General features: G+C 50.1%; 2 protein-coding genes across 12 annotated transcripts; both read right to left on the minus strand.

Annotated features, from left to right (window-relative positions):
• Positions 1-26,175: 26,175 nt before the first annotated feature.
• On the minus strand, positions 26,176-44,070 carry KIF23 (kinesin family member 23). Of its 7 annotated transcripts, XM_074880519.1 has the most exons (24): positions 43,961-44,070; positions 43,770-43,839; positions 43,479-43,607; positions 41,975-42,080; positions 40,694-40,830; positions 39,907-40,016; positions 39,152-39,322; positions 38,163-38,204; positions 37,624-37,736; positions 37,354-37,475; positions 36,702-36,804; positions 36,309-36,388; positions 36,099-36,218; positions 35,436-35,595; positions 34,754-34,921; positions 34,364-34,521; positions 33,810-33,983; positions 32,950-33,138; positions 32,272-32,574; positions 30,178-30,408; positions 29,040-29,122; positions 28,686-28,767; positions 28,499-28,569; positions 26,176-26,966 (listed from the first exon to the last, which is right to left on the minus strand). In XM_074880519.1, exons 1-24 carry the CDS (start codon positions 43,969-43,971, stop codon positions 26,951-26,953), a joined length of 2,949 nt encoding a protein of 982 aa, XP_074736620.1. In that variant the 5' UTR covers positions 43,972-44,070; the 3' UTR covers positions 26,176-26,950. The 7 variants fall into 7 exon arrangements, 6 of the variants coding, with proteins under 6 accessions (XP_074736620.1, XP_074736622.1, XP_074736624.1 ...); XM_074880521.1 differs by lacking the exon at positions 38,163-38,204; XM_074880523.1 differs by lacking the exon at positions 32,272-32,574.
• Positions 44,071-45,108: 1,038 nt separating this feature from the next.
• On the minus strand, positions 45,109-60,527 carry PAQR5 (progestin and adipoQ receptor family member 5). 5 transcript variants are annotated; one of them, XM_074880498.1, is made up of 9 exons: positions 60,194-60,527; positions 57,757-57,810; positions 57,135-57,348; positions 56,757-56,884; positions 56,404-56,609; positions 55,673-55,799; positions 50,253-50,349; positions 49,619-49,760; positions 45,109-48,804 (listed from the first exon to the last, which is right to left on the minus strand). In XM_074880498.1, exons 3-9 carry the CDS (start codon positions 57,183-57,185, stop codon positions 48,557-48,559), a joined length of 999 nt encoding a protein of 332 aa, XP_074736599.1. In that variant the 5' UTR covers positions 57,186-57,348; positions 57,757-57,810; positions 60,194-60,527; the 3' UTR covers positions 45,109-48,556. The 5 variants fall into 5 exon arrangements, with proteins under 5 accessions (XP_074736599.1, XP_074736604.1, XP_074736603.1 ...); XM_074880503.1 differs by lacking the exon at positions 60,194-60,527 and adding an exon at positions 59,622-59,641; XM_074880502.1 differs by lacking the exon at positions 60,194-60,527 and adding an exon at positions 59,483-59,501.
• Between the last annotated feature and the right edge of the window lie 5,204 nt (positions 60,528-65,731).

Here is a 65,731-nt window from a genome sequence, read left to right on the forward strand (position 1 = left end):
AGGCAGACTCAGCCTGTCACCAGTGGCCGTCACCCCAGGATGGAGCGAATGGGGCCAAGCACAGGTCATCTCCCCAAAACACAGCACCTGTGCTGGTGACAGATCTGTTGGGAAAGGAAAAAAACAGGGAAGGGAGGTCTCTGAGTTGCTCTCTCTGCCCAGGGCAGAGCATCCCACAGGCACAGGTAAATGCATCCTGTGTGGGATGGCTGGGGAAGGTGCTTTGGGGGCTGACAGGACACTGCTGAGTGCTTGCAGGAGTGAATCTGGAGTTATGGTGGAGACCAGCTGAACCCGAGTCATCAGCGGCCCATGGGTGCAAGAGCAAGCAAATGTCATACAGGGATATGGCAACAGGCACCCATCCTGTGGGAAAGGAGAAGTCACCTGCCCACCCACCCATGTCCACCCTGCGCCCTGAGCTGGGGCTGCGGAGGGAGTGGTGCCGGTGCATGAGGGCTGCAGCACAGGGGGACGCCCTGTTCCTCATGTGCACAGCCTTTCCGAGGAGAAACAGCAGATGTGCAGCTGCTGGTAGAAAAGCAGAGGCAGCCCAGCCACGGCAAGCTGTGGGTACAAGGCCAGGATGGGGTGCAGGCAGGTCCTGCTGCCACACAGGAGAAGGGGAGCAAGCTCACACACCTCTCCCTGCAGGCACGAAGGGGAGCTTGCCCAAAGCTCTGTGCAAGGGCAGCCCTCCCCAAGCCTTCCTCCACTCTCCCACAGCTAAAAAAACCCACACCATGCAGCCCTGCTCCCTCAAAGCCTAGTCGTAGTCACACTGAGACACTTAAAAATAGCACAACGATCTTCAGAGGCTTGGCAGAGACAAAAATTAAGGACTTTCCATCACAGACTGGAGAGTGCATCTCTCTCATCCCATCTGAAGTGGCTTAGAGAAGCTGCAACAAAGTCTCTCATGAAAAGTGAGCACCATCCGGGTGCCATATTTTTGTAGGACTCCGCATTGAAGATAAATCAGCCCCAAAAGGCTCCCCCGATCCACGTACGCCATGGCCCATCTTCCAGCACGTCCCAGAAGAGGCAGCCGACCACCCCACACAGACCTGCTCCCCACCAGCACGGACCTTCCAGGCTGCCCAGCTCCACAAAATCCCCAAAATAGGATGAAGTGAAAAGAAAATACACACATTCAGGAGACTTGGTGTGGAGATAAACCAAAGGGAGACCAGGGGAGGGTTCATGCTTGGGGATAAGCGATATAATCGGGAAGGAAATTGAAAAGGAATTCCTTGGAATACGGCGTGCTGCTAATGGGTTCCCTCTGCACCGCCGGAGCAGAGCCTTTCCCCATCTGGATCCAATGCCAGCATTATCCCAGCGCGGGGATGTGTCAGAGACAGCAAACCACTCCGAACCGCTTTGTTTCAGTGAGAGAAGTGAGCCGCACCCGCAAAAATTCAATTGGAAATCAATAAAACTGCTGGATCCCTCCAGGTTGAACCGCAGCGTGCAAGCAGACGTGCCGAGCCAGCTGAGCCTCGCGGGTCAGCGATGGGCCACTGGCAGCGAGCGCTTCCAGTCCCTCTCCTGCTCCTGGGGCCCGGCCTCGCCACGCACCCCCTGCCCCTTGGGAGCTGCAGGGGTTCGGGTGCTGCCGGGATGGCCGTGGCTGCCTGGGTGCTGGGGTCACCCCCAAAAGCGCAGCACGGCGCGATGGGTGTTGCCGGCGTTGCCCAGGCAGGCAGGGACCGGTGCACCACTGCTTTGACGCTCAGGATCCGGGCAAAGCCCTGCCTCTGCCAGGGGTAGAGCCTTGGCATTTGCACAAGAGCAGCGTTTCTAGCAGCGAAATGGCCGTTTTCCAGCATGCCATTATTTCTATTTTACAATGTCGCACAGCGGCCAAAGAATGGATCCGCGGAGTCTCTTTGGCACCAGGGAGGTTAACATTTTCCTCTTGGCACTTGTGCATTGATAGCTGTTAAGTGCAGGCTGCTCCTAGGCCAGAGATATGCCTTTCAATAATCTCTTCCTTTACCATTTCAAAGCCTCGACAATAAGTATTACTTCCTGGCAATTCCCGTTAGCAGCGCAGTACGTGCTCTGCCTGTGAGACAATACTCTCCAAGCAGGAGAAGGCTCTTTGCTGGAGTCTTGTTGTTGTTGCTGCTTTTGTGGTGGAGGAGGAATTCATCTGCTATTATAATTTCATCTCTTTGTCATCTGTTGGTATTGGAAAGCGTACTCCCCAGGCTTGCTGGACACCTCATGAACTAGTTAATGTTAATAAAAGATTAAATTAACTATGGGATCAGCAAGGCTTTCAAGAAACATATAACATTATATTAATCCCAGACATGCAGATTATTACACATATTACTGGATTTAAATATCAAATTGAAACTAGAGGAGGAAAAGGACTATGCAATATTTGAACTATCCAAGCGTGTCCATTATCCAGTGTGGAAAGAAAGCCCCTCAGCCCCCAAAGTCCTTGCCCCTGGAAGAGTGGGGGCCGAAGTGCAGCGCTCACAGCCAGCGCTGCACAGGGAGAGCCCTTTGTCTGCCATTAGGCATTGATCCAGCCCTTAATGAGGTCAACAGGAGGTTTTCCATGGGCTTCAGCAGCTTTGGAGCTGTTCCTTCCTAACAAATCCAAAACTAAGAACACTTAGACAAGCACATCTTCGTCAGCGGGGCAATTAAGCCCATGCAGGGAGCTGAGGAGCTGCTGCTGTCACCAGCCCACCTCCCTGCAGATGGGCAAGCCGGTGAGGATGAGCATCCTTCCTCCCTTCACCCAGGGCTGGCAGCCGCAGCCAGTGGGGAGCATCCCGGGGAGCATCCTGGGGAACATCCCAGCAGCTCTGTGGGAGGAATGGGGCTGGGGCGAGCAGGACAAGCTGTCACAGGGCTCTAGCTACAAGCTCGGTCCCACATTAGGAGCCAAATCTTGATATCGAAAAACTTCTAGTGCAAAAACAACACGACGCAGCCCCGAGTTAAATGAAACTCCCCACTGTGTTAGAGCTGCAGTCTTGCGGGGCTGTTCTTTGCGTTTTGTGGCTTGGAGCCCTGGCTGTTTTTCTCATTTGCTGTAAGTCTGTATTTCTCCTAATAAGTCTTATTTCTTCCTCTGGGCTCACCAACGGCTCAGCCAGCGAAGCGTCTGGCCCCAAGCACGTGGCTGGTTGGGTGTGAGGCCACCTCCAGCCCTCCCCACATTGTGGCTTCTGGGGGGAGAAAATCCCATGAAAGGGTTAGAGAAAACATTGCCCAAATACCCACATTGCAGAGTCCTGCCTTCCCTTCTTCATGGACCACTGAAGTCAGACAGTAGCCAAAAGCATCACTAAGTGGGATGTGGTTTTTTTAGCTCCTCCCTATTTTGGTTACATCTAGTGCATAAAAGATATCCAGAATATTATTAATACACCAACATTTTTTCCTGCTTATTGTTTCAAACACACAGAATGGAGGAAAGAGCATTCAAGGCTGGATTTTTTGGGGTGTGAAAGAAGCCCAGCAGGATGAAGGGGCCAAACATGAAGAGGCAGGAGCAGAGACCTGGGCTGGCCAGGCACATCACATGTCAATTTTAACACTGGAGGCGAGCGATCGTCTTTTCATGGCACTGGATCAGCGTGGCAATTCGCCTCTCCGCCAATGAAAAAATTAATGCTGTGAGCTGTAAATGAGCTGAAACTTGGTGGCGGTCCAGAAGATGGCTTTCCACCGTTTGCCTGTGATGGATTACTCGCACAACTAACAAACAAGCATCTAAACTCCTGTGCCACACTGACATCTTATGGAAAAAGCATTTGTTACAATTGCGGAGCTGCAGGAGCTGGAGAGGCGCTTAAAGGACAGATTTTCACCATAAAGGCCTGAATTTTGTCACCCACCTTGTCCTGACAGAACCATTTCTCTTTGCTGTGGCATAAGCTGTGCAAAAATCAATGAAATTTCCCTGCAATTGAAGCAATATAAGTGAGACTCTGAGTTGCCTCGCTGCTTGGCACAACCTGGAGGAGGTCTTGTAGCTGCAAACCTAACAACCTCCAGCCTCACTTGTTTCTGCTGATTCTATAATAAAACAAAAGGTCTTTCAGTGCACTGACCTCTACAGCAAGATACAAAATAAATTTGCTAGAAATTAGTGAAGGAAGCAAGAGGGAATCTTGAGTGACCGGGCACCAGATAACAACATGCACATGGACCTTCAGTACACTAAAGCTCGCTGGCAAATGGCCACTTTGTCCTTCGCTCTGTGAAAAGAAAGATGTGTGCAAGCAGCACGGCCAGCACCGTGGAGAGCCAAACACCACCCACCGCCAGTTTTCCCATCACGTTTTACAGCCAGATTTTTGCAGGGGAGCAGAAATAATCCCACTGCAGGTTATTGGGAAGCTTGTCTGAACCTCTTAAACTGCTTTCAAGATCACCGCTGGTGGGTAAACAGGGATAATTCACCATATTTAGCCAAACAGCTTAAAACAAACATCACAGAGAGCAGCCATCCAGTTCATAGATAAACCAAGGATGCATCCCCCTCAGGGGAACCCTGACCAGCCACTGAGCCAGCCCTCATCACTGCCAGCCCTGAGTGCTTGCAAGCTTTAACACCCTTCGCCTGGAAGCCCTGGGCCAGCAGCCAGGCAGGGACGTGCGGTGGGAGCGGGGCTGAGCCGGCAGCAGCAGAGATGCAGGTGCATGGAGATGAAGGGGTGATGGAGATGAGAATCAGAAGGGTCCCCAAATGATTTTTCCTTCTCTTCAAAGCACTGAGGTTTCAGACATCGCTTCTTTTTGTGCAGTACAAGCAGACAGCTCCAGCCTTTCCGCCCTCGCACCCCAGCTCGATGCTGCCCACATCCCCTTCACTGCCTGTTTCGGAGCAACCCTCCTCCCGGAGCAAGCCTGGCCCCTGCAGCCAGATCAGGAGACGGGTCCTGGGCTCCCCCAGGACCATGCACCCCCAGGTCACCCCCCATCAGGCACCTGGGAGTTCTTCCTTGACAAACCCTCCTCCCAACAAAAGCTGACACTAAAAGCTTTGCTAAAATCCTTGGCCAGCTCCCAGACCACCTGTTTCTTTTTTTTTTTTTTTTTTTCTTTTTCTGCTGGGAATTAATCCTCCCTGTTACCTGCTGTGGCCACACACAAACCCATCACAAGTGTCCTTTAGATAAGGTTGCTGCCACTTAATTAGCTAATATTTGCACAGCGGCGGGAAGATGGAGGCATCTCCCTCGGCGCTAAGCATCACTATGAGGTGGGAGTTGATCCCGGCAGCGGAGGAACTGCGGGCCGCTGCCGGCACCGGTATCACCCAGGAAGGGCACAGACCCAGCGGGCTCTCCCAGCAGAAAGTCACCTACAGAAGTTACATACATCCTCTCCAGAGGCTCTGCCCAGCTGCCCTCAGCCCCAGGGGAGCCGGGGATCTTCTTTTAAAGAATTAAAGGAGGTGAGAGCAGATTGAACACAGGCTGGGCGGGCTCAGCACCGCTGCTCAGTACCTACTGCATTTCCAGAGACACCTTTGGGCTCTGCCTTAGAGAAACAGCAGATGAGGAGGAGGAGGAGGATGCAGCTCAAAGGCAGGAGGATGCAGAGGGGGTTCATCTCTCAGCCACATGCCAGTGCTCCCTATGGCACAAATGCTGTCAGCAGCACCGACCAGCACCGGCCCCAGTACATGGGTTAGTACTTCATTTAGGGGCTGATCCTGCAAACAGGAGAAAGAAAGGAGCAGAGGGTGGTGTCTTAAGCTCCATTGGGAAATCCCAGAAAGCTTAATGATGCTGTATTTTTTTTTTGAGCTATTGATCCATATTCCATGTTAATATAAATATAAAAATTGCCTTGACAAGATGAATCCAGCAATTTGATTTTGTATTTCTTTAGGGACTTTAATTTCTTCAGTTTAAAAATCCCTGGAGCCACTTACATTGGAAAGGACAATACAGTGAAAATAACACAAGAAATTGGACCTCAGATTTACAAAAATACAGCACTGGCTGTTCCTTCACACCAGACCATCGCTGCTGCAGCCCTCGGGTGCTTCCAGCATCCATGACAATCCCCAAGACATTTTTTTGCCTTTCCTTTCACTATTGCCACGATAACATTGCAGGCCAAAACTTGAGGAGGCTGTAAACGCTTTGGAGAAAAGCTCCTTATGGTAAGGCAATTATTAAAAATATCCATAGTATTACCCAAATTGCAGGGAAAGCAACAGAAAAAGAGACAAATGCACAGAAACCCTAAGGAACAGCAGTCACATGTCTGAAGCATGAAATAGGATGGTGAGAAATCTGGGCTTTTCTCCTGTTTTGGCCCAAAAGAGAATATTTGGGACAAACTCATCAACTCTCAGTTTGCCACGTGTATAAAGCTTTCTCGAGGGAGTCCCACTCACCGGCTGCTCCCACCTCCCACAGGGCTCACACACGCCACGGCTTCAGAGCTCGGGTCACATTCCCTGCAAAGCACCGAAGGAGCACAGAAACGCTGGTGTAAAAGTGTAATTAGGCAATTGTATTTTTAATAAGAAATTTAAAGAGTTTGCTCATGGCTATCTGGGGTGGAAAGACCTGTGCCAAACTCCATGCTGTGGGTTTGTGCTGGGTTTCACCCCCAGTTCAGCAGGATCTTGCTCTCACTGGGAATTTCAGAGTGCTGAGCAAACGGGTCTGGTTTTGGTTTTACATAGCTGAGAGTGCTGGCATGGGGCTGCCTCCAGCAGATGCGAGCACTGAGTTAGCGAAGCCTCACTGTAATTTATGTGCTGCTTTGGGAACCCACAAACCTCGAGGGATCATGTCAAATCCACATCATCTGCCAGAGCGCCAGATCTCGCCGCTGGATCCCTGCCGGGATCGGTGCTCTCTCGTTTCCCCCTCACCCCCCCCTGCCCACCAGCTAACCCACCTCGTGGGCTGGGGTGGTTTAAGGCTGATTCCTAACCATCGCTGGGGAATTTCCAGGTCTTACATGAACCACACACGGATTTTTCTTTCCGTCGTTTGGGATGTTCTTTAAACCCGGTCAGCCCTTCACATGCCACTTTGTACCGGCTGCTGCAATGGAGAAGGGCTCCACGTGTCCAGCTCGCCAGCTGGGAAGTGATGGAGCTCCCAAAAACACCCCTAGGGGATCAGAGCAACTCTCCTGCTGCCCTCCCACAGCACTGTGGTGGGCAGGACATCTGCTTGGTGCAGGCTGCTGGGTTTTGGGGAGAAACACCTCATCCCTAGGGCTCTCATGAAGATGAGGAGCCACTGCTATAACACCCGGAGCCCTGCAGCCTGACACGATTCCCTTTCCCAGGTCCCTGAGATGGTAAATCCGTGTTTATCCACACCTGGCAAACCTCTCGGGTCTCAACTCTGGCCCTGGCAACACGGGATGCAGACACTCATCCATCCCAAAAGGTGGGAGAAATTAAAACACATGCAGGTTCCCACCTCACTATGTGAAGATACATCCTGGCCCCTGCCAGCACAGATCTCTTTACAGTGACACTTCGCTTTGTCCGGGCCTCTTGGCAGATGCAGATGGGCTCCATGTTGACACATCTGGATCCCTCTGTAGCACCTAAATGGAGATCCAAGGATAACAATGATAATTCAGCGTGGCACAGAGACGGGCTCTGGCAAATCCACCTTTTACAGCCGCTCACAGGGGGCAAAACAGGTCTGCAAGGGGGGAGAACCACCGCTCTGAGAGAAACATCAACACCCCCATTAAAGAGCAGCACCTCACACCTCAGCTGCAGTGAGGGAGCAGTGGAAAACGTGCCCTGATTTACCAGCACCTCTCCAGCATCCCACCCTTGCCAGAGGTCCTGGTGCCACCCGGGATCGGGGACACGAAGCACGAGGGACAGTGCTCATGCGCTGGCTGGGCGAGTGGTTCAGGAGGCAACAGGACAAGCAGCTCCTTCTCCCTGTTGTTTGGTTTTGGTTTTTTTTTATAGGTTTTGCTTGTGCAAGGTGCTGGATTAGCAATGCCCAGCTCTGGATCCCCAAGGCTGGCGAGGACCGGTGACATTGTGCTGTGCTGAGTCAAGGGGGCTGGGGAGGGCAGGGCAGACCCCAAATCCTACCTTCCCAGCCTGTAGCTGACACCTGGCTGCAGGTGATTAGCAGAAACCATCAGCCTCATTTCATGCATTTTAGTCAGACACTGATGACTTGAGGTCACAACCCCTCGCTAATGAGAGGCTTTGTGTGCCTGACCGATGCCCTGAAGCAATTAGTCCCTCACAATGCTTATTATTTCTATATGAAACGGATGCTGCATGAGTTTTCTTACTTTTGGCAGAATTTCCTCCCTGTAAAGTAAATAAGTGTGGAGGTATTTACCAAAAGCATTCCTGAGTGCTGTGTCCTCAGCTGGGCCACAGCAGAGCATTGAAGAAGACGCAGCATCACTCGGCCACAGCTGAGCCAGGACACCCTGTCTTTCTTCCCTGAAAGCCCTGGTTTTCAGCCCAAACCCCACGAGTGGGAGCAGCCACGGAGCCTGCAAGCTCTCTGTCAGGGATGGGGCGAGAGCAGCACAGGAGGGTTATAACCCAAACGGCAATTAGTTATCTCCTTAGGCAGGCTGTGCTTTGCCAGCACTTCTGGTCATCTCTAACCTTCAGCTAAAACACTGCAATATCTATTTATAAGACCAAGGCACTGTAAAAACCTAAATTCAAGCCCTGGAGCAGCTCAGCCAAGTCAACCACTGAATGCATTAACACCTCCCTCGCAGCCAGACCACACAAACCCAGGCTGGCAGCCTCTCCCCAGTCCACAACGTGCCGACCGCACGCACCACCCGAAAGGCCATGCTGGCTGCAAATGGCCCCTGTGGGCTGGAGGTGCAGCCCAGGAGCACCCCAAGGAGCCCCACACGCCCTCCAGAAGGGACCTGACACCAAGGGCAAAGCACGGCTTGGCGGATGCAAACCAGCCCAAGCAGGGAGGCAGCGGCTGCAGCTCCCACGCGGAGGTGTCCCTCCAAAGCTTAGCTCCCTGCAGTATTTTTTTAGCGTGGGGGCAACTTATCAGCTTGCAGTTTATAGGAGACTGCACTCCTTCAATGTCCTCTAAAGCACTTGCCTTCTGATTCGGAAGGGAGACTTGAAATAAAAATTAGAAGGCAAACAAAACCAGTGTCTCCACTTAAAAGCCCTTTAAAGGCTTGGAAATGATTAATGTGTTTAAACTATAAACTGTAGCTGTTTTAAGAGGAGATAAATACAAGATCAAGACTTCTGACTACACAAACAGTGCGAAAGCGTAAGTAAACAGCCGTGACAAGTTTAGCTCTCTCGTGGAGACGGAGTTCTGCAAAGGACACGTGTGCTCCGTGCCACTGCCAGAGGATTTAAAGAGGAAGCATCAGGCTGCCACCAAAAAGAGCACCGTGCAATTAAGCTTTTCCTCAGCTGGCTGCCCCACGCAGGGTCAGAGCCCCCTGCTCAGCCCAGGTCTGGGGGGTAGAGCAGCTGGGGATGGTTTCCAGCCAGAAGCAAGCAGAGCAGCAGTACCCCAGCTCGTTAGGAAGGTTGATGAGCCTTTGGCAGAGCAGGGCAGAGCCTGCGCGTCTGGGGGAGATGGGATGGTCAATGGACAACACGCCCAGCAACATCAGTGCACCCAGCTCAAGGCAGAACAGGTTCCTCCCCCGGCTCCCCACATTGCAATGCCAAGATTAGGGGAACTTCTGCCCAAAGAGTCACTGCTGACTGTTGCCAGCTTCTCCTTGAAAACCCTGCTCCAGATCTGGCCAGGTCTAGTTCTACTCAGCCAGGGACAAAACCAGGACCAGGGTGACAGAGGGGAGCCATCTCCTGTCTGGTGCCTCCTGCCACCATGGCAGAGACATCAGCCACGAGCCATGGGCTGTGCCAGGCCCGGGCCAGGGCTAGAGGGCAGGAGGTAACACAGGCAGCTGGTGGCACGTCCCCTCCTTGCTGGGAGCGCGATGGCAGAGCTGTGATAGGCAAGATGCATCAGCTGGAAGGCACGGAAGCCCAGAGGAGGACTGACGGATGGGAGATGGGCAGAGGGACAGACAGAAGCCCCTGAGCAGTGCCAGAAGCACAACCTCATGTCCCCAAGAACTGGTTCGTCTGTTTTGTATCAAACAGGCACCTGAGACAGAAAAATGTGTGTGTCCCACACAGCCCTGGCAGGACCCCACTGCTCTCCTCCCCAGCCTGGCGAGCAAGAAAACTTCCCTCCAGGTTTGGCAAAATACTCTATAAGAGGAAGAAGGAAAAGAAGTAATAACAAAGTCGTTTCCACCACAGATGAGTAAAGATCCTTGAACTCCCTCCAGAAAAAGGCACCATGTCCTCCGAGGCGTCTTGCCACGCTCCGCCTGGCAGCTGGACTCCGAGCCCACACCTGGATCATCCAAATGGCCTCAGCACCAGCTCCCTTGCTGCCCATCTCATTTCCTAATGGAGAGCTGCACCCTGGCAACGTTGGGATTTACATCCTCCCCTGGGTCTGTATCCCAGCACAGAGATGCCATTTTGTCCCCAGAGCCGCTGTGCTGAGCTGCTCGCCCTCCCAGGAGCACAGAGGCAATCCTCAGTGCCCTTCCCACTACCAGATTTCCTCTTGAAATCAATTTTTCCCCTTCAACATCTGAAGAACTCACCCTCTTTTTCCTGCCAGGAGAAGCACTAGAGCCGCTGCCTTTGGCACAGCCCGCGCCAGCCCCGCTGGACTGTGTTCACCACGAGCCATATCCCCATTCTCCAGTTTGTTGTGTTTTTCTCGGTGATCCAAAACAGAGCTGCAGGGACAAAGAAAAGGCACAAAACACAAAGACCACCAGACCTGAGCACAGAGAAACTCCTTTATCAGCTTTATCCTAAAGAGCAGGATGTAAAAGATGAAGAGAGCACCCGGGCTGGGATCCTCAGTACTACTCCTTCCATGCAACCCATAGTGACATCCCAAAACGAACCCAGCGGGAAGGTTTTTGGGGAGCAGAGGATCTGTGCCCGCACCCATGGATGGGGGGAAGGGGCTGACGCTGATGCTTCTTGTTCTGCAGCAGAAATAACTGGGTGAGCGTGGTGGGAAGGAGGTCACGGTTCCTTGGTGGATGGAAGGGAAGGGAAGCAAACACACATCTGAGAGGGCGGGAAGCAAAGTGATGCATTGGACTTTTCTGCTGAAAGATTCACGTTGAGTTCAATGGGCCATTTAGCAGGTAACTGTCACTTCAGACAACATGGATTATTCAGACAACAGGAGACAAGCCAGGGTAATGCTGCTCATAATCCTGTGTATGTTCAAACACTTTGACGGCTAGATAAATAGACTATTTAATTAAACCAACAAGTCATCGTTTATTTTCACATCACAATAGGTTAAATGGCTTTTTATTCCCATTTTCCATATCAACAGAGCAGACTTTTTGGTAATAAAAGCTAAACTCTAATTAACAGCTGGTGTGGTTGTACTTGGCAGCATTGTGAGTAATTCAGTACAAAGCAAACACATTTACTATAAATGGCTTTTGATTGCAGAGACCAAGGTAATGGATGTTTTGTGAGCGGGTGCCAGCTACCGCCTGGTTATTGTTTCAGAGGCATTGTGACAGGACCAAGGACGAGGGTAGAGCGGGCATCATCCTGGCCAGGAAGGTGGGAGTGGGAAAACATCTAAATGATTTATAAACACACCCTGGGATGGTGGCAGCACCGTGGGTGCTGCTGAAACACCTCTTGGGGAAGGCAGCCAGACCCAACCCCAATCGTGGCGGGGTCTCAGGAGAAGCCCCACAGCAGGAGGATCTCATTAAGAAATGAAAACACGAGGGGGAGCAATCATCCTGGCCTGCCCACGGACACCCAGTGCTCACCCAGTGGGCAGGACCATGTCCCCCATGGCCCTGGGGTGCTCCCTGTGCCCCTCAGGTGCTCCCCATCAGCTTTCTGCAGCCAGAGGAACAGCCAGGCCTGCTGCTGCAAATCAACGAATGCCACATCGGGATGGGATGTAAAATCTGCCCAGCTCATCATTTCCTATCATAACTTCTTTTTTTTTTTTCTTTTCCCCCCTCCTTTTAAATCAGCGCTGCTTTAATAAGCGACTTCCCGCTGGTAGTGCCAGCGAGGAAGGGGCTAATGCTCTCAGCACGGGAAAATAAATGGTGTGTCAGAGGCTTCACCTGCCAGCAGCGTGATTTGCAGCGCTCCCCACACCTCCCAGCCCCGAGGTTTATCCAGGCACGCTGTCAGTCACGTCTACCCCCCTTTTAATGTTTTTCATTATTTATGCAGAAATATTGACAACAGCTTGAAGTCCCCGGCCATAAAAATTATTTAAAATCAATCCCTCTTGCTTCACTTACTGATTTCACATTTAAACGGTCTCTCTGTTGATTTAAACACCACGTCCTCATCCAGGCCTCCGTATTGATCCGCTGCTCAGATGGCGCGTGCAGGAGGGGGATTGGGACCCCCATGATTTGTGTCCCCCCCCCAAGGTAGCAGCTTCCCTATAAGATGCAAGATTTTCTCAAATTAAAACAGAGGAAAGATTTCTTCAGAGATGTTATAGCAGGGATTTGACCTCCGAACCGAGGTGCAGGTGTGGAGGAGAGATGGATGCTCCCCAGGGAGCCACGTGTGTGCTGCAAAATGGGGTCTGGGTCACCTCCAGAGTAGCTGCTACCTCATTTGGGCTGGGAAGCTGGTTTGGGGGTGGATTTACTACAGCGCTGGGGAGTCAGCGCTGGTGTTTTACCACCCCTCTTACCCAAAAGCCCCTTCTCCAGCATGGCCAGTGCACTTGGCCAGCTCCAGTTGCCGGAAGGAAACTGGGAGCTGAGAAAACCAACAGCATCAGGTTAATGACTGTTTGGCTAGAGGTAAAATTATGACCCAATGGAAAGAACCAGCCTCTGCTTCCGAGAGCAGCGTGAGAGCAGAGCGGCTGGCGACCCCGCTCACTCAGGAGAGGGGGTACAGGGACACAAAGTCCCCCCAAACCAAGGGAGCAACCCCACGGGAAGCTGCTCCCCGAGGGGCTAAGAAGGATGGGGAAACCAGGCACAGCCCGGCAGCACTTGCTTTCTGCCTCGAGTGATATTTAAGCATTGTACAAAGAGCAGGGGGGCTGGGGCTGGAGCAGGGTCTCCCCCAGGCTCTGTGCCCAGGGTTCAACCCCCCTGCACAAACACACCACGCTCACACCACCACCAGCAGCCCCCAGCTTTCAGGTACGGCAGCACTCAGACCCCCAACTCATGCAGCGGGGGGGCTCAGGTAGCATCCCACTGGGAGCTCCTGCTGGCCTCTGCCAGGTGGTGATACCTGGAAAGCACCCAGCGTGCAGGGACTCCGCATATCACACAGGGACTTCAGCATGAGCAAATCCTTTCTCTGGAACCAAGAAACTATGCAGCGGTTTTTCCCCTTGTTTTTAAAGGCAACACATAATCTGATTATTTCGAGTGAGGCTGGTCACAGCAACAGCACAGAGCAAAAACCACAGTCTCTAAATCCCCAAAATGCTCCCTCCTGCCATTCTGCCTGCACGAGCAAACCCAGGAACAAGCAGCCCAGACAAACCCCCCCTTTCCTGCACCGAGAGCCTCCCAGCACGTTTTGACCAGCTCTGGTTTTCCTAGAGGAAACCAGAAAGCTGAGAAAACCTGCAGCAGCCGAAGGGCCGCGTTCAGCTGGAACACCATGGCGTAACCCACTGGAAACCCAGACACCATTCCCAGGGGCAGGAATGCTTTCTGGCCCCTGCCGTGCCAAGGGCTGGCTGAGCAGCCAGGCAGGAGGGGAGGAACGAACCTGCCCACTCTGAGAGCACTGGCACAGACCCAGGCGTTACTGGGGCTCCTTGGAGACCTCTCGCCGTTGCTCTCAAGCTCTTCCCCTCCACTCTTGGCACCTCAGGGAATTGTCCCACCTGCACCCTTCACCTTGGGCATCTCCCACCAGCATCTTGACATGGCCACAGGGCCACCACCCGTGTCACCCCAGGCAGGCCAGGGGGACAAGCTGCTGTCCAGACAAAACTCAGGGCTTTAGGGCACCCACCCCTGCAGAAATCTCTCCCTGCGCAGGAGGCACCCAGCTCCCATACGCTGCCTTGAAGGCACTCGCTCTGCTCTCCAGGTGCCAGCGAGACCCTCCTGGGCAGCCAGCCCTTGCTGGGAACAGGGAGCACCCAGGAGACGCGTCCCCCTTGGAAACAACAGAAAAGTCACCTTGATGTTGAAATGGAAGCCCCAGGGGATTGTGGCACAGAGAAGCAGCTGCCTTGAGTGCACAGAGAGAGCTCTCGGTGGGGGAGTGGGTAACCTTTACGGGGAAAAAGACAAAGGTAGAAAAACAAGCGAGTTTGTGAAGCCGGTGCTACTGGCCCATCTTCCGCAGAAAGCATAGAAATTTTGGCAGCCTCACCTTAGTCTTCCTGGTCCCCTAGGATTAACCTGTACAGCTTTGTTAGGGTTATTTTAACTTCTAGCATGTGTTTGAGGGGAGAATACGGGACAGTTCCTCTGCCCACACATTAACAACGGAACTGGGGGAGAGGGATTTTTCTCCAACACCCACCACCAATAGCAGAAGTCCTTCTGGATGTCAAACTTGAACCCTTCATGAACTTATGCACATCTCTGATAGGCAAAGTGCTTTTGAGCAGAGCATCTTCCTCCCTATCCCCACCCCAGCAACGGGTTAGCTCAGTAAAATAACCATTTATTTTAGTTTTGGGCTGTGCACATGGGCTGGCAAGCCTGGCTCTGCAAGGGAGAATAACCACTGGGCTCCAGGGGGTTTGCAAGAGGCTCAGCCCTGCACCAGTGCTGACAACTGCTCCGGTTGGACAGATTGCTGCACAGGCTGTTTTCTTCTGCCACCCCCCCAAAAACATGAGCTACAGGAGCACAGCACAATTCAGGACAACAAGGTGCAGATTTTCACAAAGCCCCACAAGCTGCAAAATCAGACAAAATCTTGTTTGATCCTAAAGCTCTGGTTCCCAGTGCTGAGATGGAAGCAGCTGGATGCAGCACACACGAACCTGACTCGCTGGGTCGCAGGGGATGGAGCTGCTCCAGGAATCGAGGAGCCTCGTTAGGGGAGAAGAGCAGCTTTGTTGGGAAATGGATGGCAGGGCGTCGGGAGAGCCAGCCCCCGCAGCTCAGCCACTTGGCCTGCGCGCTTGCCAGAGGTAAGCGAGCCAAGAATGCAAGGGGCTGTATTAGGCTTGTCATCGTGGCCAGTGCTGGGGAGCACCACGCTGTGAGGAGCCATCACTTTTGGAAATGCTTGTTCCCAGCGAATCACATAATTACCTCGGTTGGAAAAGACCTTGAAGATCACCTAGTCCAACTATTAACCTCACACTGACAGTTCTCAACTCCACCGGATCCTTAAGCACTGTGTCAACCCTATGTCAAGAGCTATCGGGCCTCGCTTCCAGAGCTTTCCCATCCGCAGGCACCTGCCTGCACCGCCTTCACGGAGCCCTGCATGTGGGGCAGGGGGGTGCAGGGTGCTGCTAGATAACAGAGACATGTCCCCCAACCCCAGCGCAAACACCCGGAGGAGAAAGGGGTTTGTGGTCACACCAGCACAACTCATCAGCCACAGCTCTCCCAGAGCCAGACCTATATCATAACCTAAATGATACCTGCTGTACCTTACAGCTGCTGCTTGGAGGCGCAGGCTGCAGCTGCGCGGAGAGCAGAGGGCAGCTTTAAGCAAGACACTAACAGGCAGCAGCACCAACCCTCAGTGTCCCCACGAAGGGAAGCTGCTCCCTGCGATGGCGCAGGGGTGAACGGCCGCTTGGTTTTTTCTGGTTCACTCTCCAGCCTCTCGCAAGCATCTGGTGCAGTTTCTGCTGGCCTTGGAGGCTGTGCAAAGGAGGAATATGATTTTGTGTGGATTCCCCTCTTCCTGCTAAACAAGATCTTATTCCTCTTGTCACCTTTCATTTGCTCTGTTTGGTTTCAAAAACCTGCCAGGAAGAGAGTAAGGAGCTGCGTTCAGGATGAATTACCCAACCTCAAAAAACACGGCGACGCTTTTAGAGCCACGTCCGCTCTGCTGATGGAGCAAGGCAAACTCAACGGTGAGGGGAAAGAAAAAAAAACCACCCAACAAACCACCACCTGCATTTACTTTGTGTGACCTCTAGCTCCGACTATCGCTCACGCAGAATAAATACAGAGGGGAGAAAAAAATACCATGTCCTAAAGCAAACAGCAAGGACAAGCTTGATGAGAGTATTTAAGCGGTTATTAGAGAGCGCTTGATTGCAAACCTTGTAGGAGCCCCACAGAGCATGTGATGTTTGTTTTACCAGCACTTAGCAGCTGTCCTGTTAAGGAAGAGAACAAAGTGTAGGTGTTATAAAGTCAATATTGTTACAAGGAGGCGTGTGACAAAGGGCCACCGAGCTGCAGTTCAGTGAAATCACGCGCTCATTGGGTTTATACAGCTTAGCTGAAGTTTATATTATTTCCCCCGAATTACTTTTCCAGATGTGTATGACATAAAAGATTAAGATCATAGCCCCAACATGATTATTTCTACTGATAAGATTAATGTGTGTGTTCGGGGTTTGGTTTTTTTTTTTTTAAATCTTAACTAGAAGATGGATTTTTTGATTGAAACCAAAGCGTATTTTCAACTGATTTCATATCCCCCTACGCAGCAGCCCCGCTCTCCTCCTCCAATCCCACTTTTTCCCCAATCCTAAAAAATTATCCTTTAAATTGAAGTTTATCCTGTTCATTGTTGTCAAGAGATGTATTGAAAAGAGAGGCCATTGGCATCTTCTTGAATGGCTGGATTCTAAATAGCAACCTTCAGAAAAAATAAATAAAAAAAAACAAACACAAAATATTTTTTGCACCTGGATGATCAGAACATTATTAATTGCTCCTACATCCATTCCCACAGCAGACACCTCTGAGCTGCTAGTCCATAAAGTGTTTTATTTTAACACTTCCTTTTCAATTGCCAGATTTTTGGTGGCCTTTGGCAGAAACATTGAATTGCAGTAAAAAAAAAAAGCAACCTATTCACAGAAACACCCATGCCAATAAAGTGGATATTTTCCATTATGAAAATAATTCCTTCTAAAATTACAACCCAAATCACATGGAAGAAATCTGTCCCCCCCCAGGCAGGGGTCCTGCTCCCCAACTCCCCAGAGGCTGCGGGGTCCCCACCTTTAACCTGGAACCATTGCACAACACCCCGAAACAAAAAAAAGCACGGCCCATATTTCCTGCTTCCTTCACTCGAACTGCTGGGGCTGAGCCCTCTGAGTTTTATGTGTTTAAATTCTGCCCCGATGCTGCAGTCCCAGATTTGTGCTTTCAGGGGGGAGGATTAACTTTATCGATATTGCAGCTATTAACCTCTGCCTGTGAGGACACTGGAAGTAAATGAGTAACTTAATTTCTTGGGTAACAAGAAAATATACAACACTGTCACCAGGACACACAGAGAAGTGATTTTCTTTCCATATGCGAGAGTAAACACTTCTTTTTTAAACACCCTAGGTTTTTTTTTAAAGGAACTTCCCAGTTTGCAAGTTTTCACATTTTTATTAGGCTGTACATCCATCAGGGGCTTGGCCTCCACTTCAGAGCCATGCTTTCTAATCCATAACTTATTTTTTCTCTTTATAAAACCAAAGGTGTCAAACCCAGACCTTGAGAGGAAGGTGGAAATCCAGGCTTGAATCCTAATACCATAGCCTGACCTCTTCGTCTGTATTTTGCACCTCTGGAAATACCATCAGCTAAACCCTGCTCTTCCACTAAGCACCATTTAAAGATGAAACTATCTATAGGCTTGGCCTAAATACCACGAAGGTTTTTGCGATACCTGCACTGTCTGGTGGGGTGGAGGCATCCCACCGACATCCTCTGCATGTGCATCTGACAGTCTGAGCCTCTCTGAGTAGCAGCAAAGAAACGCCAGCCCCAGAAATGGATCATTTTGGCCTCGTCAGCCCCAGAAATGGATCATTTTGGCCTCGTCAGCCCCAGAAATGGATCATTTTGGCCTCGTCAGCCCCAGAAATGGATCATTTTGGCCTCGTCAGCCCCAGAAATGGATCATTTTGGCCTCGTCAGCCCCAGAAATGGATCATTTTGGCCTCGTCAGCCCCAGAAATGGATCATTTTGGCCTCGTCAGCCCCAGAAATGGATCATTTTGGCCTCGTCTGGGTTTTGCTGCATTTTCCTACCGAGTCGGTCTCCCCCTGGCTCTGCAAATAGCAGCTCTGCCTTGTTTATAAAGGCAATGTTGACATTTTGTTATAAACGGTAATGTCAATTTGATAAAGTTAATTACTTATTATTTGGAATCTCATTTGCATAGAAGGTTGAATTAATTAAAAAGCAGAACTTGTGTTTAAACAAGAGGTGTCAGAAGCAGCTGTGGGGTTTGGGAGCAGGCTGGCCGGGCACGGGCAGCTCCCCACGCCCATGGGCTCGGTGGGGTGTGCTCCAGCCCTGCTGTCAGGGGGTTTAACAACACAGCAGATGAAAGTATTAACGTGCCAGAGCTAAGAATTCCCGATGCAATAATGCATTCGGATAGTCCAAGCTCAAGTAAATATTTACTTTGTCTTATTTTTCAACTGAATTTCTTAAGGCGGCTGAGGAATTGCGCTCTCCAACTCTGCTCTGGTTTCAAGTCTACAGCAAAACACCCTTCCTGCTCATGCTAATTTTCATATCATTATTACATTTCAAATACTTTTATTATTGCAGCATTTATTTTTGGGTTTTTTTGTACTGGTTCATTCCAATGGCATTTCTTCTAAACCTGGGAAACTCAAACCCTTACAGAAGGCCCACCCTGCCAAGCGTCCTCCTCGATTTCCAGCCACCAGTCATCCCTCCATCCAACAGCCCTGAAAATATTCAAACCAGTTGATTTTAGTGTATCCCATGCAGGAAAGCCCCTAATCCAGAACCAAATCCACATGCGCTCACCTTCCTCTCTTTATCTAGAGGCAAACCCACATTTCCTAGCAAATGCATTTTCTTCCTAAACCCTCTGTGCTGCTCAGGTACCGTTAAAGTCCGCAGTGCATCCACCAAAACGCTGCTTAACACCAGCCTCTCCTCCCGTGGCTGCCTGGGGATAGTCTGGGGGATTCCAGCTGGAGGATACAACATAAAATGGGAGTAGCAAAGCCCCAAACCCACCACCAAATAGCAGGCACCCTCTCCAAAACTCACCGGGCACCTTGGCAGGACCCAGCCAAGGCACCCACGCCCTGGGCTCCAGCCCGGTGCCCCCCCCAGGTCCTTCCTCCCCTTCCTCCCAAGAGGGAGGAGCTGGTCCCCCCCGGACTGGGAGCAGGGGAGGAAGGAGGTAACAAAGCCCTGATGCTTTTTACAGACATAGCTTTTTGTAGCTTCACGCCCAGATCCTCTCACCTCATAGCATTTAGTCTGTAGCTTGCTGGAACACACGCAGGTGAGTGGTGGGTAGCAGTCACTTTAACGGGATAAATACTGCACGATAAATACACGTGTAAGGCCTAACAACCAATTAGTGCAAAACAACCACACTTAGTTAGGCATATTCCAATCAGAAAAAAGCTGCTGAAAGGGAGTCTGAGCTGGTTTTAAGGTGGAGCGTAGCAGGGAGAAGGTACGAGATGCTTCACAGCATCACCCCCGTGGCCAGAGCCTGGCCAGGGACCCAAAGGAGGACGACGCTCGTCCAGGGACCCCCAGCTTCTCCTCCAGCTGCCCACAGGAGAGGTTTTCCCTTTTCCTTCTCTCTCCTTGTTCCACTCCTCACCCCAAGGAACATCCGACCTGATGGGTGCTGTCAAAGGGTGCTGCCATTCATGCTTAGTGCCTCAAAGCTTGTCACCCTTCTTCAGAGCATTTCCAACACCCTCATTAACTACCCCCAATAATTTTCTAGCTCTCCTTCAAAGGCCACAGCCCCTGGGGGCAGGGGTGCAACCCCCCCTGGCTGCCCCACAGGCTCGGGAAGGGGGAAGCACAGCGAGGGGCTGCCACAGGACCCCAAGTTCCCCTCCACTCCCCTTGCCAGCAGCTGCCAGGACTCAGAGCAGCACAAGGGAAAGGCTAAGCCAAGCCCAAGGAGCTAACAAATGGTTTCAAAACATTTCCAAGTACAGCAGAAGGGTTAGTTCCCTTCGCATCGCAGTAGGAGATGAGATTTACTAGGCCAAGCTGATGTTACTTACTATACGTGTTCTCTGTAAAGGTTAAAGCTCTGTGAGCCAATACGGGTTTAGGGGCTTCGTCATGACCCGCTGCTCCACATGCTCATTTAATTTAATTTCTCTGGCTTTTGTCTGCAGAACACCTTCTACCCCTTTCAACAGTAAGGAGCCAAAAGCCCAAAGCTAATATTTATGCCTTAGATCTCCTTGATGATGCAATCTAGTAACAAATCACTACTTAAATAATCCAGCCATTTAATCATCCAGAAATGTGTAGAAATAAGAGGATTAGCCTTCTATCCCAGGGAATTGTATTTTACAGGCTCTAGGTTTTTTCCTAATAAAACAACAAGAGCAGCTCATGGTATTCTAAAAATAAATCCAAGTATCCAAAGCTCCAGAACAACCGAGCTGGTAGGGCAGGAGGAGGCTTCTCCACTACCAGCTAACACTCCTTGCTCACTAATTAAAGAGTTTTCATCTGAACCACGGGTTAAATGATGTGTTTAACTCTTGCACATCCAGTCTCAGGGAGCCAACGTGAACTCTTGGCAAGGGCAAAGTGGGAACCAGCCTTTCCCTGGGAGCTAACTGGGGGTGATGCAGCTGTGCCAGCGCTATCCCTGCCTCTCAATAGCGGCTCTAGCCAAGGCGAAGGACAAAATTCTTCCCTCCAGAAAACAACTATTGCTCCCCAGCACCACCCGAGCACCCTTTTACTCATCTTTTTATAGGCACTTTGTCCACAAAGCTGACTATAATCAGAGACAATGTAATTTTAGCATGTGGGTGGATTATTTTTAACAGCATCTGAACTCAACATAAATCATGGCAGACATTGGAGACAAATGCTATTTCTGGGGAGCAGGGAGCAGCTCGTTGGCAAAGATCATTACTTAGATGTCATTCAGGTCCTGCCTGGAGAAGGATGGCCACCAGCACTGCGGGGATCTCTGCACATAAACATCTGCCCTGTTTACGAGGCAGGATAAAGCCCCGTCCTTGGGACGCAGGCGCTGCCGCGTCATCACAGACACCAGCCGTTTTTCACACCAGCTGCCCTCCGCAGTAAGATCAATGCTTTTGCCTGAATTGGTAAGGTTCAAGGTGATTTTCATCATCTGCAAGGCCTGGGAGGCTGCTCCCAGCATCACCCCCACGCAACACCACCCCACTCTGCCAACACAGGCTTTGCCATGTGCTCGCGGTTCAGCCGCTGCCGCGATTTTGTGAGGGTTCCTCGCGCCCGCCAGGATTATCGCTTCGAATTCTTCACGCTGTGCCGTGAACAGCAAGCCTCGCGCAAGAAAAACAACTCCAATTTTAATTCCTTTGGGCAATCTAAATCTTATTGCTGCAAACTCTTAAAGAGTCAGCTTAGCCAGGCCCTAAGCACTGCTCACAGACCATCAGTGTGGATGTAGCTGGGGGGAGGCAGAGGCCACCCCTCCCCAGGCCAGCCAGCTCTGCCCGAACCACCGAGCCACAATTCAGGCCACACACACTCTGCAATAATCGGGGTTGGACATGAGAGAGGAGACCACAAAAGGGAGTGGGAAATAGAAAACTATTCACTGCGAGAAAGCGTATTAAAGGGAAAATAATCACTAAAAAGGTGAGTGTACCCCAAGCATCCAGCAGCGGCTGCTCTCTGAGCCCAGGCTGCATTTTGGGGGATGCGTCATTCAGAGCTGAATTCCTGCATCCCTGTTACACACCGAGCAATGTCTGACAGACAGGGCCGCAGCAGAGCTCAAGAGTTAAACCAAGACACCTCTTGGTATGCTCTGCCTCCATCACCGAGCGAGGCCAAGGCGGCAGCACCAGCCTCTGCCCACTGCCAGCACAGCCCGCAGCCCTCGGGCAGCATCACTCGGCACTGCCAGCCAAAGCCGAGACGTTCTGCAACAACTTCGAAGCAAAAAGTTGACATCCACCCCAGCCAGCCTCCATTACCCAAAGCCAGTCGGGTTTTTTTAGCCACGTCTTTGATCCCTTCTCTGCAAATAGCTTCCACCAGGCAACATGGGAGGATCTGGAGCCCGCCGGTGCCCGCCGGCGCGGCCAGGCTGGGAACAGCTGTAGCCACTCGGGTCAGGGTCGGAGCATGTCAGCACGCAAGTGTGAAGCACGCACAGGAGCTGCCAGGTCCAAAAGCAAACAGGCTCCTCCGTATCAGCTTTTTCCTCCCCTGCTCTCTGGCAGCCCGCCCAGCGCACAGCCTGGGTTCAGCCAGAACGTTTTTCACAGCAGCAGAGTGCAGGCACCTTTTTTTTTTTTTTCCTTTTTGCAAAGCACTTGGCAAGAAGAGCAAGCAGGCTAGCGAGGTAGGCAATAAAACCCCGTTAACTTCTCTGGGAAGAGTTCAGCTAATCCTACAGGCTTCTGGTACTTCCATCCCTCACACTGATTCACTGCTGCGGAGGGGCAGGATACGATGTGGAAGAAGATTGGTGTCCTGAACTTTCGTACCCTATCTCGACCCGTTTTTAAGGGCAGATTTTGGAACTGCTGCAGTCCAAGAACAGCTCTGCTCCAGCTCACCATGTCTACAATTTCAGGGTTGAGCCTGCATATTATTCTTCTGCTTTTCATTACTCAGCAGAGGCTGCAGCCAGTTAATGCCAAGAACATCCAAGCACCACAGGCAACAGAGTCCAGAGCCTTCACCTTTTGCCAGTAGGAAACTCTGACGCTTTGGAACTGGCAGGAAGATCGGGCAGCGTTAGCTGCAGACTTCAGCCCGTTGTGGTAGGAATTTGTTACCTCAAAAGGTAAACACAAATTCAGTTTGGTATTCCTGACAAACGCTAGCTCGCTGAGGAGCTAAAGGACAAGCAAAGTGATCAAGATTCTCTCTGACACCAGGCTTGCTCACAGAGCAGGGTATCCACCACTCGTCAGCTCTCTTCCAGAAAGCAGCAGCTGACTGGAAGTGCTGAAATTTTGTAGGCTTCCAGCTACATGAACCAGAAATCACAGAAACGAGCCTCAGAACAAAGGCACTGAAGAGCTGTTTTCACCAGCAGGCTACAAGCCTTTGCAAAATAGCACGATGCGTTATGCTGGAGCACGGTACGATCCCGCTGGCCGACAGGACTGGCAGAAACAAGAAGGACCTGCAACAAACCCCGTTTAAATGAAGAAAAGCACTAATCACGTAGCTTGTCACGCCTTTACATCACACGGGTTGCTTTGTTTCCATGTATAACCGAGTTCTCCTCAGCAACAGGTTCAAACATCCCACCAGGGAGGTGAGGGGGCAGCTGCCTCTCCCAGGCACAGAGCAAACAGATCCTGAGCAAACATTCCTGCTGCTGACAGCAAGACCCCAACGTGCCCTTGGGTTTAGAGCCCCCGCTCTAGAAACCGCCCCAGCCCAATAAATTTGCTCTATTATTGAGCAATAAAAAATTCAGGGCTAGCCCCCCCCTTCTAAAAGCTCGCCTGCTTGAAGCTTGAACTCTGAGTTACTCCACAGGTTACTACCTTCGGGGAAGCGTTAGCTGCTATCAGTGCAAAGCTCAAGGGAAAAATAAAGGAAGGTATAAAGACACTACAAAGAAAAAAAACCCTGAGTTTCCAAAGATGAAAATTTTTCCCCAAAGCCCACTTGCTTCAAAAAGGGTTTTCCATCCTCGCTGACAGCAGACTGGCAGGAGGCAGCTGTGACCGACGTCAAGCGGGTGGCCTCGTGCAGCTCCTTCCCAGAGGAGCCGTGGCACAGGCAGCCCTCCTACTGCGCGCTGCTGTTTGTTTTAACGCTTCCCACTGAATGTCAACGGAGACTAAAGAACGACAAGTACACAGAGATACCCACAATAAATGCCAGACCTTGTTAGCTGAGTAAATTGTGTGCTTAGCTGAGTCTTAGAGGAGTCTTTGCAGAGTAAACACTGCCAGTACTATGCGGGCAAGTAAATATGTGAAGAAGACGCAAATACACCAAGAAGGGCTTCAGAGGAATGTGATCGGGTGGTGCCCAACACAGCTCTGCTGATGGAAAAGCCTTGTTAGACCCAGGCTAGGAAACAGCCTGATGGGCACGCTGAGCTCCTCCCACCATTGCTGCTGTAAGGGTCCCCATGTCTTCTCCTCCCTCGAGCTACTAGGCTGTAACCTCACCCGCAAAGGGCCCAAGGCCCCATCCAAGTCCCGTTTCTTTCCAAACACAGACCTGGGGCAGCTTGCAAAGCTCCTTCTTGCTCAGTAGGTTCCAATCTTCAGTTCTCTATGGCGCCCATCCTGGGAGGCAATAACAGCATTTGAGTAATTAAAGATGTAACTGGTTAAGACAGGAGGTAGGAGCAGGAGGGTTGTGTTGGCTGCAGAGGCAATGACTAGTCAAGACTTCAAGCTGAGAAGAGGTGCCCAGCCTTCACCCTGCCCCTCAATTCTGCTCAGAGGCACCTGCAGCACAGTTCGCTCCATGACAGACCTCGAGGGCAGTGGAGGCACATGAAAAACAAGTCACGAACTCGAGACAAGTTGTTACCATGCTGCCACCCCCCTCACAGAACCAGCAAGGACAGATCTCCTCCTTAGCAGGGCCTTATCTTTGCACTTTTGATTAACCCTTATAATAAAGTGGCTACAGCAACAGTTTGTGTTTAACAGCTTTCTCCTCCAAAATAAGGTATTTCCAAGCAAAGCTCTTGCAAAACATTACACTTCAAAACAGAACTAGGCAAGGACTGAGATAAAAACACTTTGGCCGCCTGTCCTTTGCCACCAGCGATACGAAAATCAGCATTTTGAGAGCCAACTCAGATGCTTTTCACATCGTTTTTGGAGTGACCCAAAGCCACATTCTGTAGCTAGATATTTTTCCTTTACAAAGCCCTGAATATCCGTTTCTCATGTCTCCCTCCCAGGTTTCCCCAGTAACACTTTCAATATGACACACGCCCATGACAGGATGAATCCAAATCGAAGAGAGAACATGTTTGACAGCTTGCACATCATTAATAGTAGATTAATTATTTTAGTGTATGCAAAGGAGGCGATTGAAATGCCAGAAATAGAAGCATGGGCCTTATTTAAGCTTATTTTGTTATTTCTGCTGGCTGCCCTTCCTATCCCTACCCCCCATGGGGTAGCAGCAAAAGGCAGGAAGATGGGTGGCCGAGGGGAGCCCCCTGAGCGGCTCAGGGGTCTCCCAAGACTCGGGGAGGGGGGTGGGAAGGAGGAATTCCCTGCCCCAGGCAGCACAGCGCCTGCCTCCCTGCAGCAGGGCCGCGGGGAGGGACCCAGCGCCAGCCCTGACAGCTATTTCACACCATCTAGTGGCATCAGCTCACCATGCCGCCCCAGCAGCGTGGCCGCTCACCGGGGCTTGGAGGATTTTTTGTTTCCCAGGCCAAGGCAAAAGCCTCTGAAACCATCAAGCGGCACTGCCTGCTCCAGAGTAAGCGTGCTCTGCCCCAGGCCTTCTGAGCGTGCTCGAGTCTGCTCTCAGCTAGGCAAACGCTAAGGCTTGCCAGAGCTTTCTGCTCCAGCTGTGGGCCAGGACCTGTGCAAAAGATGGTGTTTCTTTACAATATAAGCCTTTTCATGGACCACCTGAAAAAAAATTGGGTTATACCAGCTACAGGCACCCATACTGGTCCCTTTTTTCCTTAAAAAATATTTAAAAGGTATCCCCTAGGCATTATAAAAAAAATGTTTTTTAAACTTAGTCACAAAAGCTTTTTCTTATGCTGGAAAAAGCTCAAAGCTTCGACATCTTTTAACGATGCAGTCAGTCACTCGAAACCAACTGCCCTCAAAATCAACTGGCAGACACGAAGATAAGCTTGTCCAAAACACTGCCTTGGGATCCAAGTAGACTCCTTGGTTTAAACTTCAGAAGTATCCTAAAAGGTGCATTCATTCACAGCTCCTTGCACAGGACACAGCCAAGATGTTATGGCGCTTACCTTAGTTTCTGTAGCTGAGCATACCCTTAAGTAACAAGAACACAGTTTGTCAGAGTCATTGAATAAAAAAAGTATTTATTTTAACATATTTGCAGAGCCACACACATAGAGTTGTCACCACATCTGTGAGCAAATTACCTTTTTACCCCATATCTACACATGTAAAACATTTAATTATTTACTTGCACTACAAAATAAAGTAGGTCTGATGTCAAGTCACCATTACTCTTCACATCAGTATTCTTGCTTCGTTACTATGAAGGTTTGAAGATTGAAATGTTTTCACAAGCTGATTTGCATATTAAATAAAAGGTAATTCTTTCAAGAAGAAATCCATATTACCAAGCTGTTGCTAGTTATAATAAAATATGAAATGGCATAGAAACACTCTTAAAGTGCGTTACTGCATCTAAATAAATAGCAGCATTGATGCCTCTTCAAAACAGAGGACCTGACAAGGAAGGGATAGTGACTAGAATAGAAGTATTTTGCACTATAAAAAGAAAAAGCTGAAAAAAATACACAAGGTGAAAGCCTTGTCTCATTAGTCTATAAAGATACAGCTTAATAACAAGGGCTTCATACACACGGGACAGAAGGTGTCCTTCAGCTGTCCAGGGGACACAGCAGCAGAACCCCTCTACACCTACTGAAAATATACACACCACAGACATGCTTCTTTGGGATCGCAAGAAATAGCTCCCATTTAACCACTGCCTAGCACAGGCCATTTGAAAAATATAGAGCTTGTAGTGATAACAAAGCAGTTTTTATCGAGTTTATCACTGGCATCGGTCTGATAAAAATCAAGAGCATTCCAACGCAGTAGTACGTTAAGTTCATGGCTTTCTTCGCCTAAAAAAGAAAAAAGCCACAAACAACTTTCAGATTTTACACAGCAGTTTTCCTTAGCAGCAGCAGAATAGGTAAATAGGCTATTGACTGTATACATAAGTCTCACATACCTCCTATGCTAAAAATGCAACAATTAACACAACTAAAGAGCTTATTTATCAAGAAACACTTGTATTTTGCTTTTTTTAGACAGCCGTGAGCGTAAAACAAAGTTTTATTTAAATTATTTAATAAATTAAGATAAATACAAGTTCCAACCCAATACACAGGCAAACTAAACGATTTACTACAATATCACAAGGCTGTAGGAAGGCTGCAAGTAACAGCAGCCACCTTGAGCAGGTCCCAGTTACTAAGAGATGTAATAAAGTGTATGAAAGGCACATATTTGTCATCTTATCTGAAAGGGGGATTACTGATTTCAGACACTCTCCAAAACACCCTTCCACCATAGTTCTAAACTCTCTGGATTCCAAATGCAGTAAGTTTAGCTGATTTTGGCTTCATAGAAACCTCTGTACCTCTCCAGCCCTCTCCTGCCTATAAACATGTCTTGCAAAACTGCAAATTTTCTTCCCCTGAGCTGAACAGGTGACTTCCACAGCACCGCCAGCACCTACAAGAGGCCAAATCTGGATACTGAATTCTGTTCTGCAAGACCTAGTTTAACAAAACTTTCTTATCCGAAGCATATCTTTTGTCAGTGAAGTGTTTTGTTAGATGTGGGTGCTCAGGTGTTGGGTACGAGCCTTACAAACCGCTGGATCATTTGGACTTTTTGCTAAAAATTGGGCCTTCTGCTTTGGTAAGCTTGCATTTATGTGTGCAACCACCACTGATCCCACCACGTTAAAGAGTGATGAGACAGCCCTGAAGAATTCAGACTGTTATCTGTGCACTGGAAGGAGAGGAGCTTCTTCTAGCATGACTAGAGCCCTTGCTTCCTTACAGGTGCCTTGACAATTACACAGCAGGTAGCAGCTGGAATAGGAGCTACATTCAAGTATATCATTAGGTATATACCACAGTTTCCTCCTCCCTAAACTATACTGAAATGAATACTAAGGTATTTGTAATCTTTTTTAGATTCAGTTTATCTAAAGATATAAAAATGAATCTATTTTACTGCATCAGCACCTGCTAAAGGCTGGGGGTGGGGAGAAGAGGGATAGAGCTTCGTACTTTGTCACTGCCATCCCTAACCCAATGCCACTCTGGACCTGCCAGGCATCCTAGTTCCCAGTTTTTTTTACAGCCAAGAGAGCACAAGATCCAACCTGACATTTTGCTCGCTGCACCAAACACCAGTTTTACCCAGAAGACAAGTTAATAATTCTGCTTAGAGTCTGCTACAGATCTACCCTGTCACCAGTTTCCCACACTGACTAGGCCTGCTTATCTTTCAAGAGGTATGCGCCTCAAACCTACAGAAGGAAGGGCAGCAAGGGCAAGGGGGGGGGGAAGAGTTCTTGCTTCAGATGTACCAAGGAAGAGAATGCGACACCCCAGCTACAAAAGGGAAATGCACTTACTTGGGCTGAGCATGATGCTGATACCCAGGTCCAAGAGCCGATCCCGCCCTCATCTCCACAGCCACAGAACACTGAGAAGACACAGAAGGTCAGTCTCTACTGCTCACCCCCACCCAGCCATCAGCACTACCCCAACTCTCAGCCAGATCCAGCACAAGATGGCCCCTTTCTTCCTTTTTTAGCTTACTCTGGTTTCTACATCAGTCCATTCCGAGTCTGCAGCACCCTCGGGTGGGTCAGCATTGGAAGGTGATGATCTTCGCTTTCGACTGAAAGAGGAGTATGGGGAAAAAGAGTTACAAGCCTCACCTAGTTTGGCAGATTCTCACACACAAGAGAATACATTTTATACTTTCTAAATAAATACTTTGCTCTGAGCAGCCTTAAAAGCAGCTATAGTATCTATAAGCCTCTCTGAGTTACTTTCATACAATTTCAAGTTAGATGCAACTTCTTGTTCAATCCTCTGGACCAGAAGCACGCACTGTTGGAGTTACATATCTCCCACAGTGTCAGAACCTAAATTAAGACCACAACTCACCCAGTTGGAGATTCTTGCTTCAGAGTTTCAATCTCTGTGAACTGAACAGCCTGTCCACCACCCCTGGTTTTGAAAACATCACCCTGGAAACCAAAAGCAGTTAACAAGGCACGGTCATGAGGTCAGTCAGATGGCTACAGCACAGGTTTTCACATGAGAACTTAAGTGCTTACAACAGCCCTTTCCTTGCAGGTTAATAGCCAGCAAGAACATGTGCACAAATACACTCCCCCCCATTATATATCTTCCCTTATGACACACAGGACAGTAAGGAGCAAACACCATCTACCCTGCTGCTCAGGGAGATACCCCCAGAGCAGTCACTGCCACGACAAAGATTTCTGCGTGTGATTAAGTAATGCTGCAGAAATCACATCATGAGCTTAGTTTCATTAGTTCTATCCCACAGCACGAACAGGTTCTGTTGTCAGCTTTGCAAGACTTTGCTTTTGGAACTGTCGCTGGAACCTACAAGGTTATCTTACAGGAGTGAGAGCTTTTTTAAAACTAAAAAAAAAGAAAAAAGCAATATTGGAAGGCCCGTGACTGTAGGAAAAAAGAATCAAAAGCTTCTTGCTACAAATTACAAAGAGCTCTCAATTTGCCTTGGGTGAGTACAGTCAGCGTTCTGGGACACAAGCACTGCAAGTGTTCAAAGCTGAGGCTGTCTCACCAATTTGTTTGGCAGTTGACTACTAGAAATTATGTCCTGGAGCATTTGAGCATCCATCACTGCAGCAAGCTTACTCATACCACTAGTGGAAATCAAATAACATCACTCCGACAAGACTGACTCCACGAGATTAGCTGCAGCCGCCAGTCTAAGGAACTTTCACTACAAATGGATTATTGCATTTTACTAGAGGAAAAAAAAACTTAATTACTTTCAAGGAAAACGGTGACTGAGATAAACAAGCTTGTAACGGTTTGTATGAAGTAATGACAAAGTTCAGGAAAAGTATTTTCAGACTCTAAAAAGCTCCCTCGAATCCAACTGCATAAGTTTCAAATTTAATCTCTTAGCAGACCAAGTCAAACGTACCCTTTCGCTAGCCAGCACGCCCGCAGCACAAGCACACAGCCAGAAATAGGTTCTGACAGGGTTATCACAAGTTTACAACGAAGGCGTTTGCTTTACCTTAATGAGTTTCGTTTCAATCTCCCCATCAGAGGCTAGCTCCTGGTGCGTCAGCATATACTTGTCACACTTAGCTAGTGCCTTTTCGCTTGCGGCCGCTACCGTGATGGCGTGGGGGACGTGCGGCTGCATGACTGTCTCAGTGGGCAGGTTAGAAGGTGGTTTGTGATCCACCCACCTCTCCCCAGCTGAGCGTGACCGTCGGTGTCTAAGGCGAACCGGAGGCGCGTTCTGATCAGAGCGGAAGAGAATCAGGAGAAATCAGCACACAGTAAATCTCTCAGAGGGTATCATTAGCAGAAGTGAACTTTGCCGGTCTGGTTAAGATGTGTTTGTATGAAGCTCAAAACGTCAGTTCCTAAAGCGCTTCCAGAGCGCATCCCGAAAGGCACCATTACCAGGAGCCTTGCATAAAATTATTAATGAATTATTTGCGTGCCAATTCCTGTTTCTTGTAAATTTTAGTTAAGTGTTATCCAATCTGTTGCATTCCCCACCTAGAAAAGTTTCCTCAAGGAGGATTTCTTTGTTGAGTAATCCTCCTCCCACGTTTCCAAATCAAAACAGATTGCTGCAAACATATTAACCAACCAGAAAGATAAATTTACGTTTCCATAGATGCATTCATGAACCAAACCACATTTTTTGAGGTAGCAAAGCAAGCAGACTGAGTATGGATTTCCAACACCTCTAAAGGGTACAAGGCCTCATAACACATCTGAGTAGCTAGCACAGAGGAAGCTAGTGCTATCACTTCTGAACCCAGCTGTTGGAAATCCACAAGAAATCATTAAGGTTCATGTGTTTTTTATTATGAACATGAACATTATTGCCAGTTGCTCAGGAAAATCAGAATATTCTGGAAACTTGTTTAAAAACCTGGGTCTCTTCAAGACCTTTGGGCTTTTGGAAGAGTATTTGTAGACTCTCTTTGTTCCACTGACGCACTAATTTTAGAGGCCTCTGAATCATGGTGAGGTTACATAACCCAGGCCCATGAACGCAAAGCCCATCCACTGTATTTTCAGGCAAAAGGCATCAATCAGGATTTCTCTGACCAACAGACACGTGACTGGCTGTACCCTTTACAGATAAACCTCTTACACAAGTCTAAAGCACCTCTTAAAAATTAAACATATAGAGGGAAATGGGGCTTTCAGCAAAAATCTTCCATTAAAATAAAAGAGAAAGAATTTCAACACTTTCTTCTCCCCCTTTTGGTGGGCAGGTACTTATTTCTGTTGATGGTTTTTTGAAACAATTCTGCCAAGGTGCCTTAGAAGTTAAGTTCTAAGGAGAAGGCGTGCTACTACTGGCCACATTTTACTGTGGCAGAGACCACATCCCTTACTCTGCTGACCGTGGCTCATCTATTAAGCATGTCCCTGACTTCAGAGGTGACAAAAATTTTGAGAACACTCTCAAAAAATGACCCATACCCTGATAAACTTCCTTCCTCTCCAGAAGCTCTCTCAAGAGGCCGGGGTTATAGAATTCTCTCCGATTTACCTGAGCCACTGCGACAGCGCTATAACGTGACAGACACCACCGATACAAGCATTTGCACGCATCAGTTCAGTGAAAAAAAAAGTCTCCCACCTGTAGGCAAAGCCCCCAGCTTTAATGCAGATGTGAAAATTAGGGAAGACTATTCTAAGAGAGTTAAAGTCAAGCCACACAAGCAAGATTTCCAGCAGATATTTTCAGACGTGGCTCACAAAACCACCTTTTAAGCTGCCCAGACAGACTATGGTACATTGCAGGCTGCAAGATAGATTTGAGGAGACAGACACAAGTTAAAACACAAGGACATTCACAGCTAGAGAAAGAGTCTAGCTAGTTCAGAGGTCGTTACAAGTGCTATCTACACGCCAGCAAGAAATACACACGCTGCTTTTAAGGAGTTTCTAAATGTCAAGAAGTCAGAGAATGAACAGCGAGACTCAATTTGGACACGGTACTGTCCTACAAGAAACACATTTTGGGGCAAACTCCAATCTATGTTAGGTGTGCTCAGTGTAAGAGAAGTCGTAATGAGCTTTTGAGCCAGACTAAGCAACACTACGTTTAGCTTTTGACAGGAGCAGCACTAACCCTGCAGCATTGATCCTCTTCTATTTCTAGCTCATCTCTACGCTTGGAAACCTCAACGACTCCAGTCCAGCACATCCCTCGCCTTCTGTCTGAGGTGTTACAGCCTCTACTTTGTCCTGGTTCTTGTTGTCTACTCCTTGCATTAGGAGTGCCACTGGTAGGCTTGTGCGAAGGGGTTTTCTGCTCCCATTCCATAACACAGGATGCCACAGAAATGCTGCTACAAGAATTAGAACGTCTGTGCCCCTGCGGGTTGCTCGCAAGCTGCTGGCTGTTAGGGACCTGAGTAAAGTTACTAGAAGGCTAGAGAGAACGGGAAAGAAGTTAGTGAACACACAGAACTGTCAATTCATAAGGCAATAAAACAACGAATACTGACAATGTGCAGAGTGCCAATTCAGCTATTCAAGCTCATGGTTTTGGAGAGGTATTGTGTTGCAGTGACGGCATTAAGGATCAGGTATTCTTCCAATACAAGTAGCGTTAGAAGGTAGGAGCATGAAAAAAGAGCACTGATAAATACAACTGGAGACAAAGATTTCAAAGCAAGTTTAAGTTATCCAAATTCTGTGCTTGGGAACTATTTTCTAGCCACTAAAACAGACATGGCCCACACTTTAATTCCTTCTTATAAATGTGCTTTTCCTTATATCAAGGAGCGTTTTAGAGGCAACTTACAGGTACTGGTGGAGGAGACACTGATCTCTGAACAGGCTTCTCTCGGTCTCTCTCTCGTGAAGGCCTCTCTGGCTTCTCTGACTTTTCATTTTTTGGTTCAGTAACAATGGCCTTCAGTTGCTTCAGTTTTTCATCTTTCACCCAAAGTTTGTTCTGCATCTCCAGCTGCTTTGCTGCCACACGACGCTCCTAGAGACAAGCGAGGAAGCATGAAGCACCTCACACAAAAGCACAAGTAGTTGTGCTGAGAGTTTGAAGGGAATTACATATCCACATGGAATGAAAGTCTTCCCTACTGAGATACAAGCTATTGGAAATAATGACATATGGAGCTAAAGAAAGACTTTCCAGATTATGAATCAGCACCACGTTCAATGCCATCATCATTTTGCTTCCTGAATTATGACAAATGGGAGCACGTCAAACTGTAGTTCTATCAAGGGTCCTGCAATAGTAACAGTTAATCCTTCAGATTTCCTTTCCTTATTGCTTGTCAAGTGCGGAGCTGAGCAAGATATTACATGAGAAAAAGCGGAAAAGCCTGACATCAGGCTTCTACTGACAACCAACAGAACAAGAGAACCGTTCCTTAGAGTGCCCCAAACCCAAAAGGACAAATTCTAGATATTGAAATGAAGTGACACCGTGTTTAAGAGAGCTGCTCCAAAATTCCTTGAGGAATTTATCTTATCATACCATATTTATAAAAGTTCAAAAAGTCTCTGTTCAAGTCCATAAAGCCAAGCACATCTCCATTCTTAATGCTACTACCATATAAAAATCCCCCACAAAAACAAACCCCCAGCTCCCCCCAGCATTGCTCCGTTACATATGTCCAATAAATAGGGCACTGTACTTACACACTCCTTCTCCCATTTCATGGTTGTTTCTGCCACCATGCCTTGCAACCGTGCCTCCAACCTACGCTTGTCAGAAGCCTGACGTTGCAACTTCTGGCTCTTGTTTTCTAGTTCTTGCTGAAGATTACGCTTGTCTTCTTCATAAATTACTGCAGTTTTCTCTAAAATGTCAATCTGGAAGAAGAGAGGAAGGACTGGGCTATGCTTCTTAGAAGCACAACCCTCTAAGCCCCTAATTGCTAGTTATATTTGATTGTTAGCATCTACTAGATTATATTAGCTGTTGTACAAATACCCAGAGAAACAGTCCACACTCCAAAAAAGTTTCAGAGACTTTACAACTTTCTTATAAGTTGCCCATCTTAACATATTTAGAAAAACCTCACCTCATAAGAAAGCAAAAAAGCTAAAAGTGTTCAAAGTTCCTCACAAAATAACTTTTAATCTTGTTTCTAACATCCACCTCGCAAGCAACTTCTGATGTCAAGAAGCTTGCCAAATGGTACGTAGAAAATGCATCTTGTGCTTAGCTTTAGACAATGAAAAAAACTGACCTTGAATTCCAAAGTTTTAATTTTCTTCTCCAGGCGTTCTAGCTCCATTTTCTGTCCTGATATTGTTTTCTCTTTTTCGGACAGTTTTCCTTGAATATAGTTTTCCTTGGATATAACACTGGAGTCAAATTCTTGCAGCATTGTTTTAAATGCAAGCACTGCAAGAGAATCAATATATTTTTATCTTCTCACCATATCTCCATAATATCAAAAGCAGGTCTGTTTTCCTCCTACCAATTTAACACTACCAGCTATTTCATTACCTCGAAAAAGGTTTTTTAAACAATCAATCTAGACCAGATACTTATTTCATGTTGGTACAGAAGAGATCCCTTAAGTAGCAATAAGGGCGCCAAAAATCTAGTTCCACATCGATGTTCAAATTCTTACCGTTTTTGGCAAACTCCTCTGACAACATTTGTCGTAGTTTATGGCGTTTTTCCAGGACTTCAATAAGCTTTGGAAGTGTTTGATCATCATTAACATCCAATAGCTCACATGAAGGCAGTGGAGGAAAGTTCTGCAAAAACATTTCTGAAACAGATTGCTCTTCTGTTTCTGCAAGATTTAAAGCCAAGAAAGTCTGTCAGCAAGCTACAGAACAGGAAAAATTCCATTTGACAATGCACAGCCACAGATCATTCATTCCACAGTACATGAAGCAGACAGAACTTAAGAATAATTAATGAGAACTAGAAGTTTTCAGAAGAGATGACAGTGTGGAGAAAAGATTAAATGTGACATTCTCGATTCATTGCTTTATCATACCTCCAGGCAACTTTTGATTTCTAAAGTAGGCCCTAAGCATACAAAAACATCAAAGTACCCTCCTCAGCACAATTTCCTTTCAGGAGCTGCAATAATGAGACCATGAATTCAACTCATCACCAGTAACAAAGAATTATTTTGTGACTTGCACAGTAACTGGGTTTAGCACTGCAGGATGAAGAGAGCAGCACCTATTGCAGACAGTTCAGTGAAGTTCCTTCTGCACTTTCACGGCTCAAATAGTTTGTTCTAAAATAGCCTTCAGCTCCTAACAGTAGAAACCACCCGACGTTCTAGCTTTTACCTCCATTTATTGGGCCACCCCGCATCTCCAGCCTCCGCGAGAGCTCCTCTCTGAAGGCCTGGTTCCGGAGGCGCCGTCCCGGTGTCAGGCCGCAGAGCGGTCTGTCCACAGGTCTCGCGACTTCAACCTCCTGGGTCATCTCTGCAAAGCGCATGACTTGCTACAAAAGAACAAAACCAAGCTTAGCAACAAAACTAACCAATGTAAGTTCAAAAGGGATATTTTAAGGTCAATAGAAGTATTAGAGGAGACATTATCAAGCTATAATCTCAAGTACATCCCAGCTAGCTAGCGTGTGCTTCTGAAGCGATCCAGAAACCTTCAGAAACGCCTTCCCGACCGCAGCCCCCAAGGAACGACTGTGCAGCCAGCTGAAGTTTTTGCAAGTACCATCATAGTAGGGATTAAGCACCTAAACACGGTTATTTGGACTTCTGTAGATAAGAGAAATATTTCCTATTTTACAAGCAAATAGCGGTTCTCATTTTTAAGAGGAAAAATAAGACTTCGAGGGCATATTTGCCCTGCAATATTATATTTGATTACCTGAAGCGCCCAAACAACAAAAAATATTATTTCTCTCATCTACCAAACAAGTACAAGAATTCAGTGATAAACATGAAAGAAGAGTAGAAGGGGAGGCAAGATCTGCAAGGAAGTTACCAAGCTTTCCTCGTAGTCCTCAGCTTTAGGATTAACACACACAATCATACGCACTTTTCCTTCACCATCAAAATAGTTCTTGAAGAGATGAGTCAGTTTGGAATCTCTGTACGGAACCATCTTAAAATAAAGGACATGAAAGATCTAGTAAGCTTTCATTACACCAAATCATCATCAAATCAAAAGATAATTAGATAATGGGTGGCATACCTTATTTGTTCCATACATCTGGTTTTCCCGCAGAATTTCAATACATGTTCTTAATGTCATTAGTGACTGATTAATATTACCTTAAAAAAGAAAACACAAAACTCTAAGCAGCCATTTGGATCGTGTTCCCAAATTATTTAGCAGTTTACTTAGGAATAAATTGCCTGGACCTAAGTTATATTTGTTACACATAACTGCTATAATTAACTGAAGTTTCAGAATAAGTGCTAGGAAAACCTTCTGGTTTCCAAACTGGAGGATTTGAGGTCGTCAAATCAGAACATCATAACAGAACACTTCAAACCTTCCCATGATGTCTTTACTAGGAGACAAGACTAACACGAGCATAAATTGGCACCTAAAATTACCAGACTGTCTGAAGCTGGTACGTACCTGCTTCTCGCAGCCTGTTCCCTTCAGCTTTTGTTCTATTAGTCCTTTCACTTCCAGCCAGATCAACTAAAGACAGCTGGCTTAAAGTGATCTGTTCTTTCTCCTGTTAAAGAAAACAAAATTACATTAGGTTGATGATTAGCTCTATATTCCTTCTAACAGGGTGGGGGGAACACCCCACGCCCCCAAACCTAAACCAGCATGCACACTTAAAAAGAATGTGTTGCGCCTTTAAAGTCTGAGGGTGTTTTACAGCCCTTAGTGCAAGCAGCTGTGCACCACTACCTTTTCTTGTGAAAAAGTTCAGCAGAGCCCTTCTGTCTCAGGCCACAAGATAGATATAACCACCGCGCTCATTCAAATCCTCAAAGTTTTAGATTAAGGTTTTGTTCAAAAGAAGCAGAGGTAAAAAACAAAGGAATAACCAGCTTCATGCTCCATTTTAACGCTCTACTTTCATTACAAAAAGGAGACAAATTCTGTCAAAGACTCAAAATTTAATTTTGATTTCCTTCAAAATGGAATTGCTACCGCTCAAGACACAGTAACTGTTTTAGTAGGCCACGCTCCAAGGTTCACCACCTTTTCTAACACACTATTCACACCCACATGCCCCTGCAGTTCTCCTTTAGGAGCCCGCCCCGGAATTCACCTGCAGCACGTTATCTCCATCTGCATCCAGGGGGGCCTGAGCCAACTTGATAATAAAGACACTGTGAGAGCGACTGGATTCTCGGTTCAGCTGAGTGTTTGCAATGCGCCTTTTCTTTTGACCTGTTTAGAAGAACAAAAACAATCCCTCCAAAAATCTCTTTCATTTAACAGACTCACCACCTGGCAAAGCCAATTCTGTGTTCAGCATGATAGTGTAAAGGCTGACACATCTGTACTGAATTTACAAAGTTATATTTTAAAGATTTACCTCTCCAAAACACTTCAAAAGCTTCTTCTGTAGATTTCACCTCTACTTCTGTGCATCCTGTGACATACATGTTGTGATTCTGGTCCTCACGAAGGATTTTGGATTGTGGAGGTCTTAAGAACAGGGAGGAAATAAAACAAAAAACCACTAAATTTGAGTGGAGTTTTATGTACAATGCACTGTCATGCAAATTCTCTTTTGTTTAACTACAAAATTCAGACTGAATATGTCAATTATCCATACAGCAGATGGAAGAGGAAGTACAAGTACATGGACACACATTCAGCCAAGATTAGTTACACTTCAGCTACTGCTTTAATTTAGAAGCTACGTTTAATTGCAATTCTTACTGAAAATCATGGGTTTGGATGGCAGCTATTGTTTTTCTACATGCATACAGAAGCAAGATGGCTTCAACAGCATTCTATATTCGCTAGTAAAGCAAGAAGAGATAGGGAGTCAGTCTGAGTTTATTTTCTGCTTCTACTAAAAGAAAATTTCACTTTCCAGTATTGGGAATAATATGCTTATGCACATACATAAAGTCACCATTTCGCACAGGAGTGTTGCAATTGTTCCACCTAGCAAAAAAACAGGGTTAAAAAAATATTAAGTCATTCAGCTTGTGTCTAAAAATCTTTCCACATATAATACACTGTAGCTTCCATAAACAGAAATAATCCAAAATTCTTTGTAGGCTGATTTTTGGACATAAGCACAATACTAACCAAATTATTTTATTCTTCTTTAAAAAGCATTCACAGACACTCAAACCCTTTTCAAATCAGTACCCTGGAGACAGCTCTTGCTGTTTCAGAGACATAGCATGTTTTGCTCTAGTTAGCCTTTGTTAATCAGCCAACTCTTTAATTAACACATGTACCGATGGACAAGCATAGGGTTTTCTTTAATGGATTTCAAATTTTTTAAAAAAATTATTCAATGTTTAATTTGCAGACTGTTTTTTCTGACAGTCTCAAGACTTACTCATTGTAGACATCAGCTAAGTACCCTTCTTTCCAAAAAATACCCAGAATTTCATTTATGAGACAATTAGTTTCTGTTTTTATGAAAATTACTGACATCAAGTCAAATAATATGCAAACTTGCACTAACTGTAAAGCAACTTTTGCCCAATACACTGTTTCCAGGGAAAAATGTGTCAGCCACTGAAGGGCTGACTTCAAGCTGCAGTCTCCTGCTAGGAACTGTCCTCACAGAACAGCGTGAACAGACTTAAATCCCAGTGGGATACAACACACTGCCTAACAAATTAAATATTTACTTATTAATCCCCCATTATAATGAGGAAGGGAGCACCAAGTCTTAGCAGCAACAGAACAACTATCAGTACTCGGCACACAAACACTATTGTCTGGACTCCTTTGCCATCACCTTTTTCTCACGATTTTTTTCAAGTGATTCCCATGAATTGAGCTAGACTCGCCAAGACTGCAGCTACAAAGACATATTGTAGTTCTCACAGAAGCATAATTGAAGTAGGAGTAATAGTTTTCATAAAACTAACTTTGGTTTTATAGGCTCAAAGGGAGCTTCCTCCAAGAGGTCATATATGTAGTTGTTGTAGATCTCAATATAGGAGACAAAGACACCGTAGACATTATCTTCATCAACTTCTTCCACTTTGCAGTGATCTTGCACGTTGATCATATCAGCAAATTCTGGATCTATTTGTCGCCTGTTGAACAGACAATAAGGGATTGTAGTGGAGTATCCACAGCCAGCTAACGTGTCAGACAGCGACTCTACAGTTAACCAGCAAATCTACTGACAGGGAGCGTGATCTGAGTACGGGAGTGCTCACACTAGCAGCTACTGACAACACACCCAGTCACATTAGATTAAAAAAAGCACTCTGAAAAGTTTTAAGCACATAAACTTTCACCCGACACTGCTGTACTCAGCTGCAGGAAGAAATGCCTCACAAAATTCCCAGTCAACATTTCTATCCTCCATTCAGCAATCTCAATGTTTTGCAAGATATCCCCAAGTTTAACTTGACGGTATTCCTACCCAGCAAAGTCACAGCATTTGACTGGTTAATGGTGAAAATAGACTTCTGTTGCCTGATTCTAAGTCTTCTAATCAAAATACTTAATTATGCAATTGCTCAAACCACATAAAATATATTAACTTTCCATTAGTATTTTTCTTTCATTTTTTCAAGTGAAGGATAAAGAGACCAAGGTAAGTTAAAACCACAATAACAGAGTAACATTTCCATTAACTGAATTCATTCTGCGTGTTACAATAGTTACTTACTTGCCAGATGGAGTTTTTGGAACAGGCATGGCATCTCTTTTCTGGCGCTCTAATAGAGCATCTACTTCACACTGAACATCCACACCGTTCTTGTCATCAAGCTTAAAAACCTGAGCAATGAGTATGTTTAGACAATATAATGACAAACACTAGAGAACATAAGGCGTTGGCCAGCAAAACAAATTATTTGATCAAGCTGTCTAGCAACCAGCAAATACCATGCCCCTCACTAACACTCGATCTGCTTGCTAATGCGAAGTAGATTTGACAGAAAACAGATATTTCTAAAATAGCTATATTTCATAAAAGCTCCCAAGATAGCATGATAACAAGGAAAAGATTTCCAGTATTATTTCAAATATATTTAGATACCAAAAAATCCAGAGATGCTTGACCACAAGAAAAGCCTCACATCGCGTCCTATATTACTTTAGATATAGTTTCCTGTGGCTTTTGTATCTTGTGGCAGGGTTTCATTCCACAATGCAGAAAGCTTCCTCTTTCCTTTTTTACTGTTTTAAAGAAGTTAATTAAAGAATGAGCGACAATTATAGGAATAGCCAGACCATACATCTTGATGAAATGCCTGTGCTAGCTACTACACCTCCCTCCTTGGCCCTGCTCTTCAGATCTCATGGGAATGAGGGGTTTTTTGGCTGGTTTTCTTATTAAAGTGCTCCAGTCATGTGTCTAGACAGGAGATACACACTTTGAACAGAACATTTTCTCTAGAGTTTTTAGGCTGTTACAAGCAGCGACATGAAGAATTCAGTGCCAAACTACTCACAAATCGCTTGGCCTGGAATGGGCCTATGCTGTTGAAGATCATATCCAAACACCGTGGGAGAAGTCCTCCATCACCTGGAGATCCTGTCATGGTGTGTGTTTTCCCGCTTCCGGTCACACCATAGGTAAAAAGAAGACCTAGGAGGGACAGGAAAGTTATGTAATGCTTGTAAGTTACACTTGCTGTCCCAAAAACCAGCTCAGTTCTAATCACAGGCCCTGCCTTTCCCAGGGCAAATGTATTCAGAAAGAATAATAACTCCTTTTGAACAGTTAACTGTAAACTATTCCAGCCCATCAAAAGCCACTGTCAAAACTAGAAGGGCAACAAAGCTGGTGCAGGGTCTGGAACACAGGTCTGATGGGGAGCGGCTGAGGGAACTGCGGGGGTTTAGTCTGGAGAAGAGGAGGCTGAGGGGAGACCTCATCGCCCTCTACAACTCCCTGAAAGGAGGGTGCAGAGAGGGGGGGATGAGTCTTTTGAGCCAAGGAACAAGCGACAGGACAAGAGGGAATGGCCTCAAGCTGCGCCAGGGCAGGGTTAGACTGGCTCTTAGGAAGTATTTCTTTGCAGAAGAGGTTGTTGGGCGTTGGAATGGGCTGCCCAGGGCAGGGGTGGAGTCCCCATCCCTGGAGGGGTTTAAGAGTTGGGTTGACCCAGCGCTGAGGGATCTGGTGGAGTTGAGAACGGTCAGTGTGAGGTTAATGGTTGGACTGGATGATCTTCAAGGGCTTTTCCAACCGAGATGATTCTGTGAACTAGTGTTTACATCTCTCGCTGCCAGCCACTTCACCTACAGCTGACAGGAGCTACCATCCCCCTGGAGAAGGGTGCATTTGGAAGCCAAAACAGAAGGAAGTCACTAAGTCTCAGGGTCAGAGGTCTGAGTTGTTATGCTGGTTACTGAGGGGTCTGACATAAGCCAGATACTTCAAGGACCAGCACCGTGATATCAAACCATGTCCAGGAGATCAAGCCCTACAAACTGCTTTCTGTGGTCAATCTTTAGGTGGATAAGTCATGCCTTTCCACAGGAAAAAAAAGCTTCTCCAGTTAATGGTGTACAAAAAGATTAGACCTTGACACATGTAACATGCAGGTCATAACAAAGGCCAGTAGTTAGAAGGGACAGCTTCCAAGGTTGTTGTACGGGGCAGCTGCTCTCATTGCACACAAGGTACGCATGGTTTTACCCAGACAAGCTAAGAAACCTTGAGACATGTAACAAGAAACTGCATGGTAGGTGTACAGAAAAGAGGGAGAGAAAAAGTACTCGCTTACCATTTTTCCCACGAATGAGGTCTTCTACTAGAGGTTTAGCCACCACGTCAAAAAGCTCCTTCTGAACAACAAGGGTGCCAAACACTTCTTTAAAAGAATACTGCGTCTGAAGAAAAAAAGATATACCATTCTAAACCTTGAGTTTCCCTGTCCAGAAGTTCCTTGCTTCAGACCTTACTCTGGTAAGATGGTGGAAAGCAGCTCTAAGATTCTACTTCAGGATTACACCAGTGTTTGAACATGGGCACTTGCCCCAGTGTAACTATTCTAAGAACAAGATTTGCACAATGAAGAGCAGTGACTGTCTCATTTTTGCAGAGCTTAAGTCCAGAAATAACCAGAAGGATCACAAAGCCTGGCATCCCAGCGACTAGAGAATCTCACAATGTACAGCTTCAAGCTCAAATTTCTGTTTGAGCTCCCACCATAATCTACCCAAGCACTGAGCAAAGGAGCACCCACAACGGCCAAAGTTGTTCCAGCATTTAATCATTTTGTTTTAAGCTTGTGTCTTTTTCCCAGTCTAGACTCATTCTCCAGTCACAGGTTTTCAGTACACTGTTGTTGTTGATTCTGGTCACTTTTCAAAACACCTGCTTAGGTAAATATTTAACCTTTAAGTTTTTGAGCAAAAGTTTGTTTACCAAAATCTTAATTAATCTTTGCCTATTTTATTTAAGCCTTTAAAGAGCACTTTATGTACTTCCTATAAGAATTTCCCATACTAAAATTGGAAACAAAGTATTCTACACCCCAATTAACTTTTTTTTTTCCTTAGAAACAGCATGACCTTGTCTCATTTTGAGTTACACCACTGTATTGGGAACCTGCACTTAACTGTTTCACTATGAAATCATAGTCAGTGCTACAAAACTCTGGCTCCTTGTTCTGTACACCTGATCTAAACTCTCCTTTTCCAGAAAACATTTGTATTGATCAAGTAACAATGTGAACTGCTCTGTGACCTGCTATCTACTTTTCTGCACTTCAGGACATTTCACCACTTTGTGTACATAATCTACAGCTTCACCCCTGCCCTCCCTATTCTATAAATAAGGAAACGTGGCTTTACATCCAACTTAAGTTTGGGATAAATCAACCGTTAATACACTTGTGTCTGGTTTAGCTTAAAGCTGGTTTCTTTCAATTCCTACATGAAAAAGTCCTTCAAGCAGTCTAAATATTTACCTGCTTTGCTTTTGTTCCTTTTACCCTCCTCCTCCACCCTACAGAAGCAGCCTTTTTGTATATAGAGAATATATTTAATGGCTAAGGAAATGGTGCATTTTTGCTCTAGATGGCTTTCTGGGTTTGAGAACTCGCTTTTCTAAAAGCACAAGCTGCCGACTTGCATGCTGCACGCCACACCGCAAACCAACGGAAAACATCAACAGCCAGGAAAAGGACCTCGGCCCCCAATACCAGGCAGCCCCTTCAGCCCAGCACAGCCCCAAGGCGGAGGGCAAAGGCGCGGATCTCCCCGCCGCCCCCTGCAAGCCGTTACCTCCCGGTACTCCCCGTTGCGGAATATTCTGTATCCCTCAGGCGGGTGGATCTGCACCGTGGTCTCGTTGATCACCTCGATGCAGCACTCCTGGTCCGGCCGGCTGAGCGGCCGCACCCTGCAGTACACCTGGGGAGGGTGGGGGGACACACACAGGGCCCGTCAGCCCTCAGAGCAGCCCCGAAGGGAGGCAACGGGCCCGGGCCCGGGCCCGGGCCCAGCCCCACCGGGCCCCCTCCCCCCCCGGTGCCTCCCGCCCACCTCGGCCGGGCCCGGCGGCCCCGCACTCACCCCCACGGGATCCTTCAGGCTGGGGTTGGACGGTTTCTTCAGCGCCGGCCTCCGCGGCGTCTTGGCCCTACTGCGAGGAGGAGGAGGAGGCGTGAGGGGCGGCCCCGCAACACCGGCCCAGGCGGGCCCAGGCTCGGGCCCAGGCCCAGGCGGACCCCGCGGCCGGATCAGGGGGTTGGGGAGTGACTTACGCCGCCTTCATGTCGCGGGAAGGCCGCAGCAGGCGGAGCTGACCTGTCGCGATCGAGGCAGTCGCAGTCACCACCGCCGGGGGCTTCGCGCTGTCTCCAACCGGCGGCCCCGCGCGCTCGCTTCAGATTCAAATCGAACCAATCAGCGCCCGCGGCCCCGCACGCGTCACCGCGCAGCGCGTGCGCCTTACGTAACCGCGACACCGCCCGCTAACCGCCCCCCCCCCGGCACGTGGCGGGGGGGGCCGCGAGCGTTGCCATGGCGACGTTACGGGCGCGGCCTGGAGCCGCGGGCGCCCCCTGCTGGGCCCGGTGGACCCGCGGCCGCCCGCGGCGGGGGGGAGGAGGCGGCGGGAGGGGGGGCCGGGCCCCGTCACCGCGGGCCCAGGGCCCCGGAGGCCTCGTTGCGGCCTGCAGCGATCCCCGGGGCCGGGCCGGGGGAGCTCCCGCCTGGGTGGGCCCAGAGCTGGGCCTGGAGGCCGGAACCAGGCACAGCCTCAGGGAAATGGCAGAAGCCACCGAGCCGAAGGCTCTGGGAGCCCCAGAGGGGAGCAGGAAACTGCCCCGCCACACCCCGCCTTCACACCCCGGGGCGGCTGGGCCACCAGCTTGAGTGGGGACGGAGACAAGATGTCGCCCGGGCTTCAGGCCAAGCCATGGGAGCCTCTCCCTGGCAGGCTGCCTGGCCTGTGTCTTGTCTTGTAATTGCCTGTTTTATCTGCTTAGTGTAAATAAAAGTTGGGGTTTAGGAAGAGGAGTGTAATCCAGCAAATTCCCTGTGCCAGGCCCTCCCTGTGGCTAAGCCACTACCTGTCTGGAGGTAAATCAGTTAATTCCTAGCCCGTAGGAAATGCTTCACGGTGGAAAACAAAGCTTAAAATGTGAAGTTAAGACACACATAAAAAACCTGGCCAAACAAGGCCACTGAAAGACCTAACTTCCTGATGAAGAAACGCACTTCTATTTCGAATGGGGAGACTGGGGTAAAGGATGAAGTAACTTGAGTTTTAACCCTGGGCAGCAGCTCTAAAGGCCTCCAGTGGCTTGAACTCAATCTCTCTTACACCACAGACTTCTCAGTTTTAGTGCAAGTTAACTAAATCAAGTAAGCTTACCCACTTAAGGAAAAAAAAGAAAATCCAAAGAAATCCCAACAAGCTGTCTTTTATTTTTCACTGTGACTGCTATCAGCAGATGTCAGTCTCCTGGTCCAACCTTCACTTCTTAAACAGTGTTTTAAAACACATTGAAACATGCACATTTCTTAATGATCTTGAGAATACCACCAGTCAAAATTGAACTCCCGGAGCAGAACCAGAGCCCCACACGCAGTCCCACCGTCACACCATGACTGTCCTTGCCCTGCACCCTAAAACTGATAAGATGGGGCTGCCACCCTCAAAACCAAATGGAATTCCCAGAACCCTGAGAACTAACGGATAAAAGTGCCTGAAGCTGCACTTCCCACAGCAAAAAACCTCTGCTCACGCATCTGCTGACTGCCACGGCAGCGTCTTGCTTCTCGTGGATCCCAGACCGCTTAGGACTTAATAAATTAAACCCAGCATACAGATACCTGCCTGGAAAACGATACACGCAGGATGGATGAGAGCACAATTCACTCTCATCACAGGAGGAAAGGGGGTTTAACAAGCAAGATAACAATTCGCACAGCAGAACCTTTCCCAAGACTGAAGGTGCAGCAAGTCCAACGACAACGCCCGCCTCGCCCGGGGGGGTGTTCCAGAAGACACTCCTAGCTCCTGCTACAATCACATTTATACCCTCATTCCAGCTCATTTAAATCCACCGTGTGCGTTATACTCTGGAAAAAAGACGCGCATCTTTTGAATTAAGTTATTCAGGAATATTCAGCTCCACCTTTTACCTTAACCCAAAGGAACTCAGCAGACCTAAAACTCTGCTGTATCTGCGTAGCTCATCAGCACAGTAAACTCTGCTCGGCTGAAGGGCAGATGACGGATGTTCTCTGGGATTTGGTCATAAAGGTAGTAGTTTTGTTTGGGATTTGCTTTGGGTTGGGCAGAGACACACAACAAAACATGTTCCAACAAATAAATATCCGGTATTATTTACTCGTAACAGTTTGACACAGATTTTTTATTTCTTTATGTGAATAAAATTTAGTACGTTGAATAGATTTCTGGAGGCCTATCTCCAGCTGAAGAAGAAATCTAGCTGACCTGGGCTGCTTCAAGATCAAACATTCACTTGTTTAGTGTATAAAGTATGTGCCAGAGAAAGGGTCCATGCCAAGGCGTTGCAGGATCCAGAGGGATTATGGTAGTGTATCATACTACCATACTTTTTTATTGTTATAGTGTGTAATACTACTACTGTTATATTTTTAATGTAGTTTTCCTAAAAATAATTTCACCTAAAGAGGATAAGAGGACTTCCCAAATTCAAAAGTTAAACAACCAAGAAAAAACGTATGACTCACGTAAATTTTACAGACTCTTCAATCATGTCTTGCACGCAGAGCCAGATTCCTTTCCGGTCACCCGAGTACAGAAGGTAAATAAGCTTTGCAATTATTAGCAATTATCTCTGAAGTGATTAATTTTCACAGGCGGTATTTTTATGAAACTATACAAATCAGGTTAGCATATATCAGAGCGATAGTTATATTAGTTTTCTCTTTTAATGAAATAAAACTGTTGAATAAACAATTCTGTTCCAGTGCTTATAAATATTAATATAAATCTTGGTCAGCTTTCAAAAGAAAGCTATTTTTCAAAAGATTTATTTGTCCCATAATATATTTAATGAGCCGTTGTATTGTCACTCAAAAGTGCATCAATTATACCTTGATAGAGGCAATTATACACAAAACAAATTATACACCCGTATGATTATCAAGAAGCTTGATAATATTCCCTAGCAGTAATCTTTGCATCGCGTGTTCCTGCACCTCCTGCGCGGCGTGAGATAAATCCAACGTGACAACCTCCGTTGCTGGAGCCACCAGCAGAGCTCTCTCCCCGTGGGCTGCCTCCCCCTTGCCCTGGACCTCTCCCCAGCACTCTCCACTTCTGCCTGTAAAATCCAGATGTGGCAGCAAAGGAGAGCAAGGAGCAAGAGCCAGATCACAGGGCTGTTGCTGGGTGAGCAGAGGTCTAACTCTGGAAATGCGTTCAAATTACACGTTTGGATCCCCCCGTGCGTGATCAGCTCAGCTGCTCTAAATCCTGCCTTTCATCCGACAGCACTCACGTCCCTACGCTGTACAGACTCCCACTTATTGCTCAGCTGATGTTTTATTCTCCCCAGACACCCTCATCCTATCCGCTCAGGAAAAGAAAAACATTCTTCTATGCATGTGGGACCAGAAACTAGAGAGTTCAGAGGCGATGGCTCTACCATCAGTCACACCGTCAGACCAAGGGGCTGTCTAGCCCAGTATCCTGCCTCCAGAAACACCCAGGAGAGGATGCTTCATGAGAGGATATCTCACAAATTTCTCAGCCATTGCCCTTAACAAGGTGACAAACACCTTTTTTGAGCAGCACGGCTTCACACCCATGTTAAACAGCACAAAACAGTGCTCCTAAGGAAGTCCATGTCATCACCTCGCGGGTGCAGGTATTTCTTCCTGTGGTCATGTTTGATGCCACAAATGAGGTCAGAGAAGGGGCCCGGCTGCGAGCACGGGACGGAGGTGACAGGTGCAAGGAGGGAGGGACGGTGCCCCCCGTGCTCTGGGCCTGGGGCTGCGTCAGCCACTGGGCCATTGCATCGCCTGCGCGGGAGGGAGCTCAGCTCTCCCCTGCAAACTCAATCCCCAGGACTTACCTAGGCACTGGAATTGGACAAAAAAAAAAAAAAAAAGCTATTCTGGAGGAACATCCCATGGAGAGTTCTTCTAGAATAACTCTTTCTGGGTAATGATTAAAAATACCTGAATTTAAAATGTAGGCAAACTAGTCTCTCTCAATCCCAGATCTGTCAGGCACTTGGGTTTAGCGTAAGGCTGTGTAACACGGATAATTGAGGTTTTAATCTCCAAAATAATGCCACTTTTCAAGGTGAAAACCTTAGTTAGGGAGCCTCTGGGGGAACCCTTGCTCGTGCCTTCGCCAAGCCATCTTGGCTATCGGTCTAAACTGATGACAAGGACATCTGTGTCACCAGATGACCAGTGTTATCCACGTTCACTTGCCTCCCCGATTCCTCCCTAAGGCAAAGCTGATGAATGCCTATTGCTTTGGAAAGTATTAGCACTTATCTCCCTTTTACAGAAAAAAGTTAAGATTATTTTAAATATTTCTCGTGATGAACTAGCAACTTGATTAAAAGCGTTTCATAATCTGTTCCCAGCTTTAAAGCTATATGTACAAAAACCAGTGCAATACGTTTTGCTCTTGAGAAAATGTTGAATTTTCTCAGAGAGCGTAGGAAAATAAACTCCTCCTCATCCATACCATACCATACCATACCATACCATACCATACCATACCATACCATACCATACCATACCATACCATACCATACCATACCATACCATACCATACCATACCATACCGTTTCGGGTCTCTCCCGTGGAGCAGCATAAACACTATCTAGACCCGAAGCCTAATACCCGTGGGGTTTTTCTCTCTGCGGAGGCTCTGGCATGAAGCGCAGGGACACGGAGCAGAGCCCGATGACAGCCAGGCTCACGGCCATGCCGATGCCCATCGCCCCGAGGGTCTGGAGGGAGGAGGGAAGCAGCGAGGGGGGCAGGAGCTGGTCATGGCGCTCGGCCATATCCATCGTGATGGCCTCCATCTGGAAGTGCGTGCCGATGATCCCGCAGACGTGGAAAACTTGGTGGCTGTGCCCTGCAACAAAGCCAAAAGGCTCAGCAGACCTTCTGCATAGCATCCATTGCCTCCGGGCAATCACATTTTTAAATATTTATTCTACTAATTTCTGTGGCTTTTATTGCTGTGCCACCAGAGCGCAGAGATCTTCCTTTCCAAAACAGCTGGCTGTAATGGAAGCGAATTCCCCGCTGCTGCGGTCCTGGCACATGCGAGGTGCTGAGGAGCACTGTGCTCATGCACAGCGTGCTGGGGAGAGCAGGGGAAACCCCGATGCTTGCGCCAGGGCAGGGTTAGACTAGATATTAGGAAGCATTTCTTTCCAGAAGGGGTTGTTGGGCATTGGAATGGGCTGCCCAGGGCAGGGGTGGAGTCCCCATCCCTGGAGGGGTTTATGAGTCGGGTTGACCCAGCGCTGAGGGATCTGGTGGAGTTGGGAACGGTCAGTGTGAGGGTCATGGTTGGACTGGATGATCTTCAAGGGCTTTTTCAACCCAGATGATTCTGTGATTCTGTGACTGTCAATCCAGTCTCCTTGGTGGCTGCTGTGACATGGCGCTGTGAAGCACCGCTGTGCTACAGGTGAGGTTTTTTCCATGAGAAATGAGTGCTCTGTGGTCACAAAACCCTCTGTGAAACATTTTGGAAACAGCATGCTTCCGGAGCTGTTCCCACTTCACCTAGGCAGGACTGCTGTATCTCAAACGTAAAACTACATTTCCAATTTCCAGCAGGGAATATATTATAACCCCTGGGACTCACCCATGCATTAACGTGCTTTCTTCCTGAAAATAATGAGAAAACAATGCCAGCTCACCCTTTTGGCACTTACCAATATAATCAAAGTGTCCTGGCGCAAGTCTCTCTGGCAGATGGCTCGCGAAGATGAAGCAAGTGAGGAAGGCAAAGGCGGTGTGCTTGTAGTGGAGCAGGATGGCAGCCTCCGTGCAGCTCTCCGCCGCGCACAGGTAGAACTGCAGCAGCAGAGACGTGTCCGCACAGGGAAGGAAAGAGGGGAACAACATGTTTCTAAAGGAGGCAAATCTGTTCCCTGAGCCCCCAGCGTCTCTGCCTGCCCATCACCTGACACCGGCGCTGCAGGACCCAGGGCTGTCGCCTCCATTTTGTGCAAATCCCAGTCCTGCACCTCCTGTCCTTACACCTCACTGCAGCAAAATTCCCACCCTGCTCCAGTTTAGGAACTGGAAAACTTGCAGCTTTCAAAAGCAGTAACTTTCCAGCATGGGCAAAGTTTGAGCGTGGCGCTTTGAAGTGGAAGGAATCTGCCTATCAATAGGTGCAGGAAAAAATAACCACATCTTTTCCTGCCGGAGTTTGTTTTCCTTGAAACAAAAAAAAAAAGCGGCATATTTTTCCAAATATTTTCAGACTAAGATGAAGCAGCTGATATTTCCAACCCTGCAGCAAGCAAATGTCTTGGTGCCGTGAAGACAGGCTGTGCGTACCCTGTAGAAGAGAGGGATGCTGTCGAAGAGGTACGGGTACACGAAGGCCAGGGTGCGGGAAGCCTTGCTGAACCGGGGCCGCTCTGCCTCCAGAAACCTAGAAGAAAACACAGAAGATATTTCCCATGGCCCAGCACGGCCCATGAGGCCAATGTCAGCGCTGGAGTAGTTTGCTGGGGGCTGTGAATTACAGTGTTTTGGCTGCACCTACAGCCTCCCACGGACAACTCCGAATTCAGCCAGAGCAGGTGCGGGTTTTCCCTGCTGAGAGTTTGAAATTTGTGACCACCCTCAGCTCCCGTGGCTGCACTTCCCTGGCTGAACCCTGAGCTGGGCAAGGAAGGATTTAGGGGCCACCCTCCCCTCTTCTTCTCTTGTATCAGCAATAGCGTGGCCAGCAGGGACAGCGAAGGGATCTTACCCCTGTACTCAGCACTGGTGAGGCCGCACCTTGATGACTGGGTTCAGTTTTGGGCCCCTCACTCCAAAAAGGCCATTGAATGACTCGAGCATGTCCAGAGAAGGGCAACGGAGCTGGTGCAGGGTCTGGAGCACAGGTGTGATGGGGAGCGGCTGAGGGAACTGGGGGGGTTTAGTCTGGAGAAGAGGAGGCTGAGGGGAGACCTCATCGCCCTCTACAACTCCCTGAAAGGAGGGTGCAGAGAGGGGGGGATGAGTCTCTTGAACCAAGGAACAAGCGACAGGACAAGAGGGAATGGCCTCAAGCTGCGCCAGGGCAGGGTCAGACTGGCTCTCAGGAAGTATTTCTTTCCAGAAGGGGTTGTTGGGCGTTGGAATGGGCTGCCCAGGGCAGGGGGGGAGTCCCCATCCCTGGAGGGGTTTATGAGTCGTGTTGACCCAGCGCTGAGGGATCTGGTGGAGTTGAGAACGGTCAGTGTGAGGTTAATGGTTGGACTGGATGATCTTCAAGGGCTTTTCCAACCCAGATGATTCTGTGATTCTACGCTCGGGCTCTCACAGGTGCATTTCTGCAGCTCTGAAAACAATCTTTTTTACAGTGTCCTTGCGTGGCTGATTTTGCTTTTTTACCATTGCTTATTAGCCATTACCTGTCAGCAGCTAGGAACAGAGCTGCTTTTTAAACAGCTGCTGCCCCTGCAATTGTTTTTAACTGAGTTTTCACTCTTGGTTTTGAATCCAAGCTTTCTGAGCACAGCAATCAGGGAGAACACATCTGCCTTGGCTTGGAAGGCTTTGTAGGTAGCGCGGCATTCAGGCTGTGCTTGACACTGTTTGTTAATTAAGCTGTATTGCAGCTTATGTCTGAAATGCATGAAATGGCCCAGCATCCTTCTTTTTTACATCCTGCCGAGACTTTGCGATTGTCATTTCAGAGAATGCGTGGAGAGAGTTACTGAAATCACAAACTAAATTAATTAAACAAGTTACTTTTTAACAACATCACCGTTATAATGGAAGAAGCAGCCTGCTGGTGATAATCATACCATGTATGAGGAGAAAAGTGTATGTCTAGACAGGGAATAATATTCTGCAGTTTGTTCCCCAGGAAATCACGCTGCTGAAATGTAGGACATACTTCATAGCTGAAATCACAGAATAATTGACCACCCAGGTCCCCCCAAAAAAACCTTTTGAAAACCCGGAGCTGGGTCCTGAGCCCTCTGCTGAGCCCCACGCCTTCTCCTGCCACATGGGGAGCACAACTCAAACGAACCCTGGAGACGGAGAGCACGGGGGAGCCTCAGAGACACCCAGCAGCACCCTGCCTGCAGAGACTGGCACGGTCAATGCTCACCCCACACCAAGCCCTGCCCCTCCGGCCATGGGGGCAGGTGGGGGGGCAGCAGGGTGGGCGTCAGGATGCTCCCTACCACAGGGAGGGCTCCAGCCGTGAGTCCATCACCCTGCCTCCCGCCACAGCCGTGGGAGCTCCAGACCAGGAACAGAAGACCTCTCCCTCCGATCCCTCCCTGCTGGGAAAGACCAACTTTTGTAGGGTTTTAGCCCAATGTGGAAACAGGGAGACTAATTTAAGCAGAATTACAGCAGACCTGCCTGCAAAGCAGAAGGGCTCTATCAATACGACCCAAAATATGGGTTGAAACTCTGACAATTCAACACCTGCTCATGAGCCACTAACTGCACAAGGGCTTTCATCTTGCTCCCCCTCAGTTTGGCCTGCCACCATGGCTTGTGGCTTGCTCCAAAGACATCACAACGATGCTGAAGATGCCTCCTGCTCTGTTTTCTCCTGAATTTCTGCATGATTGCTGCTGTATTTTCCTACCGTGGTGTCCCCCACCTAGGGCTGTGCTCCTGTTCCTGCTCACCCACTGCTGCTGGGTGCTGTGCTCACCCTCACCCCACATCTTCCCACTCCTTCAGCCACATACCAATCCAACCTGAGCAGATCTGCTGCCAAAATAGAGCCCCTGTATCACAGCCTGGGCGCCTGGTAACTTAGGGACAGCATCCTAGTCACAGAGGACAGCGTGAGAGGTAGCAGAGCTCAAGTGTACTCTGTTCTCATCCTGAAAAGCCCGTACAGGTTTTTCTGCTTTCATGGGTATGTCTGCAGGGAGATGCCAGATCCTCCAGCATGAAAAAACCTTTTGTGCAGCTGCTCATCCTGTGCTGGGGAAGGAATGCAGTTGGACGCTCTCCATTTCAGGGTGCAAGGGTTTTTTAGCGTCACATAAAGGATAAACACACCTATTTCAGTCCGTCTGCAAGTGTTTCCCTGTTTGGCAATTCCATGTTCCTAGGGCACAGGATGCAAAAAACAACCAAACAAAAATTCTTACTGTTGACTCATCAACCAGCCGTCTAGGATTGGGAAATTTTCCTGAGAAGTTGATGAAATTTGGTGCAGCAGCTTAGCAAAAGCCCTTTCTTCAGACACCCCGCTGCAAGTCGCTGCCTTCGTCACGTCGCTGCATCCTCCTCTGCATCAACCCATACTCCCGCTGACCTTCACAGGGTGGCTGCCGGAGGCTGAGCCGCTATGTTGGGCCCCGGTGCAGCAGCTCAGCCAGGCTCAGGAGCTCTTCCCTCCTCTGAACCTCTCCGAAATGGCCGGCATGCTGCTCGGCCCTCTCTCCCCGAGTCACCTCAGTCCCTGGCAGTGCCATGTGCACCCAGGGCCACCGGCAGCCGCGGGCCCTCCCAGCTCCTCGAGGCAGCCCTGCCCAGGGCGCGGTGCCAGTGCCGAGCCCTCGGTGAGCCAGGCAGGAGCGGGAGTGCCCGGGCAGCTCCCTTCCAAGCTCGGTAGCATCACCTCCCCTTGCACAACTGGGTTTCAGCTCCGTTCCCGTTCAACCCTCCCGCCTCGGAGGGACCTTTTGGCTGCTGTGACTCAGCCGAGGGTGACGCTGAGGCAAATGCCATCAGTGAGCAGCACCCTGTGGTAGGAAATGGGGGTGGCCCAGGCACTGGGGGCCTCGGGGCGACCTCCCCCATCCCCAACCTGCCCGGCACAAGCCACTTCCACAAGCCAGGGAAGCACCATGGCCGAGGCAGGTGCAAAACCAGTTTCCCCACGCAGCGGAAATGCTGCCACACCTGAGGCGTGCGGAGGGGTACGGGGCGAGAGCAGCAGCCACCGCAGGGATGCTGGCAGCCCGGCATGCCAGGGCACTGGCCCTGTGGCTACTGCAAGTCCCAGCCGTGAGCCAGCACACGCGGGGGCTCCTCTCACCACCGTGGGGGAAACCAGCAGCACTGCTGGCCCACACTGGTGTGGTGTATTCAGGACTCCTGCTCAGCCAGGGATGTTTTGTTGATTTTTTTTTTATTTTTAAGCCTACATTCGATGGATTTCCTACTTCTCTAATGGAAATTACTGAGACAACAGGAATTGCTATTCTATCCCATAGCAATAGTTGCATGTTTTTCACATAACTGTACTTACAGTTTTGTAGTAGAGATAGGCTGACAATTAAATTTTCAGATCAAGAATTTTTTTAAACAATCCGAATTAAGCTGGAACTGATCTCAAGTTGCTGATATTTCTTAAGTGTTATCTTCAAGTGGTAAGTACTAAGATTAGCACATGGTCAGTGAACTTCATTTGCTAAGCCCATCTAATGAGACAATAAAGAGACGCACAAGACAAAATAAGAGGGGGGAAAGAGACAAAAAGAAAGAGAAAGAAATGAAGAATATAAGGAAAAAACACCAAGTCCCAACTGGCATCATCCACCGAGAGAGATCCTTGAGTTTGCAGCACTGCTCAGTGATACCAAGGACAGATCTTCCACCCCAGGGAGTTACTCCAGTGTGTAACCCACACACCAAAAGGTTAGTAAATCCTCCCATACTCAACACACACTTAAATAAGGCAAATTTGCAGGATCTGTAAGGAATATCAAGCGCTTAGTGCTCTCCCTCTCGGGAGACACTGAGCTGCATCCTACTCTGCAGCAGCCCCTCTCTTACAGCCGGGCACCCTGATTTCATCCTGCCAGGGCGTGGGAGCATTTTCCTCTCTGCCGAGGCAGCAGCACGGACACACAGCCCTGTGCCAGGGCGGGTCCTAGGCAGGGAAAGGCCCCCCGGGGTTATGTGATGCTGTGACAAGCCAAAGACACCCCAAAATACAAAGACACCCTAAAACAGAAGGAAGGAGTAACGCCAAATGATTCTTCACGCTGCTTGAGGACACGGGAATTGTACGTTTCGCAAAGCAAACTGCTTGTCCTCACAGCGAGACACGAGTGCTTTACAAATGCAGCCTTCGGGGAGGTATCTACCATGAATTAAATCCAAACCAGTCCAGCTGAAGATCTAGTGTGGTGTGGAGTGCTGGAAATCAGCCGAGCAGTTTAGACATTTTGAGTTATTCCAAACAAATCGTCTAATGCCGCTCAGGAACAAAATACTGTGCACGCAATGCTGCCCATGCTTTAAAAATTATGCAACCAGCTGTGAGGATGCTGAGCTTCCTCCTCCGCAAATCTGTTGTACGCACGTAGAAATGCACACGTAGGAACACACACGTAAACACACACGTAAACACACACACACACAAATACACACATGCACACACGCAGCACGTGCTTTTGGCAGGACCATGCTCACGTTTAAACATGCTTAAATGTTAGGGGCCCTGGAGCCCCCCTCCTTTTTTTCAGGTTATGTTAGAAAAACAACAGGCCAGGCGAGGTGCTGGAGGTAGATATCTTCCTGCCAGGCACGCGCTGTACAAAATCACCTCTTCAACTTTCACAAATTAACACTACAATTGTTTTGCATTTTTGATCATCAGACTCTCCTAGCGCCCACATGCAACATGTTTCCTAAACCAAAAGTCCTTTTCTTCCCCTTCCTGAGCTTAAGGCTCATACTGTTACGGTACGGCCTGTAATTGAAAAGCTTCATTCATAAAACTAATTAATGATTCTGCTGTAGCAGCCACGGCAGATAAAGCAGCAGCTTACCTGGAATAGCAGGACAGACTGGTGCTAACGACAGTGTTCAGCACGGCGACGGGGACATAACAGCGGTGGAAGGGGCTGTTGAGCCATTCCGCAGGGAAGACGTATGCCGAGTACGCCAGCGCCGACCCTGCAAGCACAGGAGGTGCCCAGTTGGCGCCAGGCCCCGCCGGGAGCCTCCTCTTCCTCCTGGGCGCAGCCATGAATCGGCGCTCGAGCGCTCTTGGGAGAGGAGCTGTGAGTTGAGGTGAAGGAGCAGCCGAGTAGCTCAGGGGAGCAGAAGGCAGACACCCCAATTGCCAGCTTCTGCAGACACCCTTCCGTGAGGAGCTGGTGACGTGCAAAGACCTCGGCTGCTCCTGTTTCCCCCGCAGCGAGGCACCACCAGTTTCACTGACAGCATTTCTCCTTAATGTGCTTTGTTTTTTAACTTATTCTATTTACTACAAATCCCAAAGTGTGTCATGCAGCCAGGCCTCCATCCCAGGGCTGCCCCATACGAAACCCAGCCCCAAATTATTATTTGTGGCAGTGTCAGAGATGCTTCACAGCCCCTCCCGAGCACCGGGCTGCAGGGAGGAGGAAGAGGAGGAGTGGAGCGACTCCAGGATGTCGTTGCTTGTCCCGTCTGAGCACCAGGGGCTCAGCCCCATCCCTGATACCTCCCTGTGCCCCCAGGGGAGCACTGGGGACTGGCATCCCAATGAAACCTCCGCAGAGGTGCCCGCCCTTACCCAAGCTGTACATGCTGAGAGCCGCGTAGTCGAAGAAGTAGCAGATGTGCCGGGCGTGGGTGGACATGGTGCTGAAGGTGTGGGCGCAGCTGGAGGCGAGGGGGTAGATGCAGCAGGTCAGCAGGTAGGCAAGGAGGGGCCAGGCATGAGGGTCCTCCCGGCCCCCCGGCCCCTGCAGCTGCCCCACCAGGGTCCACACAAAGTACCTGCGAGGAGGAGGAGGGTGAGCGTCGCACCCTGGGGTGCCCTCTTCTCCCACCCCTCCCACCCCCCGTGCCCTCTTCTCTTCTCCCACCACAGCGACCCACTGCCTCCTCCCATGGACACTGAAGGCACAAGGGCATGGTACCTACCAGGCAGGCACAAAATGCGTCCAGATATTTAGGGTCTCGTTCGTCATTTGGAAGACGCTGAGGAGACAATCTGCTGCCGAGCTCCGGGGGGGGCGATACCCGAAGAGGATCCCCTGCTCCTGGTACCCCTGCAAGGCAAGGACTGGCACTGGGGGCAGGCAGAGGAGGAGGAAGGACAAGTCGGAGGAGAAGGAAGGAAGGTTGCCCATGATTCAGGACCCAGGACCCTGCTGTGAGGACAGAGCTGTGCCCCCCCTGCCCCGTGGGACTGAGCACTGCCCCGGAGGGGGGATAGTCATCCCAGCATGCTGCTCCCGCTTGTCACCTCCCCAAACCCCACTGAGCCTCAGGCGTAGGGAAGAAAAACTCCTCTCTGACCTTGGGCACTTGGTTGATGCTGAGCAGCCGGGGTAACTTGAGGCTCAGCATCGCGTGCGTCGGGGCTCCGGCTCCGAGGGATGTTTTTGGCTCGGGACGAGCCCTGGTGGTGCCTCACACCCAGCCTGGCTGCATCTAACACCCCGCAGGGGAAGTGAGGGGATGGGGACGGGACTGTCCCGTGATGGCCGAAGTGATGCTCAGGACAGGCGGCCTGGGGAAGACAAGGATTCATGGGGACGTGGCACAGTGTCCCAAACCCACATGTGACAAACGTTTCCGGGGGGGCTCCCATGGGATGGGGAGGGGAGACGGCATCTGTCGCTGCAGGGGATGTTGGGATCCATCCCTCCCATCCACACCCCGAAGGGGCAAGGTGAGAAGGACAGCGTGTCCCTGTCCCCACCGCCCAGAGGGACTGAACCTCCCTGTTGTCACCCCAACAGAGCCAGGGGGATGCAGGAACAGCACCCATATCTCCGGAGCACCTCAAGGTCACACAGAAAGCCCCGGACACAGGCTGGGGGGCTGCAGGGTGCAGGCAGGTCCCCTCGGGGAGGATACAGTGTCCCCGTGGAACATTCCAGTGCCATGGTGCAGCCCCAACATCTCCATCTCTTACCTGCCGACGGCTTTGGCAGCGCCGCCTCTCCTCTGCTCCGCCTCCACCTCCGGTCTGTGAAATAAAGGTGAAAAAAATAAAATTATCCTCTCCTGCAAGGGACCGCCTGGCCCAGGGGAAGCCGGGCGAGAAGGGAGCCCGAGGCTGGGCTTGTGAGCTCAGCCTTCTGAGAGGCCGAGAGTGGCTCCAGCCATCCCACCACGTCCCACTGGGACACACCAAGCTTCAGCCGTCAGCACGCCTTGCCCAGGACTTGCCAGTCCCGAATAAACTCCCCTGCGGCCCTTTCCTGGCTGCTGGTATTGCCCTTCATCTGCCCCTGCTCCTCCTCCCCGCCCACACTCTACCTCTCAGCATGGCCCAGCAGCTCCGGTGCCGACACGGGCAAAACACCGTGGGGAGTGCCCGGAGAGAGGGAGGTGGCTGGGAGGTGGTTAGCAGGAGGGAAAAAATTAACGAGGCAAGAGAGCAATAAACCCAACATAAAATAAAATTGGAAAGGCCTTTAGTTAAAGATTAGACTTGAATCGGGAGCTTTTCCTTGGGTGTTGTGCTACAGGTGTGCTGCCCCAAAGCTACACTCAGCCTGCAGCCCCCCAGGATCCCCCCAGGATCCCCCCGGTATTCCCACACTGCTCCATGGTGGAAAAGGGACCTGAACCTTGCGGTGGCCTCCAGAGCCTCCAGACCCAGCTGCAGGGCAGGGAGTGAGGGCAGGGGGTGAGGGCAGGGAGAGAGGGCAGGGAGTGAAGGCAGGGGTGAGGGCAGGGAGTGAGGACAGGGAATGAAGGCAGGGTATGAGGAGAGGGAGTGAAGGCAGGGTATGAGGAGAGGGAGTGAAGGCAGGGGGTGAGGGCACGGGGTGAGGGCAGGGAGCAAGGGCAGGGGGTAAGGGCAGGGAGCGAGGGCTGCCGTTGCTTGTTTGCATGCTCCAGAAATCAAGGGCAGCCTGGCCCCACGCACTGCCCTCGCCTGCCCCCGCCAAACGCCTGATACAAACACAGACGAGGGTGACGACGCGACGGGGCACAACCCATCTCCCCTATCCCAGTGAAGCCGAGGAAGCCGCCCGGGCTCTTCCCAACAGGGTGCGGGAGCCCCGGTTTGCAAAGAGCCGTTGTACGGATGCCCCGATCCCGGTGCTCTCTGCACCCAGGAAAACTGTGTCTGACACAGGGACCCTGGCCCCCACGCACCTCGCACCCCTCTGCCTCCGCAGCAGCACCCGGGCAGCCCCGGGCCTGGGCTTACCCAAGAACTTGTATTTTTTAAGAGCAAAATGAGTCACCGGAGCTGCGGGGTGCAGCAGCAGCCCAGGCACACCCTGCGGTCCCGTGTTTTCCTCCTTCTTTGGCTGATTTTTTCCACCCGGGGAGCGGCACTGAGGGATGGGGGCACATCGCAACCACGGCCGCTGCGAACAGCGGCTGACAGACTCTGCAGGGTCACCCAGCTGGCTGCAAACACACTTCTTCCTCCTCCTCCTCCTCCTCCTCCTCCTCCTCCTCCTCATCCCCCACGGCCACACACCAAGCCCCGGGGGGACGTCAGGCACCGCAGGCTGCAGGTCCAGCCCCGGGAGCCTTTTTTTTGCCAAGTTCACCCGGGGAAGATTCCTGGCTGGCACCCGTTTTCCCTGTCAAAGGCTGCGCTTTGTCACTGGCGAGAGGAGCCCTGACACATCCCCCATCACCCCGTCACCCCATCACCCCGTCACCCTCCGGACTTGGCTGCAGTGAGCGTGGAGCGTGGCTGCAGCAGCTCTCCCACGGCACAAGCTCTCCCCACCAAACCCCAGCCCGTGTCTTTCAACTGAGAGAAAAAAAATTTTAGCTGTTAATTATTAACTTTCACGACTTTCTTACGGCGGCGCAAGGAGAGAGACTCGTTGAAGGGTACAGCTAGTGGCCGGGCTGCTCTGAGTGCTCGGCACCGGCGTCAGCAGCGCAGGACATGCCAAGACCTTTTCCAGCAGAACAACAGAGGCTTTGTAGGAGGTTGTTGTTGCTGCGGGTGGCTGCTGGTATCTGCTGGGGATCGCAGACGAGCAGGCAGCTCTGAGCACACACATAAGCTTAAGGCTTTCCGATCGTCAGCGCGTCTCAGGCACGTGTTTGAGCCCTTTGCCAGCCCTAGCGCTTTCACCCATCCTCCTCGGGGCACGGCCGCCTCTCGGTGCCCCATCCCGCTCTTAAAGCGCAGCTGAGTGAAATTTCCATAAATTCTAGGAACGACCAGCGCGGCCACAAGCTGCTGGTGCCGTCGGAGGGCAGGGAAAAGCCCCGCGCCGCCGGCCCCTGGCACACGCAGCTCCTTCCACCTTCGTCTTCTGGCAGGCGAGCTCACACCCTGCAAACCCTCGGCCTCCCCGGGGCAGCGTGAAAAGCAGCAAAAACGATTGAGAAAGGGAGCAAAAAGCAGAGCAGCCGGTACTTACGGCGCTGCTCCCGGGAGCGGGGCTGGGTCGGATGCTGCGTTATCGCCGGCGCTGGCTCCGGGCGACCGCGTTACTCATCTGTGTACAAACACAGCCCACATGGCTGAGCCACGCTGGAAGCCTGGCCGGGGCGTAGGCAGCCGAGGGAGCGGGCTGGGGCAGGTTTGCCAAAGCCGGCAGCCCGGCAGGAAGGACAAGGGAGGATTTGCCAAAAGCCCGACTCGCTGCCAGCACCCGGCGGGATGGTCCCCGCACCCCGGCTGGGCTCGGGAGGGGGAAGGACGCGGAGGAGGTCAGCCCCGCCGGCTGCTTTCCCAGATTAGGAGCAAATTAATTCTGGCTCGTCTTTTAGTAGAACAGGAAAAAGGCAGCAAAATAAAACCGGAAATAACTGTGGCCAAACGCTCTCAGATTGTGCTCTGGATTAGCTTCAGCCGGGCTGCAAGGAAGTGGAATAAGGGCAGGAAAAAATATTAACTCACAGACCTCCCTGTGCATCTTCAGCTCCCAGGTCCCTCTGCTTTAGCACCGGAAAACACCCGAAACTTGTTTAACTGTCTCCAAGGTCACTGTAAAGTTAAAACCCTCCTGTAGATGAAGCGGGAGCTGCTCCCAAACTGGAGGTTTCTTACATCATTCCTGGATGGTTGGAGGATCACAGCTGGCCGGGCAACGGGGTCCCCTTGGCCACCAGCTCTCCCCACGCCTGCCCAGCTGCAGAACCCAGTGCGTTTCCCCTTCTCCTCCCCAACAAAGCCTCTGGTGTTACTGCAGCCGTTGGTAACGTGTTTCACAATATTTGAATCAAGCGGCGGATTGAGGAGTGCAAGTGGCTGGGGAGGGACGCGCGGGCGTCGCTGCTGGGTTATTAAGGAGGTGGAAGAACTAGAGCCAGGCGTAACGCCCACCTCGCAGGTTGTGGGGAGAAGCAATAAGGGACATCTGAAATCAGGGCTGGTGAACATGCGGCAGCGTTTTAATGGCGAGGGAAAGTCTCTTGATAGCCATTTTGGGGGGGGTAAGTGCGTTAACCCTCCCCTGCCAGCACCACAGCTTTCCCCTCATACGGCAGCAGCTCCCTGAGGCAGCCATGGGGATTTGCACCAGTAACAGGTTCCTTAAGGAAGCGACCCCCATCCAAAGAGCTACATCCCAGCAGCCAAACCCTGAACCCCGTGGCCATGACCTCTGCTACCATGAAACTCATCCCCGCAGCAACCAGGAGCACGGGGGCTGAGCCGGGGATGCGTGTGCCAGCAAAAGCCAATGCTCACACTCCGTCGGGAGCCCACGCAGGTCTTGGTTTATAAACAGCCTTTTCATTTGGGTGAAGAAGGTAAAGGCGTCTCCAGGCAGTACAAGGAAGGCGATTTCATCACAGTGCTGCTGGGAGGAGGAGCTGATGTCGGGGATAACCGGGCACCTCTGGGTCACCCGCTGCTCCTGCAGCGTTTTCCCCCAGTTTGCCACCAAATTGGCACAAAATTAGGATTTGTTTTGTGGGCACGGCCGGGCTGGGCACAGGCATGTCTGCATCCAGCTGCGGGGCCGGGGCCAGCTCGGCTCCTGGGGGAGACTGTCACTGACTTCATCACCCCATGGCCCCCATCCTCGCAGGGCCACGGGCCAGGGGAGCGGTGAGCGGGAGGCAAACGCTGCCTCCCTGCCTGCCCCACGCTTTTGGCACTGAGTGTGTGTTTTAAACCATCTCCTGGGCTTTTTTTCCCTTCAAATCATTGCCCGCCAGAGACCAAGATGCAGATTTACTCTACTTACCCCCTCGCCTGCCCGGGTTTATGAGCTGCAGCCAGTCAAATGAGCTGGAAAGGGTAAAGTCTGCTGCTGCACTGTAATAAAACCATGAAAAACCTTAAAATGACTCCTGATTGTTTTTATATGAGCATTGACACAAACCCATCAAATAATCCAGCCGCATTTATTTGCGCTGGTGGCTCGTGCACCAGCAGCAGCTCTGCCTGGCAGCAGCAGAGAAAGGATCTTATGCCCGAGGACTTTGACCCTGCTCTGGGCACTACCTGCAGCCCCAGGCAGGACTTTCTTCCCAGCACCGTGCCCACGTAGGGGCAGCCTGGGAACCCTCGTGTTTCCAAACCAGCGTTTCCAGCACGTGCAAAGGCCGTGCCAGCCCCGTGGTGCCTCCCGTGCCACGAGTGGGAACTTTCCAGCACTGAAGAGCTGAACCCCAGCCACGTTTTTTTGCAGCAAAATAGGAACTGAGCTGAAATACAACTGTGGGAGCAGGATATCCCCAGGGTCTGGAAACCAGCAGCGAGCATGAACCGGCCGAGAGCTTCTGCTGGCTCTTGTTCTTGGGGTGAAAGCGCTTGGAAAAGGCACTTGCAGAGGGGAAGCTCCCAGCTGCCTCCTGCGTCACCGTGCTCTGGGTAAAGGCCTTGCCGGGAGACGGGGTGCTGCTGGACGCCCCACACCTTCAGCGAAGGTCTCTGCAGCCCCCAAATCGCGTGGCATTAACGCGTGAGTGGGACGTCCAGCCCTGCAGCGCGGCAGCTTAAATGGGGCAGCTGGAGATGCTGGGCTCAGCCCCCCCCCGAGCGCCCTCCCCGAGCCTCACCGCTGGCAAGTGTTTGCCAAGAGCTGGCCAGGATCCACCCTGGTGGCATCAAGCTCCGCTCCAGCCCACAGCAAGGGTCCGCCGCAGCCCAGCTCCCCAGCACTGCACTTTTACCGAGGGTGTTAAAAGCCAGAGAGGATGAAAAATTTAAAAATCGTTATTTAAGTGTTGGCCAGATCCTGCTGCTCTGCTCCAGCATTAATGGGGATGGTGCAAGCAGAGCGCAGCTGGGCACAGGGAGCCCTGCTGATCTGGGGGGGTCCCAGTGGCTCTCAGGGCGTGCTGGGGGCAAGGGGCACCCATGGGAGAGCCCCAGACAGGGCACCCAGGGCAGGTTTTGGGGGGCCCAGCAGGAAAGTGCTGGGACCTGGGGGCTGAGCAGTGCAAGCGGGGACATCCTGCAGCTTGGGGACAGGGACTCACACAGCCCTTGCGCATCATCTGGCCCCCGGACACAACCCTGTACAGATGTGCACACTGGCCCCAGATGTGCACACTGGCCCCAGATGTGCGTCCCCATGCACCCCAGATGCGCATACGCATCCAGATGTGTGCATCTGCCCCAGATGTGCACGCCCACATCCATCCTCCAGATGTGCGCCCCCACCCCAGCCATGCACAGCCACCCCAAATGTGCGCACCCACCCCAGATGTGCACATCCATCCTCCAGATGTGCACCCCACCCCAGCTGTGGCGCCCCCAGATGTGCAAACCACATCCCAGATGCGCACAACAATCCAGATGTGCACACCAGCCCCAGCTGTGCAGCCCCCCCAGCTGTGTACACGCGCCCCTGCAGATGTTCCCACTCACCTCCTGGGCCTGCACCCCACAGATGTGCCCCCCCACCCCCCCTGCAGACGTAACCCCCCCAGCCTGGGCCCTTCCCGGAGACTGCCGGTGTCCCCCACACATGGGAGTGGAGATGTGGCCGTGCCGTGGGTGCTAGCGCTCACCCCCCTCCCAGCTGCCCCCCCCACGCCCTTGCCAGCACTGCACACTCTGGTTTAATCACTCCCTGGTTTTTATTTGCCTTCAAACTGGGCAGCAGGAGCGTAAAGGTGCCTTTTCCTGGCTGGCCGTACCCCAGAACACGGTCTGTGTTTGCTGAGCTGCGGACAAACATCCACCCTCACCAAAACCAAAAAAAATTACTCAGTGGGAGCTGTGGGGCCCAACGTTGCACCTGGAGCTGCCCATAACGCCCCGCCAGCCTGGGTAAAGCCATGACCGGCTGCCCAGCCCCCCAGCACCCCCAGGAAGCTGCAGGCTGAGCCCAGCTTTTAGGCTGAGCCCAACTTTCAGGCCAGCTCAGAGCACCCGGGGTGGGCAGAGTCCGACCCTCGCAAGGCTGTGCAGGGGCTGCGCTCCCACCGCCCAGCTCTGCCCCGGTCTGATGGCCGCGTGCTCCCGAGCAACTATTTCTTCTGCCTTTTTATAATTCTTTAAAATTAACTGGAAAATCCACGCACAGACTTTCCCAAAATTTCTGTTGAGGGGTGAAGACCAAGCGTGGGAAGGGCTCCCCACACCCCAGAAGCGTCCAAGCCTGTGACAGCCGCAGCATGGGGGGACCGAGGAGCAGCCCTGGCCCCCGCGGCCGGCAGGAGCTGGGGGTTGGGCTCGGCCCACAGTTGCCCCCAGAGCCAGGAGCCAGCCCGGGCAGAGACAAACCCCTGGGATCTCTCCCCCTTCCTCTGCCCAAAGCCTGGTTGTGGCCCCATCATCCCCCACCACCCCTGGGCGACGGAGCCAGCCCCTGCGCTGGATCTGGGGCAGTCGCCGTGGCCAGAGGGAGCCCAGTGTCCCCTTGTCCTCGCCATGGGGACCTCGTCCAGGCAGCGCCAGCTCGTCCCCCCCCTCCTGGGCTGGTGACCCAGGCAGAAGCCACCAGCCACAGGACTCCCCAAGCAGTCTCTGAATCCCACGGCATCGTGGCGGAGCCGCTCACGGGAGGTGCAAAGAAAAAGCTGGTGAATATTTAATTTAGCCCTAAGCCTGCACGTTTAATTACGCACGTTTAATTCTTCGCCGGGTTATTTACGCTCTACTGCAAGCGCCGCCTCTTCAGAGCCCCCCCGCGGCCCCCGCGGGGCCTGATCCTGCTGCACCCAGCGTGGAGCTCAGCACGTGTGGGTGCCCACGGGGGGACGAGGGCTCCTGGCCGCAACCTCTGCCTGCGCCGCGACAGCGGGGCCACGGCGCAAACGCCACCATGGAACAATCGAGAAGGTGACAACTGCGGAATAGGAACGCGGCGGTTTGTTCTGTTGGCCCCGGGTTGTTTTTTTCTTCCCATAAAAGGGAGTTTGTTGCCCGTAAAGTCAGTTGTTGTGAGCTGGGGCGGTTCTAAATGAAGACCGTGGGTTGTTCCAGACCGTGGGCTGGTGCGCAGCGACGTGGAGCCAAGCTGGTGATGGGTCCTGCTGGCAGAATTGCAAAATGTCTGAAGGTGATGCGGGGGCTGCAGCGTCCCGCGGCCCCTGGGGCCATGAAAACTTCACAGAAATCACTGCAAAGAGCAGGGTGGGGTGGGAAAAAGGTGGCGGCCGTTGCGACCCGCTTCGGCAACGGGCAGGGAAAGGCGGGGTGAGAGGGACCAGGGGCTTCGCTATGGGATGGGGTCGCTCCAGCACTCAAAAAAAAAAAAAAAATCTGAACACTTTAGAAAATTTTCAATTCATAAAAAAATGAAAATTAGCATCAGCAGCAGCTCCTCATCAGGGTGTGAGCAGAGAACCCCCTGCTAACGCCTTTGAGACCACCCCCCTCTGCCCTCGTCTCCTGGCCACCTCTGCCACAAGATGCTGGGGGGTTGTGGCAGTGGGGGGGGGGGGGGTTGTCCCCGGGGGTCACCGCCAAGCCCAGGAGGTACCTGTGGAGCAGCTCTGGCTTCGCTCCGGCATTCCCTCCCCTCCAGCATCCCCACGTCTGGAAAGCGATG

This window comes from Strix uralensis, chromosome 11, assembly GCF_047716275.1.
Source record: "Strix uralensis isolate ZFMK-TIS-50842 chromosome 11, bStrUra1, whole genome shotgun sequence".
Lineage (NCBI taxonomy): Eukaryota > Metazoa > Chordata > Aves > Strigiformes > Strigidae > Strix > Strix uralensis.

Bases quoted from the DNA above. Each gene is read 5' to 3' on its own strand.
- KIF23 (XM_074880519.1), bottom strand. The intron at 43,608-43,769 runs GTGAGTGCGGGG...CACCCTCCCCAG, and splicing joins GCCTGAAGGATCCCGTGGGG to GTGTACTGCAGGGTGCGGCC. The intron at 32,575-32,949 runs GTAAGTTGCCTC...CGTTCTCTCTAG, and splicing joins TGTCTCCTCCACCAGTACCT to CCTTCTAGTAACTTTACTCA.
- PAQR5 (XM_074880498.1), bottom strand. From the start codon at position 57,185: ATGCTGAGCCTCAAGTTACCCCGGCTGCTCAGCATCAACCAAGTGCCC. The intron at 56,610-56,756 runs GTAGGTACCATG...TCCTCCTCGCAG, and splicing joins ACGCATTTTGTGCCTGCCTG to GTACTTTGTGTGGACCCTGG. The intron at 50,350-55,672 runs GTAAGCTGCTGC...GTTTTCTTCTAG, and splicing joins AGTCTGTCCTGCTATTCCAG to GTTTCTGGAGGCAGAGCGGC.